The sequence below is a fragment of the Daphnia magna genome, linkage group LG6 (genome assembly GCF_020631705.1).
Source record: "Daphnia magna isolate NIES linkage group LG6, ASM2063170v1.1, whole genome shotgun sequence".
NCBI lineage: Eukaryota > Metazoa > Arthropoda > Branchiopoda > Diplostraca > Daphniidae > Daphnia > Daphnia magna.
The window spans coordinates 4,889,830-4,958,979 of record NC_059187.1 but is presented as its reverse complement, the minus strand read 5'-3'; the positions used below and the strand labels follow the sequence as shown (position 1 = coordinate 4,958,979).

The 69,150-nt window shown below is 41.9% G+C and overlaps 5 protein-coding genes and 1 pseudogene across 10 annotated transcripts; 2 read left to right on the top strand and 4 right to left on the bottom strand.

The window, feature by feature from the left end:
- Positions 1 to 22,831: 22,831 nt before the first annotated feature.
- On the bottom strand, positions 22,832 to 24,319 carry LOC123473769. Its single transcript, XM_045175086.1, has one exon. The coding sequence runs from the start codon at positions 24,317 to 24,319 to the stop codon at positions 22,832 to 22,834; it is 1,488 nt and encodes a 495-aa protein (XP_045031021.1).
- A 4,384-nt stretch (positions 24,320 to 28,703) lies between these two features.
- Positions 28,704 to 31,714, top strand: LOC116925526 (partitioning defective 6 homolog gamma). 2 transcript variants are annotated; one of them, XM_032932226.2, is made up of 7 exons: positions 28,704 to 29,387; positions 29,509 to 29,827; positions 30,001 to 30,108; positions 30,170 to 30,293; positions 30,359 to 30,585; positions 30,782 to 30,945; positions 31,011 to 31,714. In XM_032932226.2, exons 3-7 carry the CDS (start codon positions 30,037 to 30,039, stop codon positions 31,390 to 31,392), a joined length of 969 nt encoding a protein of 322 aa, XP_032788117.1. In that variant the 5' UTR covers positions 28,704 to 29,387; positions 29,509 to 29,827; positions 30,001 to 30,036; the 3' UTR covers positions 31,393 to 31,714. The 2 variants fall into 2 exon arrangements, with proteins under 2 accessions (XP_032788117.1, XP_045031667.1); XM_045175732.1 differs by lacking the exon at positions 28,704 to 29,387 and having other exon boundaries at positions 29,492 to 29,827.
- A 10-nt stretch (positions 31,715 to 31,724) lies between these two features.
- Positions 31,725 to 33,904, bottom strand: LOC116925525 (protein DEK). 2 transcript variants are annotated; one of them, XM_032932224.2, is made up of 7 exons: positions 33,736 to 33,904; positions 33,450 to 33,603; positions 33,202 to 33,392; positions 32,983 to 33,137; positions 32,146 to 32,920; positions 31,934 to 32,089; positions 31,725 to 31,853 (listed from the first exon to the last, which is right to left on the bottom strand). In XM_032932224.2, the coding sequence occupies exons 1-7, from the start codon at positions 33,763 to 33,765 to the stop codon at positions 31,833 to 31,835; spliced, it is 1,482 nt and encodes a 493-aa protein (XP_032788115.1). In that variant the 5' UTR covers positions 33,766 to 33,904; the 3' UTR covers positions 31,725 to 31,832. The 2 variants fall into 2 exon arrangements, with proteins under 2 accessions (XP_032788115.1, XP_032788116.1); XM_032932225.2 differs by having other exon boundaries at positions 33,202 to 33,383.
- A 99-nt stretch (positions 33,905 to 34,003) lies between these two features.
- On the bottom strand, positions 34,004 to 41,910 carry LOC116925524. Of its 2 annotated transcripts, XM_045175730.1 has the most exons (20): positions 41,764 to 41,910; positions 40,844 to 41,610; positions 40,286 to 40,473; positions 39,693 to 40,010; positions 39,376 to 39,576; positions 38,725 to 38,936; positions 38,558 to 38,650; positions 38,312 to 38,479; positions 37,998 to 38,245; positions 37,669 to 37,924; positions 37,358 to 37,600; positions 37,161 to 37,298; positions 36,603 to 37,093; positions 36,014 to 36,498; positions 35,817 to 35,945; positions 35,696 to 35,748; positions 35,336 to 35,623; positions 35,105 to 35,279; positions 34,913 to 35,047; positions 34,004 to 34,846 (listed from the first exon to the last, which is right to left on the bottom strand). In XM_045175730.1, the coding sequence occupies exons 2-20, from the start codon at positions 40,903 to 40,905 to the stop codon at positions 34,707 to 34,709; spliced, it is 4,023 nt and encodes a 1,340-aa protein (XP_045031665.1). In that variant the 5' UTR covers positions 40,906 to 41,610; positions 41,764 to 41,910; the 3' UTR covers positions 34,004 to 34,706. The 2 variants fall into 2 exon arrangements, with proteins under 2 accessions (XP_045031665.1, XP_045031666.1); XM_045175731.1 differs by lacking the exons at positions 40,844 to 41,610; positions 41,764 to 41,910 and adding an exon at positions 40,548 to 40,795.
- Positions 41,911 to 44,587: 2,677 nt separating this feature from the next.
- LOC116925908 lies at positions 44,588 to 46,939 on the top strand. Of its 3 annotated transcripts, XM_045175777.1 has the most exons (4): positions 44,588 to 44,660; positions 44,736 to 44,816; positions 44,879 to 45,925; positions 45,996 to 46,939. In XM_045175777.1, exons 3-4 carry the CDS (start codon positions 44,885 to 44,887, stop codon positions 46,860 to 46,862), a joined length of 1,908 nt encoding a protein of 635 aa, XP_045031712.1. In that variant the 5' UTR covers positions 44,588 to 44,660; positions 44,736 to 44,816; positions 44,879 to 44,884; the 3' UTR covers positions 46,863 to 46,939. The 3 variants fall into 3 exon arrangements, with proteins under 3 accessions (XP_045031712.1, XP_032788556.2, XP_045031713.1); XM_032932665.2 differs by having other exon boundaries at positions 44,589 to 44,816; XM_045175778.1 differs by lacking the exons at positions 44,588 to 44,660; positions 44,736 to 44,816 and having other exon boundaries at positions 44,903 to 45,044; positions 45,140 to 45,925.
- Positions 46,940 to 59,603: 12,664 nt separating this feature from the next.
- On the bottom strand, positions 59,604 to 61,634 carry LOC116924579 (annotated as a pseudogene).
- Positions 61,635 to 69,150: the final 7,516 nt, after the last annotated feature.

The following is a 69,150-nucleotide window of genomic DNA, read 5'->3' as shown; positions in this document are numbered from 1 at the left end:
AAGGAATCATAGGTTTATTCATTCTTCCCTTTACGGAAAAGTTAATTAAAAGTGGTTTAAAGTAAATAACAGAGAAGGCTGATCCACAATACAAATGTATTGGCTTCTAAGTCTAAGTGTACAAATATAAATTAAACAAGATGTGACATACCAATTGATAACGGTCGAACAAAGTGAAAAGGAGTATCCAATTAACCGAATTAAGTTAAACTGAGCTAAACTGGTTATTTAAACAGAATAGTTAGGTCACAGAGCTCGTAAAAGAACCAAAATGGAACCGGAAAGAAAACTAAAAAGGAACTGTATTGTGAGAGCAAAGTCACGAACTTTTATATGGAAAAGATGCGGCTATGACTCGAATAAGGGAAACAGTAGGGAAAGATGGCTCGCTGCAAAAGCCACCCCGACTCGAGTTGACTGTTCTGTCAACTCATTTAAGTCGAATATTATGGAGGTTAAGAGGTACCAATCCGCTAGGATGAGTCACGGAAGGATGAGAAGAATTATCGTTTTACGGGAGAAAGCGTTAGTTTGAGGTATAAATTAGTAGGGAAGACCGGGGCTGATTTTTTTTTTATCGTCATATCTCGGCTTTCACTAATGTAATCTGAAATATTCCCGAAGTGAAATGAAATATCCCTGAGGTTATCCGATTTTACTGTACTTTCTAAGGCTATTCTGAAATTTCTACTTAATAAGGAGTAATTCCCGATGACATCACAGACAGTTTTAACATTCGTAACTACAGCGTCGACTGTAGCGTCTTCTAGGGAGAGATAAGCACAACTGCTGTTGTCCCCCCGTGACAGGTCCCCCCTCCATTAAGACAGGCGATCCGACTGTACTACAAATAGTATTGAAAGCGGAATAATGTGATAAAAAATCGGAATAGCAAAAGAACTCGACCAATTTTCTAGAGTTATTAAAGGATAGCTGAAGACAGTTAACAACGCGAGATGAAACAAGGTTACGATGAAAGTCGTAACCAAACATTGATAAAACATTATCGGAAAGAAAGGAATGAATAACACTATAAAATAAAAGGACTTTTCCAGATGTTTTTTTTGTTTTGTTTTTTTTTTTACTGGAAAAGCATTTTTTCTTCAGTATAACATAACGGTTACACTTATTGCATCTCCAGCTCTTCCCTCCCGCTGTCTCCGGGTGGAGGGCTGTCATACAGCTCATGTGCGGCTAATCGTACAATGAGCGTATACGATTTGTATGCCAGGGAAATTATCCCTAAGGCAAGAAGTAAGATCGCGGTTACCAATTCGTAAGGGTAACGTATAGAAGACGTTTCCTTCTGTTTATCAGTTTTAATGGTGAGATTGTGGGTTTGCTCTCCTGTCATTTCCGTTGAAAGGCTGGGCTGAGCATTTCGATGTAAGAGTTGATTAATGATGTCTACTGACGGTGATCGACAGTGAGTCGAGGAAGTTCCACGAAGGTATGTTTTTTGCTAACAGTGGTGTTGACATCTTGAGAGAAAATTTTTACTGAAGGTAGGAAAACTGCTTGTAATTTTTGTGCCATTATATTGCCTTCCATACTAGCTGGGAAAACCCATTCTTTAGTACCAGCAGTGCATCGCAAAGGAATTTCAAACATTCCTACTGGCGGTAGCGTTGTTGTTCTTAGTGGTGGCTGCTCACCACCAGATGGACAGGAAAATACAATTTCATGCTGCTTTGTTGCTGAATAAACCCATTGGTTGGCTCCCATGTAAACGACTTCAGGACCGTGCCATTCCGTATATTTCTTTCTGCATTGTGTGTTGGTTCTTGGTTTATCGTTCATGAACAAGGCTATTGCACAGGTTTTTCGAGCGGTTCATTTGCTGATTCCGGTGCGGAACTTGCAGAGAGGGCGCCCTATCTTGCTACAGTCTTGAACCACATCTTTGGAAAGTTACAAGAAAGTTTCGAGATCTACTGACACAGTAAGGTAATCTGGCAAATATCCGAACAAGACGCCATGAGTTCCATTATCTGTTGCTCCTGCCAGGTTGATGATCTGAGAGAGCTTGCACTGCTGGGCGTGGTCGAAAATAGGAACGTGTATGAAGAGGCGAAATGAATTTTCCATGGCTGCAACCGAGACAGTAGACTCTCGGTAGGCGACCAATAGTTCGTCGCAAGAAATAGACCTTTTTCTTGGTAATTGACCATTAATTGGTTTGATGACTTTGTTGAATTTAGCTGGAGAGACGATATGAGGGGCCAAATGCCCGTCGGCTAGAAGACTAAACCCAACGTCGAGACTATCAGCCAGTTGTTGTAGCCCCAGCAGGATTTGATTCATTGCTTCAAATGTTTCATCCAGTTGGGAAAAATATTCGAAGTGATTCAGTTCTAGGTCTTCCATGTCTGCTATTTTGGGGCCGTTCACATACTACGTAGTGGGATTTTGGCGGATTTTTACCACCCTCCCTCCCCCTTGTAGTAGATTGAAGTGTTCGGGCTGACTCCCCCCCTTGAAATTACGTAGTAGTTCGCTCGACCCCCCTAAAAAATATAGGCCTAACATGAGGAGCTTTCGCCACAAAAAAAAAACGACAGCGTTGCCAGCTTAGGAAAAACAAAATTTTTTTTTTAAATTGGAAAATTTTTGAAAATTTGTTTCTACTACGTATCAAATCCCCGGGCTCCCCCCCCCCCCGTAGTATTTCGAAGTAATTTGTCTGACACCCTCCCCCCCCTAAGCCCACTACGTAGTATGTGAACGGCCCCTTTTCCCATTATGTTTGCGGTGACATTTTTCAGCAGGGAGTATTGGCCTTGTAGTTCTCTAATTAATTTTTCTTTAGTTCTTGTCTCCCACTGTGATTCATTTCAGACTGTTGCTTGCTTTTCGACAATGTGGATTACTTCTCGTTAATTTCTGGAGAGAAGTTATATTTGACTGTTCAGTTCTTCCAAATCTTTCTTTGTCGACACCCCAAAAAGCCATTTAAGGATTGTTACTCCCCCATCGACGAGACTTCGGCGACTTCTTTGGTTTGCATTCAGGGTTTTTTAAAATGTTTGTTAATCGATCTGCCTCGTTCTCCATTCCTTTTAGGAAAGACTGCATTCTGCTGGAGATTCTTTTTGCTGCTATTTTTTTAGGTCTGGAACCTTGATTTTTGCATCTTTCTGCTACTTTTTGCTGTTGCAGGATTTTTTCTTTTAGGTACGCCGTGGCCGTATCAGCTAGTCCAAAGTCAAGGTCAGTCACGATTGTCCACGATGATTCACTAAAAGCGACATCGGCTTGTTGTTTAAAAATGGCGTTTTCTCTCAGAATCAGTGAACTGCTTGTTGAGGGGGCCAGCAGGAAAATGAAGAACGGCACTAGAAAAGTGAAATACCTAGCTAGAAGTCTTGTGTTTCGTATGGGCTTTCGTGATGCATTTGAAAAGATCTGGTCCGGAGCGGAGGTGATCACTTCATTATCGCTGGTGTCGGGTGACACGGTAATATTCTCGGGAACTGTTACATCCTTCTCAGCCTAAAGTTGTGGATCAATCGAGGCAGAAAAGTCTTGTGATTCTTCTTGTTGTTCATTTTTGTTCTGGTGGGCTTTTTCTGCGGTTGTCTCAGCGTTATCTGAGATCGATGTTTGCGGTGATTGCCATACTTGAGAAAAATGTAGCGCCTTCTAGCCGACTCAATGCATGGGCAATACGTGGTAGGTGATGTGAAAACTTTACTGTTACTGCGTTAAGCTTGCGGTTGTCCACGTAGAAACGCCAAGTGCCATCTTTTTTCTTGACTAAAACCACTGGGGAAGACCAAGAGCTATCAGAAGGTTCGATGACTCCTTGACGCAGCATTCCTTCTACTTGATTTTGAATAACAGCTCATTCTTTCCAGGCACTCTTGTAAGAAAGTTGATGGATTGGGGGAGTATTAGCGGTATTTATGTTATGTTTGATTACTGAACAGTATCCCAAATCATACTCGTTCAACGCAAAGCAATGAATGAATTGCCTGAAGATGCTTACTGTCTCTTCTTTTTCTTCTTTAGCTAGTTTTTCCCCAATTCTTCATTCGAGATGTTTCAACAATTCTTTTTTCTCTGCGTCTGAATCTTGGTCGTTCACCGAAGCATCTATTGTTAGAATTTCTTGAGTTTCTTCCATCTCTTAAGCTTCGGCGTGTTTTCCAAGGATTCCCAGTGTCACTCTTTTTTATAACCATACTGTTTTCTGAGATAGATTGGCTTCTAGAATACTTTTCAAATCCGTTTGTACGAGCGCGTGACCAGTAAACAGGCTTCTTGTCGCTAACATTGAACCTGATGGTGTCAAGATACACGAACCCACCATTTTGTTGGAAATAATTACTGGAATTTGCATGACCGTGAATCCTGGTATTTCTCGACGATCTCTTGAAACCAACCGGCTTTCTTGTGATTGTTCTGCGTGGAGAGAAGTGATTTCTGCAAGCGGCGATTTCCCCGTCGTAAATGATGACTCTTTTGATTCGTAGTCAATGTGAATAGCTCGAAATTGTTGTAGGAAATCAATACCTATCAGTAGTTCAAAACCTGACATTGGCATAACTATTGCTTTCCCTTTTATAGTTTGCCTCTGTGGGTTACTACAATATCTGCCGTACTCTGTGGGGACAGGGTTTGGCCGTTTACGAGACGAATCTTCGGTCCACTAAGAGGTTTTTTGACAAATTCCGTTTTCTCTAGTAATTCGGGCAAAATTACTGTGACTGCAGCTCCTGCATCAATCAGGGCTGTTGCAGTTACTTGTCCACACTTTACTGCTTCCTTGATTAATCGTGTAGGATTCAGGTTAAACACGTACGTTTCTGGGTGGTCCGATTTTTCTTCCAACCTATCTGGAACTGCTAAATTGATGGGAAGATTTCCCTTTGAAATTGTAACGAAAACTGGCCTAAATATCTAGGCCAAACACCACGTGGTCATAATACAACAACACGTGTACGGGATATAAAATCCACGTGCGCAGAATACCAAGCGCAAGGGACGACATGTGTGCGAGGTGACACGTGCGTGGAATACCATGTGCGTGGGGGTAATGACACGTGCCGCAACATGACACCTCCCTAAGAGCACGAACCCTTCATAAATAAACCTTTGTCTCACCGTCTGACAGTCAAATGTTTTAGTTACTTGTTTAACCTTGCATAATATTATTATTTATGCTAATTATCTCGTTTAGGGGTGGCTTTTCTACAGGGCCATTAACAAACCTCAAACTCACTTACTTCCCCATCAATTTCCTATGCAGCTTTAATTCACCCTCCCCCGAATTTCTATTTTACTCTCGTTAACTCTAGTTTAAATCCTTTTTAAACGACCTGTCAAGAACCGTTAACTTGACTCGGGGTGGGTTAACACGGCCCACATCTTCCTCTTGATTATGTAAAAGTAGGTCACGGGCCGGCTCATTCGGTATATAAAGGCCATGATTTTCACCCCGAGCAGTCAGTCTCCTTTCGAGATCCCGACCACTCTTGGAGCCTCCTACCGCCAGCCGTGCCGCCGTACTCATCCTATCGGTATGTTATTTTTATTCTAATAATTATTAGTCTTATTATTCGTCTTGATTGTAGCCCTAAATACACGGCATTCTGGTAAAACATCTCGTTCATTTAACCCTATATTTCGTAGAGTAAGATGACGCAATTGAGCATTACTCTACATCTGGTGGCAGCGGTTATTGAACTCAATCAGAATGTTTACGTACACGGGTGCTAGGAGCAAGACCTATAGTAAATTGTCTGAAAATACTGCTCATAGTGAAAGTGAAGCCCCTCTTTTACAACAACCTATTGTTAACACTGACCACGCCGCTCCTCTTGTGACCCCTGCTATGTCGCAGTGCAAGCGACCCACGCGTTCAACCGTTAGTTACAAATCACTTACAATTACTGACATCGCGGAAGAACATTTAGCGTCGTTAAACAAGAGAAAACCATCCCGTTGGCAGCATATTAAAGCTACAGTGTCTAACAGCCCATCCATTCTCGCCAAAACTATCGACTGGATTCGAAGATCACCGCCACCATCTGATTATTCCGACACGGAAAGTGAGCCAGCACTGACATCAAGGGGAAATAAAACTTCTCCTACCAAACCCTTACCTTTATGCATAACTTCCGCACCTGGCGCTGCCGCCGCCTCCTACCATAGTGACGTAAAAGTCTCTCCCAATATTATTTTAGACTCTTCCAAAAGTAATCACGCTTCTCCTTCATCAAATGACCAGACCATCAGAGATCAACACGATCATAGAAGAACTTTTTCACTCGAACATTCACCGATTGGAACCGCCATTAACGCATCAAGAGCGAACCAGGACACCATCTGTCGAGATCTTACACCTAGCTCTTCAAGAATTACGATCCCGCCTACAGAAGCTACAGGAAAAACTCTCATCTCGACCCCTAGAAAAGGATTCTATCAACTGTCAAGTGGAGCTGATCATCATCTCCCCGTTATTGACCGAAATTTGACCCCGCCCTCAAGCTGTTCTCCGATACAACCTGCTGAAAAAATTGAACTTTCTGCTACAATCGCCGAAATATCATCCACGCAATTTGACACCACGTTCCCGCCAGTTGATCGAAGACCTTATAGGTCTTTTATTCGTTCATGCCGAGATAATTATAAAGGATCTGATTTTAACACTTTCTTTCTTGGCAGAAGAAAGGCAGTGAATGACATTAATCATGAATCACGCCCCCGGCAGCAACCCCCCCAATACTCGTCACAAACCATCGCAGGAAAATACACTTCACGGCGCCCTCTTAAATCTGTACGCAGAACTAGCAAAAAGTGTCCATCTGATTCACGGGAAAGTTTTTTAGCCCACTTTCATCAGCTGACGACATTTCTATATCAGTTAGAGACAGTGATTGGACTTCGGGAAGAAACTACACAACTAGCCGTACATCTTTCAGTGATATTGGACACGACGAACTATATGCCGAGGGATATTCGAGTGAAAGCCCAACCGACGAACCTTCGTCTGAAAGCTCTAGTGGAGAAGAATTACCAGCACACTTCGATATCGACGTCGATATCAACACCCCGGGCCCGACCAGCGATTGTGAATCAAGTGTCGGAACGCGCAGAAAACGATACCGACAACAATCTTACCGAGCTACCTGCAAGAAGCTGCCCAACGCCATCCATCAACATCCGACCAATAGCGCCAACATCATTAGCCACACCAATCACGGAATTAATTGCTCTCGCCACCGCTCTACAGCACCTTCAAGCGGCACTTTAGCAAGTAATCAAAACAAGCATCAACCAGTAAAAACATCCCAAAAAATGAACAATAATCAGCAATCTCATCAAAGCAATAACCTACCGCTGGGCGACCTTCAAGATTACCAAAAAGGCCAACGAGCACTCACAATGCTGCTCCAAATACCGAATTTTTCAGGTGGACTAACCGCAAGATTCGACAGATGGATAAAATTATTCGACAACGTCGTCGCCATATCAAATTGGACCGACGAAGATAAAATAAATATGCCGATAACAAAAATGACTGGAGCAGCAAATGAAATTTTGCAAAATTTATTGGACAGTTATTCACGTGATTACACGGAAATCAAAGCACTCCTGCTTGAACGCTTCCATGGAAACGAAACAACGGACTTTTTTCAGACTTAATTCGAAAGAAACGAAAGACAACCAGGGGAATCTATCTTAGATTATGCTTTCCGTCTAAAAACCCTTTTCGAAAAAGTATATCCCAAAAGTGAACACGAAAACTCGAGTGACGCCGTGAGACTACAGATACTTCGCCAAAAGTTTCTACAGGGACTAGACCCGGCGCTTCGAAATAAAATCAGGTACAGGCCATTTACGACCTACGAAACCATGGTAGCAGATACAAACAAATATGCCCTCAGGATGGAGAACGAAAAGGAAGAAATACATAAAAGAGAATTTGTTAAGGCAGTCAACGGCCATAGTGGACCATCGGAAATTCAAAAATTACAGGTCATGATACAAGAACAAAATGAAAAAATATGTGCCCTCACCATGAAAAAAACGATAATCCTGGTTTTGACCTTCACACCGAAGTACGACAGCTCTCTCATAATGTAACACGATTGATGGAACAATTCAACAATCCAACAAATAACAGTAATTTTAGGACTAGAAGTCAAGAATACTACGAACAGCCACCCAACAATTTATTCAGGCATGGGCAAGAAAGACAGAGCTACGGCAGACCCTTCCAGAAATATAATCGCCCCCCAACCACAGCCACGTGCCATTTTTGCGGCATCAAAGGTCACCTCATGAAGGATTGTCGTAAATTTCAGCAGCTCCCAGCGGGAAACGAAACAACCACGATCACGTGCCAATTTTGCGGGAACTATAGACACAGCTAAGAAGAATGCAGAAAACGCCAACGAAAAATATATGAGGAAGAAAAACCACCAATCTGCTACACCTGTCGAGCAATAGGACACTGATCAACAAACTGCCCAACCAAAATCCAGCCAAGTCCAAATCTACCCGGCCAGGGTCAGGAAAACGCCAAAGTACCAACTGTAACGTTGGGTCAGTTGGTAGGAAGCCTAACGAAAATATTAAAAACCCGGCAAATCACACAAATCACATTATTACAAAAAAGTTTCGCTCCTCGAGTATCACTCTCCATAGAAAAAAAGAGTCAAAGAAATTGATTTTTATCAAGTTCTGAACGGTGTCTTATACAGAAGAGAACACCCTATCAAAAGCAATAAACGACAGGATGTCAACTACCAAGTAGTCCTGCCCCTTGACCTACGACCTACGGTACTCAAGCACCTGCACGATGACCCTACAGCTGGACACCTAGCCTACCAAAGGACTTATCTTAAGGTAAAAAACCACTATTATTGGCCCTCCAAGAGGGAAGACATCAAAGAATATTGCAGGGTCTGCAAGGCTTGCCTTGCCAACACCAAAACAACATACAGGACCTTTTTGCACCCCCACGAGCTCGCAAAGGCCCCCTTCGACGTCGTGGGAATGGATTTTATGGGCCCTTTTAACCCCCCGTCTACAAGAAACAATAAATACATCATGGTAATAACGGATTATTTTACAAAGTTGCCAGAGGTCGTCGCACTTCCTGACCAAACGGCATTAACCACGGCAGACGCTTTTCTGGATCTCATCGTTCAAAGACATGGGCTGCCAAAAGCGATAGTCTCAGACCGAGGATCAAATTTCACCTCCAGCGTTTTCCGTAACTTATGCAAGTCCCTCAATATTGACCAGCGACTCACCACAGCATACAACCCAGCCAGCAACGGCCACACGGAGAGATTTAACCGAACATTAACCAACATGCTAAGAAAAGAGCTGGAAGATGGATGCCATGACAACTGGGAAAATATATTGGGAGAAGTATGCTTCGCATATCGGACCTCCATTCATTCGTCGACACTTGAGAGCCCATTTTTTATGCAATACGGAAGGGACGCAAATCTACCCATTAATAATTTTCTGGAAGCAATGACAGCACCTATAGCTTCACCATCCGACTATGTAAGCTCCATTTTGGAACGCCTACAAATGAGCTTCCAACGAGCTCGAGAAGAAAATAAAAAAGCAAGAAAACGCCAACGAGAGCAGTACAACAAGAGAGCCGTCATCCAAGACTACAAAGTGGGTGATAAAATGCTGCTAGACATCAAAGTGCTCCCCCACGGCGAAAGCAAAAAATTCATTTCAAAATTTCAAGGACCATATCGGATAACAAAAGTCTACAAAAAAAAACCGTGGACATCGCTGACAACTCCCTCGTCCCAAAACGAGTCCATTTCAACAGACTTCTTCCACTTTTCGAAGCAATGATATGGAAAGCTGAAACCTGTCCAACCTTTCAGCTGGCTACCAGATCTTCCAGTCCAGAAAGTAACCACCAGCTCGAAAACAAAGAAGAAGAACCTTATGACATCAACGGAAGCCACAGCGGAGACTGTAACACAAACCACGCAGTCCAATTAACTGAAAAAAAATACCACGACCCACCAGCAAACAGAAATATCTCCCAGCAATCGAGCCAATAAATCAACGAAGAAAACAAATCACCCCCAGCATGAACCAAGTAAACCACTGGACAACCAGCTAATTGACCAACCACCAGTAGCCACAAAAAGAGCAATAAAACAAAGAAAGAGACTAATAGAAGAAATTTAAGACAAGATTTTCGCCTTTTCCTCACTTTTTTTTGTATAGTAGTAGACCTACGCAGTATTTAAACATGATGAAAATGACTAAAATTGGCAGTCATCACCAAACCACCAAGAAAAATGGCAGAAGGGCTCGACGAAAACCTATTCAGCCAAAATATTTTTTCAAAAGAAGAGCTGCTGAGGTTCGAACAAGTGTGGCGGAAAGGATTTTGTGATTTCTTGGAGGAAGAAATCTCGGAAGAATTCTCAAAATTATCCACCCCGCCGCCTAAAGACAATCTCGACCGGGAATGGGACGAGCTCTATACATCCAAGGGCGCCCCAGCCGCATACGAACCAAAACCGAAGACGCCAACGGACGAAGAGATCAATGCCGAAGCGACCCCGGGGATTCCCTACGTTGAAGAAGAGTATTACCGGAAACATCGAAGCCCCTCAATCCGTACTTTCCGCAAGCATAAAGCAAAATTTGAAGAACATTTAGAAAGAAAAAAAATACCACGTGCGCAGAATACCACGTGCGGGGGGTGACACGTGCGCGGGGTGCCACGCGCAAGGAATGACACGTGCGGGAGGTGACACGTGCGCGGAATACCATGTTTGCGGGGGTAATGACACGTGCCGCAACATGACACCTCCCTAAGAGCGCGAACCCTTCATAAATAAACCTTTGTCTCACTGTCTGACAGTTAAATGTTTTAGTTACTTGTTTAACCTTGCCTAACATTATTATTTATGCTTATTATCTCGTTTAGGGGTGGCTTTTCTACAGGGCCATTAACAAACCTCAAACTCACTTACTTCCCCATAAATTTCCTATGCAGCTATAATTCACCCTCCCCCGAATTTCTATTTTACTCTCGTTAACTCTAGTTTAAATCCCTTTTAAACGACTTGTCAAGAACCGTCAACTTGACTCGGGGTGGGTTAACACGGCCCACATCTTCCTCTTGATTATGTGAAAGTAGGTCACGGGCCGGCTCGTTCGGTATATAAAGGCCATGATTTTCACCCCGAGCAGTCAGTCTCCTTTCGAGATCCCGACCACTCTTGGAGCCTCCTACCACCAGCCGTGCCGCCGTACTCATCCTATCGGTATGTTATTTTTATTCTAATAATTATTAGTCTTATTATTCGTCTTGATTGTAGCCCTAAATACACGGCATTCTGATAAAACGCCTCGTTCATTTAACCCTATATTTCGTAGAGTAAGATGACGCAATTGAGCATTGCTCTACAAAATCGCTCCTGCGACCGCATCTTTGGCCGAACCCTTGTACTGTTCTGACCCGGATTCTTGAAGCAGTTAAGAGCAATGTGTTCTGACTTCTTGCAATAGAAACATTGCGGTTTTCCGTTTACAGTGTGACCTTTTGGTTTAAAAGGTCCCTTTGATTTCACTTGCTCGCTTTTTTCTTTTTAAATTAGTTTCTCGCAAGTCTCTTGAATTAATTCACGCGTTGTCTTCATAAAATCGGCTTGCTGGTCCGGATAGACCACAGAAAGGTTTGACAACTGCTTGTGAGGCTTCTGCGACTCCGCTGTCGTATTCTTCCATCCTCGTATGTCTGACATGAGTGATGCCTCTGTATAGGATTTTGCTAGCGCCAAGAATTCTTCGCATGTTTTGGGCTTCAGCGGATAAATTTTTCTGAAAAGCGTTGGTCGAAGTCCTCAAAAAAGATGTTCCAATCGGTGCGTTTCTGACATGTTCGGGTCGACCAGTCTGCAAAGGTTAAGAGTTTCGTAGTAGTAGGGGAGAGCGGGGTCATACAGGACACCTACCAAACAGGACAGTAGCAGTTACTGGTAATGATGAACTGGGGGGGGGGGGAATATTGGGATGTTGTCAATGTCAATGAGTTATAGAGGAAACAAAAAAAGAGCGCTGTCTTTTCATTTTTATTTACAGCACATTTTTTGGTATTGCCCACGCTATGACTCGTCAAAAATTAATATAATAGTTAAAGAAGCTAGTTAATTCATTTACTTATACAGAGCCGGTATAAAAAAATTTTACGGATTACGGTTTAAGAGTTGTTTATGAATTAAAAATAGACCCTCATTGGGGGTGATACTGGACACGGTTTTGGGGGTACAATCGGACGAAATCAATTTTTTATTGGCGGAGCCTCAGTTGGTCCAGTCATGGTCCAAAAATCAACAAGGTCTCTGAAACGGCGTCATAACGTGCAGACGATAAATACGCCAATGCTAAAGGATAGGGCCTTCCAAAGAATCGATTCTTTCCGGTCTTTTAACGATTCAATACTTCACCATCTAGCCAACACATACTTCACATTTAATCCGTAAACAGTTTACGTGTTACTACGTATTATTACTATAAAATATGTAATAGGTATTATTCCTATATATTACGTCCTATGTATTATATATATCCCTATATATATTTACATCCTATATATCCTATATACAAAGTGTAATATGTATTGTCACGGGTAGAATGGTTTTGAGGCAATAAACACTTGTTGATGCTAACAGCCCAAAGCTAAAGTTACTTAAATGTTGTCCCTTTCATCACTGAGCACAAACATAAAGGTTCCTTTCACCATTGGACTACTCTAAATAACACTAACACTACTTCCAATGGTGCCCTAATGGACTAAAACACAGATACTTTAACCGAAATGTTAATAAACACAAACCGAAGAGCATGAGTTGTTTACCAGACAACGTACAGACGCGAACTGACTAGCTCTAGATTAATAAGAACACGCTAGAAAAAGCCATCTAGCGGTCACATAAAGAAAGCCATAGAAAAAATGTACACATTAAAATGACATTCGTTACAGTATTAATAACTAAACGTTATCCGTAAAAATATAAATATGGAATAAACAAATTTTACAGAAATGGATAGCCCTCATCAAGACGTATCCATTTCTGTTATCGATCTTCAATTATCGATTCTTTGGAAGGCCCTATCCTTTAGCATTGGGGTATTTATCGTCTGCACGTTAAGACGCCGTCTCAGAGACCTTGTTGCCAAAAGTGTTGTATGCTTAAAAAATTTTGTTTCACTAACAATCGATCAAGAATCGATCACGCAATATCTAAGATGCCTCTTGACCGTCCCACTCCTCCATCTGGTATCGAAATTGTCCAGTCTTCCCCCCCCAACTTCATTCGTAAATTTTCTTCATGTTATTTAATTTTTTTGAAATTTTATCTACGCTAAATTAGATGTTCTATTGATGAAGTTTTTAGGGGGATTTTTTAAAACAATAATAACTAGAAACTTTTAGTGCAATTAACCGTGTCCAGTATGGGACACCCTCTGTCCAGTTTTACCCCCAAATTTTTCCTCAACAACAATTTTACCCCTATTTTTCGAAATTCAATAACTCGTAAACTATATAACGCATGGCAATGAAAAAATCCCAAATGTTATATAAACAATGCTCTTTACACTAATCTAATTTATTTCAGCATAACATTGTTACACACTGAATTACAGACAAAACAAAGTTTTTGTCCAGTATGACCTCGCTCTCCCCTACCTAATGGTTGGCTCGTCCACTCCTTGAATTCTACTTCTCAGTCTGGTCTCTTGAAAAAGACCGTAGTTATCTGGCTGAAATTCTTTCAAAAACACCGAACGTAGACCGGGTACTGCAGGCGTAGCCGGGTTTCCTCCAGCAGCCGGTTGTGTTGCCGTGTATTCCAAGTCATTTGGTAGTCTTGCGCACAGGGACCCATTTCTTGCAGTATCATCCAAGTATACACTTAAATTATTTTTTTTGTCAGCGTTGCCCCAACCGTTGCGAGTAGAGATCGTTTCGTAGTGCTCTAACCATTGACGAGCGTCTTCCGTTGGGCTACCCAAAAAAATTGGTGGGCTTATGAACTTTCTGACAGCTGCCATAGCTGGGCCTTGAAGTTGCTGCTCATGTCTGGGAGGTTGGAAAAGGTGTTGTCCTATCACAGGAACAACAGAATGCGGGGGCTGACTTGAATTGGCTTCGGAGTCAGATCCTGAATCTGATTGATTTTCCGGGCTGCAGAAACCACTTTGTTTGACTATTACTTCCCCTGACGTAGTTTTTCAGTAGACGTTGAGATTTTTGGATCTTGTGTCTGGCCTGTTGCTGTACTCTCACCACCTGACAATTCAGATGATAATTCTGGATGCAATCGTCTACTTGGATCGCGAGGGAAACTAGGTAAGCGTGAATTAGGCTTTTTCTGCATCGACTATAACTTAGTGCAGCACAACGTGCGTTAGCCACGGGTAACGAGCTGCTTCTTCACCATTTATCACACTGGACTTTAAACACTGAATTTACTTGACACATAGAAAGAATATCCGGAATACAAGAAATGAAAGAGTTACACTTTACCCAACGTCTACAAATCTAGCGGAAGAAGAGCGCCAATAAAGGAAAATAATCATGGATTTTATACTAGCTTGGAATTTACACCCTTTCCCTGAGGTCATCCGATTTTACTGTACTTTCTAAGGCTATTCTGAAACTTATTCCTTATTACCTAATAAGGAGTAATGCCCGATGACATCACAGACATTTTTAACATTCGTAACTACAGCGTCGACTGTAGCGTCTTCTAGGAAGAGATTAGCACAACTGCTGTTGTCCCCCCGCGGCAATATACAATTTATAAAAATCATTATTTGTTAGAATGATAAATTCTAAATAAAAATATCACTTTATGTATAAAATGTTACATAAATCTACTGTCTTGTTAAATTATCGTAATGGGGCTCATTGGTTGATGGAGGATGGTTTTATTAATTATCGATCACTATAAAAAATAGATTGAAGTCTAAAAATCTAACATTTTTAAACAAACCCAGGAGCAAACTGCATTCTGAACATGGCCTTCGTGAAAAACGGCATTCCAATTGTTGAAATTTTTTTTCACCCTTCGCTTATCAATTAATACATTTTATTTTAAACCAAACGTCTATTCAGCTCCTCCCACAATTCCTCCCCTTTAGTTCAGCGAACACTGTCAAACAACCCCGTAGGTGTCAGGGCCAACTTACCCCAAATTTCTTTGCAAATAAACTTAAAGTTTCTAGAGAAATAGGATACTCAGTAGAATTAAGATTAGTGTAGAAAAATGTAGAATACAATTTTCTAGAATTGTTTCTATTTTTTATTTTTTATCTTACTTACAATAAAAAACTATCTTAAAAATAAAAACTAAAAATTTAACAATTTCACATACCTGTTTTTAAATTTTGTTCTTACTGAACAACAAAGCCGTTTTAACTAACGAAAATTCATCCCCCAAGTGTTTTGGCATTTGCAATAAGCAAGTGCAAAAAATAATTTTTAAATAACTGGTTTTTTAATAACATAAAAAAACCATTCAACCCCAAAGCCAAGCAGCCCCGGTCTCCCCTACTTAATAGTCCTGTCTTAAAGCCCCGAACTGTGGTGACAGTTCGGACAGGTCACTTAACAAGGGTTTAAGGGAACAATTAATAAAAAAATTTCGATATCAATGGGTTATTTATGCTTTGCGATCTTAATCTATGAAGAGTTTGAATATTCTGGGGTGCGCAGTGCAGGTGTAAGAATATTCTAGCAGTAGGAACAGGTAGGGAGATGTTTTGAAAGGTTCCGGCTAGACAAGGGTGCTCCCGTGTTACTCGGCTGACGGCTGGTGTAAGAATATGTCTTCGGGCGGTGCAAGTGTCTTTTGAGAAGTCGATGGGAAATAGGTATATTCTATTGCTCCTTACAGTTTTATGATGGGTTCTAGTGGAATCTGTGTGACGAGGGATGTGGGGGAGAGAAAGTGAAGAAGCCATACTTGCAGAATGGGAATTCTGATACAGATGTTTCTGTCTCCCAAAACCCCACGATATCCACATGCGCCTTCTTCAACCCCAACCCCACCATGTCCCGATCCTTGCGTCTAACATAGGGTGCAAACATTTGTCCGGCCGAGCTCCACGGTATAAGCAAAGCACTGGCTGCCTTTTACTCCTTTGATCCACCAGCCCTCAACATTCACATCTTCTCAGATTTCAGCGCCGTAATCAATGTAATTAATTTACTCAAACCCCGAGGAATTGATGCGTGGCAGAAATTAGAAATCTCCTCGCCTGCCTCCGGTCAAGTGGAACCAAAACTACCATATACTGGCTCCCCAGCCATTCAGGTATAGTCGAGGAAAAAAGGCGGATAATCTTGCCTCGGAAGAAGCCACCACCCCATCAGGCAATGTTATCGCTGACCAACTCTCCCCAATGAAATAAGATCAATCATGAGATAACCATAGGAAAACAAAACTCACTTTAATGCACTTAAGTGCAAATAAACAAGCATTCAGATGAAGTCGAAATTGGGAATCATCGCCTGGCACTACACCAAACACCGTGCCACTTCAACTTGCCTCTACGACTTTGATCTGGTCACACGAACCTTAACTCATTTCTCCATAGAATCGACTCCATGCCGATCCTAGCTGCAGGTTTGGCTGCCCTGTCATCGAGAACGCCCAGCATGTCCTGATAGATTGCACAATGTAGGACACTCACCGTCAAAAAATGATCTGCTTTTTCCATTTAACCAACCTCCCCTTTAACATCCGCACCGTAATAGGCCTCTCAACTACAAACAGTCCCACCATACAATTCAAGTTTAGCAATCTCTTAGCCTCCTTCCTCACTAAAACCGACTTCCATTTCATAGCCTAAAACCCTCAACTGGCTATCACTACCTAACCATATACTTAAACTAGGGGTAGGAATATCAATTATACTTACGAGGCTCCTCGCATAATACTAGGAGACTAGGTACTTTATCCAGTTATGTGGCTTCAACAAGACCAGACGGGGTGGAATTCATACCACTCACTTCCTGCTCAAAAAAACTTTAAAAAGCACCTTGCAACTTGATACCACCAATGAGTTCAATCAGGGAGACTCACACGTCTACCACTCCAAACCTCATCAAGACAATCCATTCATCACATTCCAGCCAGCCAATTCGAATTACAGAACGAAATAAAAAAAATAGATAGTCCAAATCCCTACATGAAAAGAATAACTTTAAAAAAAAACCTTCTGGAATAACCTCCGCCATTAAAACCAACCCTGTGCAGCTAGCTACCCAATCATACCCTCTCGAAATTCACTCAACATTAAATTTCAGAATTTCCTGGACAAACAGTGTTCTGACGAATAAAACTTTGGAATAATACTGTTACACTTGGGGGTGATGTGTAACACGAGTGTATTAGGACGTCCACACTTTAAGACGTCAAGTAAGAACATTCCATTCAAGAGACACTACACCGCCTATTTATGGTAGGTGAACAGCAAGGTTGAATCATCGAGTGCTTTCGCTCTTGCTGTTTCTACGAACAATTGAGATAACCCGTATGACTTATTACTGAGCAAGGTCGGTTGTACGAGTACATCCGCCCTTGCTTGTTTCTACAAAAGAAGAAGATACCCTTAACCATTTACTACAAAGCAAGGCCGAACGTTCGAGTACATTCGCCCTTGCTTGTTTCCCCGAAGCGTTAGAGAAGGTGCAAGCGTCCTGTGATGCTACCGCAACATTCAGGTTTCCAAGAAGGAGGTGAGTGTGGGGTGTGTCTCACACGTATGTCACGTGATCTCCACGTGACAGATCCTCCCTCGTGAAGGCGGTCGCCCCCGACTGCTTGATAAAAATAAAACCCCCAGAACGGTAACCCCCAAAAAGTCCTAAAACCCTGAATCAGAAAACCCAACACACCAAAATAAAGAACAAACAAAAAATCCCGAAAACAAAAAATTCCAAACGAACACCCCAAAAGAAACATTCAAAAAAAAGAAATGTCGTGTCAAACCTCCGCCACCTGTTCGAGGTGCGGTAGGAAGTGATCGTCTTGAACATCTAATTGTTCGTGGGCCCTCATACGGCCTCTCAGCCAAACAGTTTGGTAACTGAGATAAGTTGTTGCCACCACTAGTAATAGTAACATGATCAGAAGTTCAAACGGATATCTTGGCTCCGACAGCTGAAATTCTTCGGTCGTCTTCTTCATTAACTCTTGAATCTGGAATCCTGTCATTTCAGACGACGCACGAGCGCCATCGTTTCGGCGCAGTAGGTCGCTGATGAAATTAATTGATGTGGCATTCGCCTTCGGGAGCTCAATGATGGCGACCGATTTGAACGTTGTTACATTAAACCTCACTGCGGCCAGCGTGGGTGCCACCAGAGGATCTAACGAGGCCTCCAATCGTCCGTCTAAACTGGCGGGGAAGACCCAGTCTTCCGTTCGAGCCGTACATCCAGGAGGGACATCAAAAATCCCAAACGGAGGCAGCAACAGTGATCGCGGGGGCCCTTGGCTGCTACCGATCGGACATGAGAACACCACCTCATGAGCTGTAACGGCTGAGAACACCCAGCGATTCTCTCCAAGATAAGCTACTTCGGATCCTTTCCATTCTTTAAATTGTTGTCTGCATTGCGTTAGCTTATGGTTGGCGTCATTGGTGAATAACGAAATTGCACAGGATTTCCGTGCTCCCCGTTTTCCTAAACCTGTATGAAAATTACAAATTAATCGTTCCAATTGTTTGCAACCCCGAACGTCGGCAGTCGAAAGTTCAATAAAAGTCTCCAAATCTGTGGAAACGGCCAGAAAATTCGGTAGGTCCCCGATCGCCACTCCATGGGTGCCATTGTCTGTTGCTCGTGGAAAACTGAAAATTTCAAACAGGGTATACTGCTGTGCGTGATCGTAGATCGGAATTTTGATAAAGAGACGAAAACGTCCCTCCACCGCTGCCACCGTCACCATAGCTTCACGATAGGTCACCCATAATTCTTCACTCGATACTGCCCAACCCAAGGGTAGTTGTCGATTAACTGCTTTCAACACCGAAGCCATTTGAGCAGGTGGAAATATCTGAGGCGCTAATCGGCCGTTTGCCAAGAGGGCCAACCCTTCCGTAAATCGGAATTTTGATAAAGAGACGAAAACGTCCCTCCACCGCTGCCACCGTCACCATAGCTTCACGATAGGTCACCCATAATTCTTCACTCGATACTGCCCAACCCAGGGGTAGTTGTCTATTAACTGCTTTCAACACCGAAGCCATTTGAGCAGGTGGAAATATCTGAGGCGCTAATCGGCCGTTTGCCAAGAGGGCCAACCCTTCGTCAAGAGCGTCTGCCAAGTCTCGAAGCCACTGCAGGCTCGCTTCCATCGATTCGAATGCTGTGTCTAGATTGATGAAAAAATCGAAATACTCGATCATGTAAGCTTGACGCTCTGCCATTCGTCCAAGCAAATTTTTGTAATTCTTTGTTAGTTCCGCCGTTTGTCCTTCCAACTCATGGATCAACTTGGTATTTGTCCGGACATCCCAAAGTGATTCGTTCACTACAGTTGCCTGCTGGTCCATCAAATGGACTATTTCATTTTCCCGGTGTGTAAGGCCGGTGATCTTCTTATTCAATCCAGCGAGATCAGCCTGGCTGGCTACTCCAAACAGCCACTTTAACGCTGATCCACCGCCATCGATCACCGCTCGACGTTGTTTGGAAGGAGAACCAATGGCGTCCCGAAAAGTTGCTAGTCGATGTTCAGATTGATTTAATTCACGTTCAAACCAATGACACTTGACATCAAGTTTTTTGGCCGCCGATGCACCTTGTTGATTTCCTGTTTCACGGCATTTAACGGCCATGTCCGCGTACTCCTTCAGCCTCACTTTCAATGTCTGAACCACTGCCTCTGCCGGTCGTATATCGAGGTCTGTTATGACTGTCCAGAACGATTCTCCGAACGCGTCACCCGGTTTTTCATTGAAAATCACGGTGTCTCGGACAAGCAACGCATCTACCTTGACTGACCCGAGAAAGGCCAATACACAAATTGTGTAAGGCAGCAACAAAGCGAGGTAACGATTCGGTCGACCAGCTCGACGAGCCGGCTGTATCCTTGTGGGGAGGCGGGCCGGCCTGCTTGCTGTCTCTGGCTGACGAACTCCCCCAGGTGACGGTACTGGACGGACGCTGTTGTCGGATAAAACTGCAGCCCTCTCACCATGGTTTCCATTATCCGTACCCGTCTCCCGATGAATCCTCACAGGTGGTTGAGGGGCGTTTGGTAGAGGTGTGTCACGTGTCGCCTCTGTAGATTCCGTGTTCAAATTTGGACCTCGACTGACCAAGTCGTGAAAAAGTTTCATCTTTATGACGTGCACAATCTCCGATTTTCTTGATCCGGAACTTAACTTCACTTCGTAGTTCACGGGAGTTGTCTGTCGGATCGCTTTGAACGGTCCTTGCCAGCGATGAAGCAATTTTTCTGCTCGTTTTACTTTTCGAAAGGGTTTGTACACCAGGACTTGGTCTCCTACTTGAAATTGAAGCTCTCTGTGGCGACTGTCATACTCTCGTCGCTGGTTGTCCTGGGCGACTCCCAATCGCGTGTGCACCAATGCTCGAGCCTTCGCCAATTCGGTCACAACCTGGGTTGCATAATCCGGAGCCGTTCCCGACGTAACCGGCCGAGGATTGGCATCCGCACCTAATTCCAAATCAATAGGTAACATTGGTTCACGCCCGTAAAGCAAAAAAAATGGTTAATATCCCGTAGATTCCTGCCGCGCCGTGTTGTAAGCAAAACACACGTAAGGTAATGCCTCGTCCCAGTCTCTATGGTCCGCGCTGACATACATTGAGAGCATAGCCGCCAAGGTGTGATTCATCCGCTCAACCAATCCGTTTGCCTGTGGATGGTAACTTGACGTTGTCTTGTGGTTGGTTCCAAGATTCTTCATGACTTCTTGGGTAAGCGCAGCTATAAAACATTTCCCTTGATCCGAAATGATGGATTCCGGTGCTCCATGACGCAGCACAATTTGTTCAACGAAAAATGTTGCCACCATATCCGCCTTTCCGTTGGGCATGGCCCGTAGTTCCAACCACTTCGTTAAGTAGTCCACAGCAACGATGATCATCTTATTTCCGGTGTTGGACATGGGAAACGGACCTAAGAGGTCGATTCCCACCTTTTGAAATGGACGTACCACCTGAATACACTGCAGGAAACCGGCAGGCCGTTTGTTCACTCCTTTTCGACCCTGGCAATTAGGACATGATTGCACATAATTCGTAACATCAATCGCCAAACGCTCCCAAAAGAATCGATTAGAAATTTTCGTTAGGGTGCGTCGAACTCCCATATGCCCTGATATCAAGTCTTCATGGTATGCCTTTACGACGCGTTCCCGAAAGGAACGTGGGACGCACAGGCGACGATACTGTTTACTGTTTTTAATGGTCTGTAAGCATAGTCACCCATTGAATAGACAAAAGTTTTTTAACGTTGCACTACCTGCTTCCAACTGGTCCATCAGACGACGCCACCGCGGGACCCGACGCTGCTCCGCAACGAATTCTTCCTCCGGTCCAAAATCCACCGATCTGCCACTCCCCACAAGTCCAATGGCCACACAGCGATCTTCTTCTTGGTCTTCGGTCACGGGTAAAGGGCATCGCGAGAGGCAATCTGCGTTGTCATGGAGTTTTCCGCTTCTATACCGGATTTCGATGTCATACTCCTGTATCGACAAGCTCCAACGGGCTAGCCGTCCAGCGAGATCTCGTTTGGTTAACAACCAACACAGCGCCTGGTGGTCTGTAACTACCACGATCTTGCATCCCCATACATAACCTTTAAATTTTTTTAAGGCCCAAACCAAGGCCAGGCATTCTTTCTCGGTGATGCTGTAATTTATTTCGGAGCTGCTTAACAGGCGGCTGGCATAGGCCAACGGATGTTCTTGCCCTTCCACTCGTTGGGCCAATACTGCACCAATGCCGTAGCCACAGGCATCGGGAATGATTTCCATTGGTAGGTCATAATTCGGATGAGTCAGGACTGGGGCTGCAAGCAGCGCTTGCTTCAGTGTGTTGAAACTGGACTCCTGGTCAGGACCCCAATCAAACACTGCATCCTTTTTGGTTAACAAAATTAACGGGCGTGCAATTATAGAAAAATCTTTGATGTGTGGACGATAATATGAGCACAGGCCAAGATAGCTCTGTACTTTCTTCACTTTAAGAGCCACCGTCTTTCCTTCGTTGCACGGTGGGAACTCCTTTACCGCTGCTAATTTGTCCGGGTCTGGACGAATACCATCCGCATCCACTACATGACCTAATACTTTCAAACTGGTTTCCGCAAAATGATATTTGGACACCTTCAACTTAAGGCCCGCTTTCTTTAAACTCTCCAATACCAACCTTAGTCGTTCGACATGGAGGTCGATTGTTGACGAGTACACTATGACATCATCCAAGTAGACGAGGCACGCTGTCCATCGAAGTCCGGCCAGTATAATATCCATGGACCGCTGGAATGAACTGGGACCGTTCGATAGGCCAAATGGGAGTACCTTGAACTGGTACAACCCATCAGCCGTAATGAAGGCATTCTTGTGACGGTCCTCGTCTCTCACCGGAATCTGATGATATCCGGCTTGTAAGTCGAGGATGGAAAAAAATTCTGCTCCTTCCAATCGACTCAGCACATCTGCAATTCTTGGTAGAGGATAAACATCCCGTACCGTGACTGAATTCAGCTTTCTGTAATCGACACAGAATCTCCATGTTCCATCCTTCTTTCTGATTAGTACCACCGGGTTATTTCAGCTTGCTGAAATCTAGTCTAAGGATAGGTTGCTCCTTTATCTCCTCCTGTGTTGATGAATCTGCAGTCGTCTCGGCTAGCTGGGACACGATGTTGATTGGCGCGGGAGGACCCAACGGCCCTCTCTGTGGGCCAGGAGGACCTGAGTAGGATCGTTGTCGGAAATGAGCAGATTGCGGATTTTCCCAACAATTCCGGGCCATGTGCCCCGTTCCGTTACAACAGTAACATTTGAGTACTCCGTTATTGTTTCTGTAGATTCTCTCCGACTCTCCCCACGTAACTGTCTTCTCGTTTCCTGGTCTCTTCGGAGGTGGAGTTGCTTGAATCTTCAAACTTTCTACCGCACCTTGCAGTTCTTTAACTTTCCATAATTCCGTATCAGCCACAGTTGGAGCTGGTTTTGGAAGGGTCCGAATGAAATCAATTGGAACATCCGCCACTCTGGTTGCTGCCACCCCGAGCACCGCGTCCGGCCAGTTTCGTCTATTGGCCAAGAGCTTGGCAACAGTAAACCGTTTCACCGCCTCTAAAAATTCTTCGCCTGTTTTGGGTTGTAACGGGTACAATTTTTCGACCAACGAGGGCCGTAATCCCCCAAAAAGGTAGTCGACTTTGGTGGCTTCCGTCATTGTTGGATCCACCACCCTACAAAGATCAATAACATCGTAATAGTAGTTAGTTGTCGCTTTTTCGATACCTTGAACCCGGTTCCGCAAGCGTGTTTCCTGAAACAGCTTGTAGTTTTGTTGCTGAAATTCTTTAAAAAACAGTGTTCTGACTCCAGTTACTGCCGGAAGATCAGCTGCGTTGAGGCCAACCCCCGGTCGTATGGGTAAATCACGCCACTCCGTCGGAAGTGTGGAGCACAGGTACCATTTTCTTGCCGCTCCATCCAGATACATGCTGAAATTCGCCCTTAGCTCCGTATCGCCCCATTGATTGTACGCTCCCGTTGACTCGTAACGCTCAAGCCAGTTGAAGGCGTCATCTTCCGGCGTTGCCTTAAAGACCTTGGGACTCAAAAACTTTATCTGAGGAAGCATAATGCCAGTACCTGAATCACTATCGGTATCTGCAAATAACTGCTCCTCGTCAGTGCTATCCCCGTTTTCCTCTTCTTCGCTTTCTTCGCTACTTTCGTGTGCGTCGTCAATACTCTTGTCTACGTTAGATTCTTCAAGATCTTTCGCAGTACTCTCCAACTCGTCGTCTTCACTTTTTTCGCTACCTTCTTTAACTGCCTCAATACTCTTGTCTACGTAAGATTCTTCAAGATCTTTCTCAGTACTCTCCAACCTTTTTTCAGCCTGGATTACCCGCTGCCCACTTCCCACTACGTCCTCTGTGCTGTCCGGCTCAACAGTTTTTCTTTCCAGATGCTGTTCCGGTACCGGGCGCGTAGATGGAGGCAAAGGGTGTAAACGTCTGCTCGGATCCCTTGGACAACTAGGCCAACGTCGATTCGATGACTTTCTCATTAACCTCCGGCAAAAAAAATTGATTAATGTCTTTCTGCATTACAATACCTCAAAATCTTGTCACAGCAATTAACGATTTCCTTGAGAGAAAGCTAATAGAAACCAAATAGTCTTACCCACTGTCAGCCGAAAACGTGGCTCCGTATCCAACAATTTAAGATTTGGCACAACCCGTTGGTTAAACCGCTTGTGGTAGAGCCCCTAAACGATTTTCGCCTCTGACAATGAATAATACTATAAGATAAACTTCCTTGCCTTGTCTCCTTAGTAATGCTGCATCTCCACCATTTGTTACACTTGGGGGTGATGTGTAACACGAGTGTATTAGGACGTCCACACTTTAAGACGTCAAGTAAGAACATTCCATTCAAGAGACACTACACCGCCTATTTATGGTAGGTGAACAGCAAGGTTGAATCATCGAGTGCTTTCGCTCTTGCTGTTTCTACGAACAATCGAGATAACCCGTATGACTTATTACTGAGCAAGGTCGGTTGTACGAGTACATCCGCCCTTGCTTGTTTCTACAAAAGAAGAAGATACCCTTAACCATTTACTACAAAGCAAGGCCGAACGTTCGAGTACATTCGCCCTTGCTTGTTTCCCCGAAGCGTTAGAGAAGGTGCAAGCGTCCTGTGATGCTACCGCAACATTCAGACAAAGCAAGGTCGAATGTACTCGTACATTCGCCCTTGCTTGTTTCCAAGAAGGAGGTGAGTGTGGGGTGTGTCTCACGCGTATGTCACGTGATCTCCACGTGACAATACAATTAATAATTTTTATTTAGCTATTGTTTTTAAAATGGTTTGTTGCTCATCCTCTTATAGCAGACAAATTTCTGGCAGCAAACGAAATTCTTTAGCTAAAAGAGACGAGCCACATACAAACAATAATAAAATAAAAATAAACTAGATAGAACTGGGGCTAGAAAAAAAAATTGGAAAATGAAAAAATGAATATCAGTGACCCACTGCTAGGAAGAAAAGGGGGGAATCTAAATTACACTTATGAAAACTTAATTTTTAACGTGAAGGAGTTGGTTCTCCATAAGAGGGTGCAGCCACAGGAGACCAACTTTGACACAAATGAGACTTTTTGCATTTGTGGAGAACTCGCAACCCTGTATGTTTTACTGCTCTTTGAGTAATTCAATTTTTGTTCAGTAAAAATTCTCATTTTCATTGCTGTTTAGTAAAAATATTTTCTATTTTTAATGGCCTGAATTCCATTCTTATTTGATATTTCAGAGTCATAGACCCCTGGTTGATCCACTATGGCTATTTTCCCTCTCATAAAGGGGTACCCTTTTGCGGGGAACACTAGACGTTTTCCACCAGACGAGAGCACCTCTTGCGGGTGTGTTGGTGTTCACTCCACGCACAGACTCATTTAAAGCCAGACGGCGCTCGCATCAGGCGAAAAATTACTCTTAGGCTCCGCCCTAAAATCCTCGTTTTTTCGTATAGTGTTCCCGCAAGAGACCTGTGTCGGATGCTGAGTTGCCAAAATTCAAAATGGCTCACTGATGTCGGTCCTCTCGTGCCTATAGGAGGAAAAATAGTTTTTTAAATATTAAATATACTTTTAGTAGGTAAAAGAACAAAATTTTCTACAAAAATGTGCCCCATAGTAATACAAATTTATTTCAAAAATTTTCTTTTGCAAATAACCTCTACTTTATGTACTATTTTTAATGAAGTGCTAGAGTTTACTCATTGTTTGTTTACATTACATCAGCGACAGCTATTGTAATAGTTTCTGCACGTGACTGCCGAGACTATCAACAAGAAATAAACCGAATTTAAATTGTTTGTTTACCGCATTGTTGTTGCAGGAACGTCGTGAGAAAGGAAGAAATACACTTTCAAATGATAACGTACAAGACAAGGGTTCTAGTCTTGGTTTCCCTAAGAACAGAACAACACACTAGTTGAGGGAAGATTTGTCTGTCTCAGAATCTCTTGTTTCTTCTTTTTTAGTCCTATTTGTTACATTTCAGGGTAGGCTTTTTCTGGCTAAGCGTCACTTTCCTAGAGGTCAAGTGAAGCGTTTTTCCTAGCGGTTTTCTCAAAAGAAAGCGGTATATGGTCTACTCTTTGCCTTTCCCTAGTGACAAGTAAGGGGAAATATTCTAAACTAGCTAGATGGGCTTCTGATTAGAGGTCACGAGTAGAAAGTATTTCTCAGGTTAAACTCCCTGCATTGCTTTGTTACAATAACAAGGGTTACCTGAGAAAGTTGAACTCTCAAGGTTCTCTGCAATCTTAGACATCGAATTTTTACATCAACCCCACCCCCACCTCCTCTTTTGTTGCGTCCCCAGTTTACCAGGGACATGGCACTGGACTACGAGAATAGACTCACAAGAGAAATTCGTCAATTGCAATGTGAAAACAGGGAAATGAATCATCACAGTGTAATCGTAAGCGCTCAGTACAATGGCCGGTTAGAAGCCACTCACATACAACTCCCAAGATGTTCAAAATTAGTAGCCAACGGTGCCCAAGCTTCAGTATAATGTGTAAATTTAGGGGGGAAAATGTAACTTTTCCCACAGAATTTACAAAATGTAGCAGTCGAAGGTTGGGTACTCGTGCCCTTCACCGATTGCTACTGGTAGGGCCTATTCAAATTTCGTAAATTTTAACGGGCAAAATCACGCTCACGAAAATGGGGAATGGATTCCGGTGTTTGCCAACATCCAAGTTCAAGGTAGAAAACTAATTGAAATAGAGCAATTCGAAGCCGACAATACTTTAGCAACCCTCCTACAAATGCACCCAGCAATCCAAAATAGCCCTTTGAGTCATGCGTCGGTAATGGCTGACATCCTCGCCACCATCCACGAACATTACTCAGAGGACAAAACAAAAGAACTTCTCACTTCCAATGTCCTAATTCACCATAGCGATGTCCCTCACGTAGATTTCGTAGCAAAAATGGGAGGATTTTTGGGTACTAACTTTTTCAGCGAAGCTTTAAAATTTATTCTAATTTCACACACTAAGAAAATACAGTCATAGCAGACAGAATCAGCCGTCGAATGCTGTGTTGCGCGATAAAATCAAATGCGAAAAAAGATGTCGAACAGCCCTATAGGTAGGGCTCAGCCCCGTGTCCAATGGGTAGGTATTTGGGCGAATGGGTAGGTCTTCTCGGCAAAAAAATTGGATCCGGTGGGTAACGGTTCCTAAGACTTTGTACCCACTACCTACCCGGGTACCATGTGGGTAACACAATTTCGAAAACCGTTTCCATTACCCGGGTTCAAAACCCGGTTATCCCCGATTTCCTACCCGATTACCCGAGTTTTTCCCTGAAATCAAGTAACGCCCTTTGAATTTCCCGCCACAAAAAATTTTTTTTGCTACTCTCCCTTTTAATTTAACTTGGGGCTTTGCAAGCCGCCATTTTCCAAGATGGCGGTGGGTATACCCGGTTTGCCCATCAAATCCGCCCAGCCTACCCACTTTGGCAAATAGACTACCCGGATCGCTCATGCGCGACTTTTTTTGGCGACGAACCGCGGGTAAACCGGGTTTTCGAGAACCGGGGCCGAGCCCTACCTATAGGGCTTTTCCACATCTTTTTGTTACCCTTTCCAGATCGTGCAACGCAGCAATCGATGGAACATTTCGTCTGCTGCGACCCTTTTTTTATTAGCACTTTACAACGCCACAGAGGAGGCACCTAAAACAAAACAATCACCATCATCACTTGTGTTTAGTTTTTTTGTTTGTTTAGTGGTCTAGTCAATGTTTTAAGCTGTACAATTTAGGCCTATAGAGCAGTAAAACATCCTGCGTTGCGCATTTTCCACAAATGCGAAAATCTCATTTGTGTCCAAGTTGGTCTGCTGCGGCTGCAGCGTCTTATGGAGAAACCATCTTCTTCACGTTAAAAATTAAGTTTTCATAACTATAATTTAGATTTCCCCCTTTTCTTCCTAGCAGTGGGTACCCTATTCATCTTTTCATTTCCCAATATTTTTTTGTAGCTCCAGTTCTATCTACTTTATTTTTATTTTATTTTTGTTTGTAAGTTGCTCGTCTCTTTTAGCCGAAGAATTTCGTTTGCTGCCAGAAATTCGTCTGCTACAAGGGGATGAACAACAAACCATTCACAAACAATAGCTAAATAAAAATAAACCAGATAGAACTAGGACTAGAAAAAAAATTGGAAATGAAAAAATGAATAGGGTACCCTCTGCTAGGAAGAAAAGGGGGAAAATCTTAATTATATTTATTTATTTTATTTATTTTTAGGATTGTTTCGTCTTTTCTCGGCCATTTTTCCTCACCCCTTCTATCACTTGCCCCCTTTCCCCCTTTCCCTCGCCAAGGGCATAAAAGGGGGAAAGTGATAGAAGGGGTGAGGAAAAATGGCCGAGAAAAGACGAAACAATCCTAAAAATGGCTAATCTTTGAATGGACACAGCATGATCAATTTTAAAAAAACCTCGACGATTCTTTCAAGTAATATAGTTGACGATATCAACTTTCATACCGCATAATCGGATCTCTTAAATTCCAGGGAGGTTTCTAGCAATCTGAATGACACTTAAGGGCCCATTTTACACTTAAATCTTTAAAAAAAACTTAATTGTAATTAAATTTTTAGTTTTAAAAAGTGAACTTTGTTTCTTACACTACAATTTCACTTTCAACTAATTTTTAAGAATATATAACGATAATTGAGGAAATTAAACTGAAAAACAGAAAACGCGCAAAACGCGGAAAAATAAAAACATTAAAAATTAAATATCCCATAATTTTTGTTGTATTTCATGAAAAAAAAATCCTTTACACATATTAAACTTCACGTATAGACCTATAACTGGTAAAAGTTTGAACAAAATCGGCGACTTGGTCGCCACACGCTTTGGTCGATTTCGCATGGATTAACCCAAGTGCTAAATACATGACTATTGGTAGTTAATTTCACAAGTAGTTTTTAAACTGCAATCTTTAAAAATGGCGGCAGATCTACAAGATCGACCAAAGAACCGCACCGCACCGATCTGTTTCAAACGGACCAAACTAGGTTGCACCGGATCGGCCATTTTCGGGTAGGTTAGATCGGTTTACCCAATTGTCCCTTTTTTATTTAAAATCATGAACATTTTCATACATATTGAGTATTGACATAACTTTTTCTTATTAACTTAATACAACAACAAAATTCGGCAGAGAATCGTTGAATTCAAAATGAAAATTTTGAAATCTATTGCCGCGATCCGAGAAGGCGTAGCCGAGCAGCCCACCCCCACGGCCCCACCTGGTAGGCTGCCGACTGCTGATAGCTTGCCTACCAGCGTAAAAATTCTCAAATGTCGACCACCAGAGGGCCATAGTAGTCCGTAACCGTTCTCAATTATCCATCTGTCATGTCAGTCAATTTTCGTTGTATGGTGTCAAGTAAAGAAACGTGAAAATTGCTCATCCCCTTTGTAAAGTTCAAATGAGTTAATTTATCCTTTCATCCTACACTTCATCAGTGACGAACCAGGTAATAGGGATTTGAAGACTTAGCTTTTTCTCCCTGTGATGGAATACGGTTTGTGAGTGAACGGTCGATATTGCAGAATCGTTGCTGGAGTTGTAACCGGATGCATGCTGGGGCGTGGATATCCGTTAGGAACTTAGGACTAATTGCGATTCTTATGTTTATTTTTTACCCAGGATACCTATTTGCTACCACATTTAGCCCAAACACAGATGTCAAAACTAGTGAAACTTCAAATGTCTCCACCGAGAACAAATTCTAATTTTGTCGAAGTGAAGAGCAAAGTAAAACTGATGTTTTATCTAAAATAATAACTCCTAATCTTTAATATCCTTTCATTTTCAGTTTGTGGCTGAATTTAGAAGATTTAGTCTGAACAAGAAAGTGTTGCCAAAGTATGAAGATTTTAGAAAATTGCTTGAACAACTACATGGCTTACAAATTGAACCTTTCTACATAAGTTATACAGGTTAACCCTCCCACAAAAATTATACTCAGTTAATTTAGCAAATAACTTTTATTGTTGCACTTAAGATCCAAATGATGGGGATCTACTGCCAATCAACAATGATGACAACTTTGCAAGAGCTTTGCAGGCAGCCCGTCCTTTGTTAAGAATTCATATTCAAAGAAGAGGAGAATCACAGGATGATGAGATGTACCAAAATTTTGCCTCTAAAAAGAATATTATATCATCAATACTAGGAACACCAAAAACTAGGCCACATATTAGCATATCTTACCCAAAGGAATTCCGACAAGTATATTTTGATTATTCATTTAGCTTCTTTTGAATAAGTCAGCTGCTTTTATTATTACCTCTAATTAAGTTGTTCACCAATTTCCAATATTGATTGTTTACATGTTGCTTCAATTGGTTGTCTTATTTCACTTTCCTTGTTGCATTATGCCTCATGCTTGTTTGGGTATTAAACTGAACTATTCACTGTTGAACAGGTTTCAGCTATTATTGATGTAGATGTAGTTCCCGATTCCTGCCGTCGAGTTAGGTTGCTCAAACACGGATCTGAACGACCGCTTGGATTTTACATTCGGGATGGCACGTCCGTACGCGTCACGCCTGATGGATTAGAAAAAGTCCCTGGAATATTTATTTCAAGGTATATATATGCTTAAATGAAAAATGCTGTAGCCTTCAAGTGTGATTGGGACGTGTTACATATAGATTGGTTCCTGGAGGATTGGCCGAATCCACTGGTCTTCTTGCGGTCAACGACGAAGTATTGGAAGTTAATGGAATTGAAGTTGCCGGCAAATCACTTGACCAAGTGACTGACATGATGGTGGCCAACAGTGCCAATTTAATCATAACAGTGAAACCGGCCAATCAGAGAGGTGTGCTGACCTTGTCACGAACTTCTCATAATGATACGATGACGTCGTATTCTACCATTGCGTCCATGGTTCACTCACACTCCGATGAAGACCAGGAGGAAGACGAAACAGATGAATTAGATGAGATTAAAGATCTAACAATGCAGACCAGTGCTAGCAGCGGGAGCGAAAGGACCAGTAACGTGAAAGATGATGGCATCCTTCACTTATAAAATATTATGATTTAAGGTCGAAAAACCCCACTTGCTGAAATGAGAAAAAATAACATTCCGTTCAAGTCCCTGTTTTTTAAGCAAATGAAAGTGTATAAAATGAAGCGTCATCTTTTTTCCTAAGTGTGCGCAAAGCTCTTGGTCCATGCGTGCAATTAGCTCCCGTCCATTCCTTCTATGTCCCTCTTTCCCTAGATTTCTAGTTAAGAGAAACGTGTGTGCCTTTCAACATTTACCGGCCTTTTATTGGTTACTTGCAAATGACTAAACGATGAATCAAGCTCTACTCGATTCATCGGCACAAATACAACCGTAAAGAACACATTATCGTATACCATCTTTCTAACCTTTGTATTATCAAAGATTTTGATGTATCAGAGTAGTACGATGGGAAACAAAATTAAAATTTAAGAATAAACCTGCTTGGTCCCTAGGTGTAATCACGATTCTCCACCAAGAATCTGTAAAATTCAAGATCGGTAGAATTAGTACACTTTCTATAACAAATAGAGAGCTAATTTCTGAGAAAACAATAACCCACCTCGCGGGCGGTTGATCGAATAAAATCTTTCTTTGTTTTCTCCAACTCGCATTCAGGGAACTTATCGTACACCTGACGACACAAGTTTTTCATGGTCATATCTTCAAGGTTTGCACCTTTCAAAATTTGTTTGATAGTATTGGCCAGCTCGTCATTCTAGACACGAAAAGATACTTAATTCAAAGACGGCGGATAGAAAATTGTTAGTTTACCGTCGGCTCGGTTGACTTTGCTATCGCAGAACTTTTTACGGTGCTAGGCGATTCATTGACGAACTTTTCGTCTTTACCAGCTTTTGATTTCGTAGGCAAAATCGATAGCTCTTTTATAGACTTTTCGTCTTCCTTAGCCTTGTCTACTGGTATATCAATTGACTTTTCTTCTTCAATACTCTTGTCGACTTGTGGGTCAATCAACTTTTCATCTTCTTCTGAATCGGAACTTTCGATGGGTGCTGATTTCTTTTTCCCCTTATTCATGAGCGGTAGTTTAATTTTAATCTCTGATTTTTTCGGTGATTTCTTGGGTGTTTTTTTTTTCGAGTTAGTAGCCGGAGCTTCTTTGTTTTCCTTGCTAGCTGTGGCTTTTTTGGTTGCTTTCGGTGTTGTAACCTCTTTAGTTGGTCTTGTTGTTGAGACATTTTTGTTGGCTTTCTTTACCGGTGTTGGCTTGGGCAATTCTTCATTTTCAGATGAATTATTTTCCTCCTCTTCCTCTTCATCGGAGGTGCTTGAATCGTCTTCAACAGTTTCAGTCGATGTAACATTTTTCTTTGGACTGCTCTTTGCCGATTTGTCGCCATCCTGCTTAGCATTGGTCTTCTTCTTACTCTCTTTCGTTGTCTTTTTATTTTTTTTTGCGACAGGTTTACTGCTGGGATTTGGACACAAACAAAATTCAAGTATCCGCTCAATTATACCCTCTTTAGTTCCACTTTTTTCAAGGCACAGGATTTGGCAAATAAACTTTAAGTCAGTCAAGGTATTCCTAACAGGTAATATGTCAAAATAAACACTTGTGCTTCACTATAATAGAAAAAGTAGCTTTACTTTTCCAGCATATGTTTCCTGCTCTCAAAATCTTTATCTTCTTTGTTAAAAGGATATCCAGAGAATTCTCTAATATTTTTCTTAATCTCGTGAGCTGTTCCTGGTCTTTTGAACAAAAGTCGATGAAGAAGGGTCATGTCGGAGTGCTTAACACTCTAAAAAAAACAAAGCAAGATATTACAAAAAATGCTAAATACTCAAGCCTAATGGGACAACTACCTGAAGCTGAGCCAAGATTTTGGGTGATGTTCCAAGCTTTTTTCCTTTACCTGGCAGATGTTCATTTTTACGGCGATCAGGACTCTCTGTCGCTGCAGGACTATTAATGTTAAGCCTCTCAACCTGTTTTCGAACACGAGTTCCTGTAACTTCTGGTGAACGATCCAAGAGACCAACAGGAGCTTTCTCATCTAAGCCAAATAAGAATCTTTTAAATCTACTTGATACACCATCTTATGTAACATTACCATCTTCTGATTCACTTTCATCTTCTTTGCCTGAAAGAGGTGTTTCTTCTGTCTTTGATTTTTTTTTTGAAGGTGCTGCCTTTGCAGAAGGCCTTTTTCTTTTCTGTCCTTTATTTTTGCTTTCGATTACATCATTCTCTTCATTCGAAACATTCTATTAAATAAAAAACACAACACGAAATAAAACCATGCTTGTAAAATGGATTGGCGGGAAACGAGTTGCACTTGGCATAGTAAGGACGCAAAGACAGATAATACGACTATTGTAGGCTAATTTCAAGCTTACCTTTTCCTCGACATGTTCGTTTTCAGACATTTTTTAGTAATATGAATCTGTTCTGTTCTAACTAGAAGTTGATAAAACCAAATAACCAAAATTTCGTTTTCACTTTGTTAACAAGTCTAGCATCAACATTCAATAACTTGAAACAAAAGACTAACGCCTACATCTTGCGCTTTAGTGGTTCTGGCGTCATCTCACCAGGTGGTCTGTTTTGCAAAAAATGGCGGGAAGGTCCAATGGCAAATGCATGGACTTGAGGAAGTAGCCGGAGTTCGTTTAAAACGTTATCGGTTTATTACAGATAAATACGATAAATTTAAGAATATTTACACATTCTGCCATATAACGGCATCACCACATAAAACATCAGAATCGTTAGTGACCGTCAGCTAAGTATATGTCAAACAGAAACTTCGACGAGAACTGGTTCAAGGATTCTAGGGAAAATAAAAAATATATAAAACATTCGCTGATTTTGTGCGTCATGTTTAAGAGGTGGGAAATAAGAAAGGGGTTGACTCGTTGAGTTGGAACGACATGTCATAAGGAAATTGAAGAGGATTTGGAAGGGAATACATTTTCAGCACACACAACGACATGACCAGAGACAAGGTATTAACAGAAGAGAAGAGACGGAAATTTGAAACAGTTTTCACTCAGTTGTAGCACTCCCCCAGTTCAGTGGATGATATATTGCATAGCAGCGCTGAAAAACGTTCTACGAGCTCGCAAAATGAACAAGCAAAGTGGAAAGGAACCATGGATATTACAACGCTAGGGGAGGAGTGCTACCCGACACGAAAGAGGGGAAGGACTCGATACATCCCATCAATGAGAACAACTCGCGAAACCGGAATTTTCCACATAGAATTGACACATTGACAGACGACAGCTTTTTTTGTTTTTTTGTTTTTTTGTTTTTTGTTTTGTTTTATTATATTTTTTTTTGGGGGGGACAAGGGGGAGGGCTTTTTCTAAGACAGGGAAGTTTGAGACAATTTCAGCTGAACAAGGTCAGAACGGCCGGCTAGAGCGACTAACACAATATGTCCGTCTGCAGAGACATGGGCGGCCGTTGTACGCTGGTCAGGTGTAAATGTAGCCACATCTTGCCCTAATCAACAAATTATAATCCTGATTCATGATTTATTTCACGGTTTGTTATTGACATCTGAACTACCATTGGCGAGATTCCAGAGCCTTAGCGACCGGTCATTGTCATCTGAGTCCCAACTGAGTAAATACCAACCTTCGGCATCGAGATTGAGTGTATCTACAGAAGCCGAATGACCCAATAGACTCCACCGACAATTACCTAAAACAAAAAATGAATAAACCAAATGGAATGCAAAATGGAATAAAGGAAACAAACCTGTCACGAGATCCCAGACAAGAATTCGAGCATCCTGTAAACTCGTCACGACACAACTGTTTTGGCAGGCAATACTCACGGCTACCGTGTTCGCTCCAGCCTTCCACTTTTTAAACAGCGTGCCACTTTGCAGGTCATAAACAACAATGAAATTGGGGTCACTAGTCTCCAACTCCTACGCATGTAACATATAGAATAAGAAAAGTTATTTTTGTTACAGTAAGTCAATACTTTGCAAACGCAAGCGACGTATGTCCCATCCCCGGTGATGGCGCTCAAGCGGGTGATGAACTCATGGTGATTCATTTTCAAATCGTAAATCAGCTTCTTAGCTTGTAAATCCCAGACAAGGAGCGAACAGGGACGTTTCGATTCGTCACCGCATACCAATAAACGGCCGTTGTCTGATACAAGCAACGAGTTGAGGAAGCGATCCTCACCCACTTTAAACGTGGTGACGCAATCACCATTCTCCAGACTGATGAGGTTGACATACATTCGATTACGAGAGAGTGACACCTGATTTGAAAATAATAATAATAATTACAATTCAGTTAGTGGGTCTTGTTAAAGAAAGCGCTTAAGACATACCACGTGCGAATCGCCATGAAGGCCAAACAAAGGCAGTTTTTGGTTCATCATTCCTGAAAAAGTTTCAAACCATAAAAACATAATATGCGCTCTAAATAAAATTTATTCGGAAAAGAACAACCTTTGAGTTTGAGCACTTCTTCGCCAGTATTCATGTCGTAAACACAGAGTTCTCGGCCGCATAACACGATACAACGGTCGTTGGCTAGTGTGGCAACTTTCAATGGCTGATGCTGCAGGTTTCCAAGGACTGTCGACAAATAAAAGGCTTTAATAACACGAACAACAATTTTTATCTATTAAATAGATAAATCAAACCTTTATCGCACTGGCCAGTTTTGAAATTCCAAAGAGTTAACTCGTCCCGAACAGCTGATAAGGCGGCTGCATGATGTCTTTCACCGCTATTCAATCGATAAATGGCGCTTATGCAAACGTCTTTTTCAGACTCTGATGACGCCAGATGATGGCTCGGAAGAAGACAAGTCACAAGCGGCTTCCGACACAACTCTTCGAAAATTCCCGATTGTGGAGCCCCGCAGCCAATCAGCTGGCTTGTCAGTTGTCGATAATCGTAGTCGATGGCAGGTGCTATGAGATTCATCCAGTCTTTGAAATAATCAGGTTGGCACAATTCTGGTGTGAGTGCAAAATCTTCCATCACTTGCGTCACGCCAGATGTGGCTAGTTTGGTCAACAACCAGCCCGGATCCGACCAAATTTCATTCCACATGTGTTGCGATTCTGAAATATCTAGTCGCGATAAATGATGCGGAATTTCGTCCAGCGCTCGCCTCGTTAACCTGAGCCAAAAATAAATAAATAAAATAAATAAAAATAAAATAAAAGAAGGAGTCGAAATTGAAAATCAAATTTGCGCTAAGATTGGACAATGGATAACCAATACCGCAGGCTAGTGATAGCAGAAGAGGGCGAGGCCAAATCAGTCCAATTTCTGCTGAGCAATAAAGCTCTCGATTCTTGCCAAATGGTCCAAAAGTAGTCTAGCATTTTCCGATGAATGATCGCCGTTTCGTCACAGTCAACAAGAAATGTGTTTGTCATTTGCTCTCGAAGGGTTACATCTCGCCACGACAATAACCCGAGGCCACCCACTACAACACGCTGAAGGAAAGGAACCAGTAAGTGGGCCAACGTAGGCCAGCTGCTCTTATCTCTTTCGCACAGATGAAGTTGGCACAGCTGCTCCATTTCGTAGTCACAAATGCCGTAACGGGATGAAGTGAGCAGGGCAATCATCATTCCCACCTGATCCCGGCCAGTCAATTCGTGGACTGCGGCCGTTAGGTTGGGTATGACGTTGGTCGAACACGGCAATATTTCACCACTTACATTCCCGCGAAACTCTTCCGCCAACCCTGCCTGCCACGACAAGATCTGGAGGGCCGTTATTATATTATAAGTTTACTGATGGCCTGGTAAGTAATTGAAAAACAAATAATACTTTGACAGTTAAAGGTCGATGAGACTGATTAATTTGGGCGGCCATAGCTGTCAAATGATCACTGTGGGAGCGATGTGTGTGCTGCAGGAGGCAGGCATCGAATAAGTTGTGCGCTTCGCTAGACGTAAGCTCCTCAAGCTGAAGAACATTCTGGATGAGCATTAAAGAGGAACACGTGTAATCTGAAATTGCATTACCTGATAGAAAGCCTTCTCGGGTAGTTGGCCACGCAATCTTTCAAGCTGATGGCCATTTCGCAGAGTCAACAACACTTTGATGGTGGGAGGCAACTGGAGCGACAACCAAGAACCGAGCAAACCGACAACCGATTCGAAATCCGCCAAATGATCAATTCCGTCTATGATGAATGTCATGCGCTTCTTGCAAGACCTCTCATCGATCATCAGTCTATGGAGTGTCGATTGGTAATCCGAAAGCGTCTGTAAATCGTACACAGACCATTGTGATCAATTAAGTTGGTCGTGCAAAATGTAGAACAAAATCTCACATGAGGATTTCGAGGAAGGCGACCGGTGATGAGAAGCGACACTTGCTGGGTGAGACTATGAAGTACGCTGAGAGCCGTACTAGATTCAGGTGTTAAACGGATAAAGCGTAAAAGAACACCCATCTCTAAAGCACAGGCCGGATCGAGTTGTTGCCAGCTGTGAGATTGTTGGGCAGCCCTTGCCGACAGGCATGTTTTACCACTGCCTTCAGCACCATAAATGACTAGAGGATGTTGATCGTTTCCAGTCAAATACCTGCGTGTTAACCAAGGAGGAAACAATGGTTGAAACCAGTCACCGAAGCGTCAATCAATTGCTTTTCGATTACCTTTTGACTACCATTAGGGCTGATTCTCTATTAACACTACACGAAGCGGCTCTCTGACAAAAGGCAAGATGTTGGTTGATCTCTTCGAGAAGGAGCCTGGGTAATGACGACCGTGACAGGACATCTCTAGCTTCGGCTTCGACAAGTACCTCTTCGACGATAGAGTGCAGCGTTGCAGAGAGCTGACTAGTGACAGCTGAAAATGGTTCCGCTTGAGTTTTGATAACATGTTTCTCTTGGAGTAACGTCTAAAATCAAATAGGGAGCGATTCACTTAATGGTAAACAACACGCTACTGATGTTGTATTCAGAACCTTGAGAATTTTTTGGACGGCGTTCACCCGTCGTCGATTCTCTCGCTCCGTTATAGACGACTCGGAGTGAACAGATCCGGACGTGTTTGGGCTACTAATGGTCATTTCTTGGATCCAGATGCAACGTCGAGCCAATTCTTGGCTCATGCATACAGAATTGTGTACCTCCTTTTTTTGGCAAAAAGGAAAACAGGCAAATATTTAAGACCACGCGCATAATTGATCCAACTGAATTATTTGTCACACCTGTTCAAACAAAGTATTCAGATAGGCGTCGCTCAGTTCCTGACTGAAGACGGTGATGAAAAATTCCAGCAACCGCTGCTGTACGTCCTCCGACTGGCAGAATGACAACCATTCCAATTAGTTGAATGCGAGTGAAGTTATCAAAGGCGTTGCTTATAAATATTCACCATCGTGGGAGAAGATTGCAATCGGTAACAAGGTGGTTGTGCCAGTTGATCCGCGTGATACCATTGTTCAACAAGCATCCGATCTTCGGCATCTGGCGCTTGATCGAGTGCCGTCTGAAAGTCTTGTGCTTCGATGCTCAGCGGAAGGCAGGTACGACCCAACGTGTCGCCAAACACCAGGACGGGAATGACGTTTGACGTCTCCATCAGACCTAGCATCGTCGTAGATCAATATATGCCGAATAATTGAACGAAAAAGGGGAAAGGAAAAAAAAAAATGGAAGAAAGTCAAAGCAAGACAGTACTCTCTATGCACTAAGGAATATACAGTTGGTGGAAAAAAAAAAATGAAAGTGGAGAGAGGCAGGGGCACACACAGAGGATAGTGGCGAATATGAAGGGTGGAGGAGAGTGCCGTGCGTCAATGGTAACCATAGTAACCGACCAGCAGTGAGAGGGATGGGAGGAGCTACATTATATGGATCAATTAAGTGGCATCCCCATTTTGTCTGTTTGTTTGTTGTTTTTGTTTTTTCCTTTTTTTGTGTGTTTTTTTTTGCAGGCATTGTTTTCTACTTTGATATAATCTACCAACGAAGAATTAAGAGACGAATAAAGCAGAAGGATCATAAGGTAAAAGTTTCCGCGTACGGTTAAGATTGGACAAAGAGATCCGACCGATCCGATCATCACTAGATGACATCAATGTTGTCGCTGGTCTTGTTGATGAAGATGGACCCCAAGGATCGCACACGATTTGCAACGACGCTCCACGTGAAGTGACCAATGCTTTGATTTCGGCATGAACATCGCTGCTGTTGACGGCATCCAACAACGTGGCCGTGCTAGATGCTGCGAGCAAACACGTAATTCAAGCCGTAAATGATTTAATGTAGGATTATCTAATCTAAAGAAAGAAGGCGCCTGGAGTGGGTGGGGGAGGATATGAGAGCAAAGTTTGTACGTACCGGCGGGATCGGCTGACGTGACGTAAACAGTCAGGTGAGCTCCACGTTCAACTGTGCCGTAGCCGCCGGTTCCAACACAACCGTGCAGCACATGGCGAATAACTTCCGGCAACTGGCGCACTACGTCCGGATCGCAGTTAGCACCGTTAGTCGAAGTGGGTGAACCCGCTAATGCTGCTAATGCTTGTTGATTCGGATGGCATCCGGCAGGCTTCGACGACGAAGCTTGTTTTTGTTGTTGGACGGCTGAACTGCTGCTGGAAACGGCCAGCTGGAGGTCTACTTGTGCGCTGACTGGTGCCATTACTTCAGAATCCACTTGAAAATTAGGCGTAATAAGAAGAACATCAGCCAAAAAATGTTTGTTAGTCAACCACATCCATTCATTTGTTTTTGTTTCTTTGTGTTTTTTATGGAGCGTTTAGAGCGACTGTTCGCCTTACAGGACGGAATAAAAGTGTTTTAAGTCAACAAGTGGATCTGATGGATAACGTGAAGACACAAATTTGTCATCATTAAGAGAAGTCGTCTTAATATTAGGAAATGGCAACAGTTTTGTGGAAAGCGATCGCGTTTCTTATGGAAACAATTACCTGATGCCATGGATGATTCTTCTCGCGAGTCGAGTTGTGGACGTTGTCGTTGTTGAAGGACGTTACTAGATTCTGGTTTGTTACTACCGTTACCAATGATTGGCTCCTGTTTAATCTCGTCGTCTCCGCCGCCATGAGCTTTCGACGACTTTCGGCTTTTGCGCGGTCGGCTGCGACAGCATGGCGAACTGAATATCGTTTGAAAATAAAAACATTGAAAGATCCCCAATTTGTATAATAACAAAGCAGATTTTTCTTTCACTGTCTTTCTCCCTTTTTCTTTTTTGCTTAAGCAAAAAATTGTGTATCTTGTATTTCGTTTGCATTCGTTGCATTAGGAGCCCGGCCTGACGTCACGCGCCCGTTTATTATTAGACATTTGAATTCCGATAAACATTCAGTTCGGAAAAGGAGCATAAGGGCTGGCTCTCGTATTCAAGTTTGGCCAGCTGTTTTGCTTGCCGTTTTCTCACGTTCTGAACATCACAGTCTTCACGCCAAAATAAAAAACAAAACAAAACAAAAAACCAACACTTTTTTTTTCCGATTACATTATACCTCTCTGAATTGGAGTTGTTGCCGTCATGATCTCCACCGTTGCTCGAGCAAAGATTACCCATATTGGTATGCGTTTTTTTTTATTTTTTATTCTTGCACTTCTTGCTCTCGGTACCGATAGGAGCTATTCAACGAACTTCACTGCAATTAACTGGGACACTGGTAGCCACATTCACATACACGGACTAGCGACGACAAGTCAGGTATGGATTTTCTGTCTCAATATTTTGAAGCTCACATTTCTTTGTCTTGTTTTGTTTCATGTTTTTTTGTTTTTGTTTTTCGTTCGTTACGTACGACGAAAACATACACGCATTGATGCAAGTGCCTTGCGACGATGATGTACACGGGGGGATGGGAGGGGGATTGTAATGGAGTCTGGCTGTTCCACGGCTCCCTTGTTGTCGTCGTCGTCGTCGTGGTCCCTCTCAACTGTGACCCACTACAGCCATGGTGGTGGCTGGTTATAGTCTATTCGTTTTCTATGAAAACCCACAAGTTAACATTTCATGACATGGCACTGACTTTCACCGTCATGTCCTCCCACCACGGCGGACTGAATCGTTCGTGTACTGGCAGGCGCCATCGAGCGCGGTGATGACGGTCAATCTACTACTCGCCATTGATGTTGAGCAGCTCTACGCGCACGACACTCGCAACGACTGCAAAACCCTTTGCTGGTCTCGTCTTCTTCTTCCATTCTAAGTTTCGGGGAAGGGGGATGAAATCTCGTGCTGCCACCTAACGCGTTGGATGTAATTTAACGTCTGCTTCGAACCGGCGACGGCGCAGAAGGATCCACCATTAAAAAAGAAAGAAAGAAAAAAAAATCGTTTCTTAGAAATAAAAATAGATGTTTAAACCAATGCCCAGCATAACAACAATTGGATGATATAACAGCACGAACAAAGAATACATACCACAAGCAGTTCCGAGTATTACTGACAAATGAGTCAAGTTCAGAATTGGATTGCCTTTCGATTTCTTTTCTGGAGTATCGTTAGAAGTCCTGACAGCATCTAGAAACCTGATGGCTGTTGGTTGCGTTGATTTGTTTGACGAACCGTTTCCAGTGAGGACTGGGTGTGTACGGTAGCATATAGTGTACACACACACACGATATACCCGTGAGAAACAAAAAAATCGATTGAAACACATTCATGAACTGGCATTAGAAGCCTCGTTTCAAATGATTTGGAAACAAAAAAAAACATGATGGCTGTTTTCGTAGTAGACTTATTTTCCATCTGCAAAATGCGTTTGTATTCGATTCCATCTGATATTCGCTTGTTGGCTCCCTCGATTTGATTTTACGCTTGCTGTCACTTGATCCGACATTTTGCAGGAATTCGACATTCGATGCATTCAGATGGCTCTTTTTGTTTTCAGTATGTGACAGCTGATCCGTTTGATGGTGCTGATAGAATCAACATCGCGGCACCACATCCCGCCTCATTTTTTACGGAACCGAAACCCTCTCGATGTGTCTGTCGACTGGCAACATTCATCACATCACGCCCGATCGATACAAACATACATGCATGCCCACTACAGGCGAATTGGTGGTGGTGTGGGAAACAGAGGATCATTGCGTACACGATACCTGACAAGCAGCAAAAATCGAATCTATTTGTAAGCGTAGCGTGGCAGATCCTTGTGTGAATTGTCAGCAAAAATCTCCCTTTAAAAATTTTGGCAGTTTCACGAACGATTAGATCGTTATAATCATTATAAATCATTATGATTTGTACCGCTGTCACAGTTTACCTGATTCATACGTTTTTATAATGTTTAAATTTGTATTTATTATTATTCATTTTTAACAGCGATGTTTGGCAAAAAATTTTGACGATGCCAATGAAATCAAGGCAAAAACTCGTTCGTTTTATTTAGAGAGGCTTTTGTCCTTGGCATTGCTAGGTCTTCGTCCTCGTTCCGCTCAGTTAGGACAAAGCGGAAATTGAATCTTTTTTAGCAACAGTAACAAATCGATAGGAAACTTTTCTTTTATTCGGGTAGTACTCAGTAACACAGTACACGTAAGACGGGCAAGCAAGTTTCCAATTGGAAGCAGGCTCATAGGATAGTTAGTCAACAGGCATCAACAGGTGAGCCAGTGGAGAATAACGAAATCGCTTTTGTGTCATGTGACTTTTCGGTTTTGGGCGTTCAAACTACGGAACGCTATTTGATTCACTTTAACTACAGATTATTATGTTAGTTTTCTATTGCCACTTGTTTCGGTTTTAAAATTAAATGCTATAGAGATCTTACGCTGCCATCTAGTGACAACTGAGCATCGATTCCTTAAGACGCCACTCGTTCTGAGCGAAACCAAGAGCTGTAGACTGCGGTGCAAATCCAAATTTAGGGTACAGTATCTGTTCACATTGAGCTTTGTGGAGAATTGAAATTGAAACTGAAAAAGGTAAAATCACAATGCACACCAAATCGATTACTGATTTAGGTCATTTTGTTTTTCGGCACGTTTATTTTTACACAACGGACAATTTAATCACAATAACTGTTTGCCTCGCTGCCCACGCTTGTAACGCCGACCTTGTTGATGAAGCACCGTCAGGACAGCTGCCAAAATACACCCTATCTTTTGCCTCAAATACGATTCAACAGCCTTGGAAAGAACATTTCTCAGTTAGAAATATTGGCTAACGCGATGATGGCATACACGAAGAATCCTTCTCCTGTGTCCAACGCAAAATGAAATCCAATGAAATCATATTGGTGAATATTTTCTGCTGAACTGAGTGTGTTACATGTGTTACATGTGCTCGGTTGCATAGGGAATTTTTAATCCAATGGAACCGATTGACTATTTTTCGGGTAGGTTGGTGCGATTTAATGTGTCTCGGGTGATTCTCCTCTTCCAGTAGTACAATTTACTATTAAGTTAAACACGTTAACGGACCTACAGTACCCTCCAAAAATAATATACGCTTGGCCGTTTTCAGCCTTTTTAACATGGCCTCTTACGGCGAAACGTCTTCCCGGTTTAGATTTTTTTACGGACTTTCCGTAAGAGTTATGTAAAGAAAATCGGCATACTCATCAATGAGTTTGCTTTCGTGTGATGTGTGGCGCATCCATGTAAGTGTTATACCCTGAACGGTATTTGTGCGTTCAGCTGTATACGATTTCCCCCTTTTCCCCGTTTTGCGCCGCCATTACTTTAGATGTGGTTAACAAAAAAAGACCCTTTTTATTCCGTGCATATTTTTTTTATTAAGAATCGCACGAAGTTCTAGTTTTCCCATCGTATTAACATGATATAATAGGAAAGGAACACGATCGTCCTATCTCCAGAGCGGTGGGTGTTTTGTAAGGGATTCAAAGATTCCCCACCAGATTCGCTAGTGAGTTAGGCTCTAGTTAGTAGGGATTTGAATGTTTTGCATTTCCAACTCATACTCTGCACAATTTTTTCACAAGTTTTACACTATTCAAAGGCAGAATATGAGTTGGATATGCAAAACATTTAAATCCCTCAAAAACACGTCCGAAAAGGGGCTTGAGCGCTTGACATTAAGATCTACAATCCTGCGCGCTACCAGATGATTTATTCAATTCATACTCAATATAAGAATAGTGTAAAACTTATGATGAAATTGTGAAAGGGAACGAAATCGTTTTGAAAATTCGCCACCAGTCGCAGCACTCACTAGGTACGATGGTACAAAACTACAAATGTCCCGAGGCGCCTGTGGGTGGGTGGGAGGACGCAAGTTCGCAAATACACAGAGAGATACCCCGTTTCCTGGCTGTTACTGTAGATGGCTATGGTGTAAATGCGATCACCCAGGTAGTGAGTTTACAGAACAAACGTGTTTTCTGTCTTTTCTCTTTTTTTTTCTTTTCATATTGTGTTTAAAACCAGACACTTGGTTTAATTCCTGGTTGAAGTGCAGAATAACGTACTGTTAATGGTTAATTATGGATAGAGATTCTGGTTGAACGGGTAACTTCTGTTTTCGTACAATCAAAATTTTATGAATTTATGTTTCGTTTCGGTGCATTTAGAATATCATGGAAGCCACAGCTAATACTCCTTTCAAACTACCCCTGTGGTCTGAGTGGGCTATCCAAGTTAAAGAAAAACAAAAAAAATGCAGCAAATGCACAACAACTATCCCAGATTTGAAAGAGTTGGCAATTCGGTCCCTTATCACATACCTTAAGCAAAAGAGTAAATGCCATGAAATTCAAAAAATTTTGCAAGATAATCATATGCCTTCTGCATTATATGTTGATGTGGCATGCATACTGTTTGCATCTAAACAGTGGGGTGCCCTTCGTTCATTGGTTTCCTACTGGCCATTTGAAGCATTTCATCTTTCTCGAATAATCAATATTACCTGTCCTCAATGCTGGCTGGCCTTTCTTGACTCAGACGATACAGAAGACCCAGAGAAAGAAGGTGGTGATACGGAAAGGCAGTTGTTTCGTAAAGTCTTCAAGCACGTGCTGGATGGCTTCTTTTTTGTAATGAAGAAAACATTGGAGAATGAAGGGCAAGCAAGTTCTCTTCGGGTGCTAGACCTAACACTTGAGACTTCCCAAGAAATTCGGAGTTTCATGTGGGAGGACGAATTTCGTCGCCTTGGAAGAAGAGTAACCAAAATCCTCGATGTCTGTATTTTAGCCGGTTTACATAAGAAAATTCAGAGCAGTAAGAAACTAGCTATGAAACACAAAAATTCTTGGACAGCAAAGCGACCGTTGGTTACGTTGGAAGTAAAGGATGTGTTCGATTATTGGGAGCCGGATGCAATTTCTTCTTTGCATAGCTGCGAGCCCACTTTTGAAAATTCTAACTTTGATATCTCGACATGGGATATGAATGCAGAGGTGTCAGCATGGTCGGCTGCCCAATCATCTTTGGCTTCAGTTGACAAAAACTGTGATGAAGCTTATTTTCAACAGGGGAAGAGCCCAGAAATCGGTGTATGGAATGGAAATGCACTTGATTTTAATCATCTGACAGATATGCCATTTTTTAACATTACTATCGACGCATCTATTTCAGAAAAATCCAATGACATTTTGAGTTGGATTCAGCAGCGCTACGTAATGTCTTCATTCATTTCCTTCATCATAAAATAGAATTCATGTTGCATAAGTGTTTCTTCGTATCTAGGATGAATTTGCACCGTCGCCTAGTCCAGTTTCCGTGACGTTTCGCTTCTTAGAAATCAATTTGCACGAAGAACGCAAACTGGAAGCATTGATGGATCAAGTGCCAGAACATGTCATCGGGCTGAAATTTGTTGAAATATGCGAGCGACGAAGTGTTCTTACGTTGTCGTCGCATATAGACCATTTTTCTTCAGTTAGTTATTTGGATCTCGGTAGCTGCGCCTTCAATCTGGCTGACCATTCACAAGCTGTCGAATCCATGTCAGTTGCCTTTAGCCATTTGCGTTGCTTAGAGCGATTGAGTCTAGCACATAATCAAATAGCGGGATGCTTGGCTGATCTTCTAATTCCACTTCAACACGGTCTCGAGTTACTGGACTTAACTTCTTGCCGCCTAAACGATGATGACCTGAGCTACCTTGGAGAATCCGCTCATTGTCGGACGCTCCGATCCCTCAGTTTAGCAGCTAATGAGCTTGGTTTACAATGGGGTAAAGTTATACCTTTGCTCGACCAGATAGGCAAAAGAAGCAGCCTTCAAATTCTAGATTTGAGTTCAAATGATTTTGTCGAATCACAGTTATTAGTTTTAAGTCGGACAACTCTCGGTCCGCTGTCTTCGCTTGCGTTGTTTGATCTTTCCTGGCATGAGTTGTCTCTAGCCTCGCTGATCTCAATTGTTGAGTTACTGGCATCCAAGACAAATCTTCGCACATTTTGTCTCTCAACACCTATTGATATGCTTGAAAATGGATATGATCATTCCGATAGCTGGCAACGTTTCGTCAACTTAACGGAAGCTCTGACTGCCAAGCATCGTGAAGGAAATCTGAGACCATCTCTAACTCTTCATTGGTGTTTGATGTAAAATCGACTGTTCGCCATCTTTTTATTTCGTACACCATGCAACAGAAAATGAAATAAAGGGAGGAACTTGTATAATTATTTCTCATCCTTAATTTATTTATTAATTTGTTTAAATTCATTTAAATTGCTATCGAAACCGAAACCGATAATAAAAACCCTGTTAAATTGATAAATGAATTCTATTCCACCGTACAGCAACAAATCAACAAACATTAAACATTAAAGTTAAAAGCGAAAAAATCTATACAAGTAGAAGTACATGTAAATACTTTGCTTCTTATGTCTAGCTGTTGCTGGATTCATCCACAACTATGCACACAACAAACAGCTTTGCAGTGAAAAGGAAAAAGGAGTTCCAAATCACATCGCTGTGCTGTCCCGTCTAAAAAATAATAATAATAATAAAAATAAATACACCCACGATAAAGTTTAAAGTATTTTATGCAGCAATCAAATGAATAGCGGGGCGTGATTATTCAATATGCAATTTGAGATTCCACACAATTATTGTTTTGACTTTTACGAATCATAAAACTTTTAAATACAAGAAATAATATGTTAATTACAGCACACGGCAATGATTTGCAACAATCCCTGGAACAATGCAAAGTTCCCCTATGTTCGTTATTCCATTATATTTGCAACAAACGAGAAATTCATTTTTTAATTATATTTATTGGATAAAATTTGAATTTCTTAAAAATTATTATTTTTAAAATGTTGTAACCAGTATGTTTTCTCCAGAATAACGGTAAAGTTTGAGGCGAACGTAGTATGTAGAAAAGAGAAAGTACTACAAGAAACGCAAAGCCACCATCGCCGGCTAAGAAACGTTCGACCGTGGCGTGCCACCATTGGCTGTGCCACTTTCAACCATAGCGTGTGCAAACGGCATCAAGCCCACGGCTATCATCCCCAGCAAGCAGAGTTGATACAAAATACCTGTGTGTTTTGTGTTAAGAGCTTAGAGTTGTCTCTGCCCTCATTCTGTGCGGGTGTGTGTGTGCTAAAGGAAAATAAATACTGCGCAATAGATCTTACAATAGGTGGAATCAGCGAGACAATGCACTACGAAATTGTGAGATCTACTGCTTTGTGTCGTTATTCTTCTTTTAGCACTACGTATCTTGCAGCATTTCACTTTCGTCCAGCAACAGTATTGGAAAGACGTTCCGATAAGCCGAAAGAGTCACTTTAGATCTTATACTCCTTCCCTTCTTCCCGTTTTTCTGGCTGTCTGCTACAACTTTTGCCTATGGCACAAGAAAAAACACTTGAAAAGAAATTTTATAACCAGTTTTATATCCAGCGTTACCATTTTTTGACAGATGTTTAAAATCTTGTTAGTGTCTTGCTTTGTATAGGGATTCACCCCGATTTGCCCTAAACGGGGTCCCCGCCCCGCCCGCCACGAAAAATATCATTTGAGGGACAATCGGAGGAACCCTTTGTCAACCAGAGCAGGGCAAAAATCTGGGTAGCCTTCCAAGCACCAATGCTATTTTCAAAGATGGCAACTCAGTGATTTCGGGGTAGAAATGAGGGCCAGCGGGTAGAATGCAGCATAATCAGGGTTGAAACTGGGGCAATCGGGGTATATAACTAGTTCGATTATGTCTTTGCATTAATCGATTGGTTGCAACTTAAATTCGATCCCCGATTACGACCCCGACTGCAGCGTGATAGACCTTCAGCGGATGCTGAGTTGCACCATCTCGCAATTCAGCCCAACCCCATCTGGAGTTTTAGTCCCATATAGCGCTCGGCCCCGCACCAATCGGGGAGCTTTTTAGTCGATCCGGTGTGGGGATAATCTTAATCGGGGAAGTGATTTCGGTGCACGATGCGGTGATATCAGTGATCGGTGCCTTCCCCGATTATCAATGAATAGTGATCTAAATTGGCAGCTGCCCTACGGCCAACAAGAAAAAAATGTGACCCTAGTCACGTGATTCTCGTTGGCCTATCGGGTCACTGGTAAGACTAACACCCTATGGCTGAGGCGGTGCTATCGGTGCAGCACCGATTATAGCACCGTTTCGCACCGAAAAAAGAAATCCCCGCACTGAACTTCCTCGATTCATTTAAATCGGGGAAGCTTAGCGGTGTCCCCGATTAGAATGTGATCGGGGCTGAGCCCTAGTCCCATATGACCCTATAGAGCAAGTGACTGACGCGTACCCCCTACTGTTTTACGAACGGACCTTACTATTTTAAGAGAGAAATTGCGGCTGGCAGCCATGTTTATCGCGAAACAAACATGGTTTCCAGCCGCAAAAGCTAATCTTAAAACACCAAGGTGCGTTCGTAAAACAATGGGGGTACGCGTCAGTCACTTGCTCTATTGAGAAAAATTTTGTTTTAATCGTAGCAATATTATTAGGGCAAATTTTTGCTTAAATTTAATTTTAATGCGTAGCGCGAATTGATCGAATTTAATAAAAGACCTTCAAACAACCTTCTCTATCTAATTTTTCTTAAATAAATGATTATAGGATGATGTTTACATTCAAAATCATCAACTGAGGGATACTTGATACGGGAAAACGACATTTATAGTTTTAAATCGAAAGCTGATACCAGCCACACTTCTTGTAATTAAAGAAAAATATAGATGTCGTTAACTTAATGGTAGGCAAGAACTGAAATATATGTTAAGTGTGACAAGGTATCAACTATAAAAGAAAAAATAAAGATGGCGTTTTACCGTGTCAAGAAGCTACCAGCAGATGATTTTGAATGAAAACATCATCCTATAATCATTTATTTAAGAAAAATTTGATAGAGATGGTTTGTTAAGTTTATTTTATAAAATCGTAATAAATTCGAACTACTTATTAAAATTACATTTAAGCCAAAATTTGCACTAATAATAATGCTAAGATTAAAAAACACTTTTTCTCAAAATGGCCTTATGGGACTAAAACACCAGATGGAGTTGGGCTGAATTGCGAGATCAAGCAACTCAGCATCCGCTGAAGTTCTATTGGTTATGGGACGAAACATTTTACAGCCTAACCTCCGAAAGACCTGCCTGAAGCCGCGAAATGCCTACCCGATAGGAAAAAAAGCCCCGTTTGGCTCGGGGACGATCACGAAAAATGATTTGTCTTTAGTGTAGCGATCGGCCCTGTTTAGTTCTATAGAGCAAGTGAATGACGCGTACCCCCATTGTTTTGCGAACGCACCTTAGTGTTTTAAGATTAGCTTTTGCGGCTGGAAGCCATGTTTGTTTCGAGATAAACATGGCCACCAGCCGCAATTTCTCTCTTAAAATAGTAAGGTGCGTTCGTAAAACAGTAGGGGGTACGCGTCAATTACTTGCTCTATTGCATTGCATTGCATCTTGTGTCAATTACATTGCAATATTTATTACACCTTTGCAATATGCTGGCTACAAATAAAATTAATTAAGAGAAGGTAACAGATGAATGTCCAGATCTGCGACATCGCATCGGGTAGATTGCCGCTCACCAAGTAAAAGTACTCGTAGCCACACCGCTTTAATTTCAAACTCTCGCTTTGTGTCTTAGTATAAATACCGCTTGTTTGAAATAGTGTAATCAGAGTTGTCTCAGGTTTCTGAGAGCTAGATCAACTCCCATAAACTGAAAAACACGGGTTAACGAAACCTTACCGTAAAGGTTTCCCAACTGTGTATTTGCCAATAGACAACACTGATTATGATGTTTCAATTGTTTCTTTTTATACTAAACATTGAAGGTTAAGATGGGTGGGGTTTATAGTCCCTTTCCCTTAAAAGTTAGCCTAAAGGAAGGTTGCGTACGTGACCTTCCTACTAGGTGGGGTGCTGTTGCTAGGTGGGGTTGCAGCTTCCTGTTACATTCCTCCCCCCCCATTCTTCAGCGAGAAGAAATTGGTCCTCTAACTTTTTTCTATGTCGTTCGTTTTCTTCTTCTTCTCCGGTATGTAGCATAACAGCAGTTAGATGAAAACCTGTTTTTATTTTAGCTCACAGTTGAAGCATTTCTTTCCTTCGCCGTTTTCTTTCTACGTGGTCGTATGTATATAGTTGGAGACATAAATACAAAATACATTCCCTTTCCCGTTATTCATTGCCATTTGCTATACAGAGTGTTAGCCAAGAAATCATTGTACGTTCCTTTTTAGTCGGAATGCTACGATAGGTTTAAATTTGTGTGTGTGTGTGACTCTTGATTGTGTAATAGACCGCAGCAACTCAACCCCACCCAGCAAGAAGGACAATAAATTATCTTAGAAATGATAGACGCTCCAAGGGAAGAAATAAGAAGATGTATCATCAAGAAATTGGGTCCCGCTGCATGGGATTACCATCCGAAGGTAGAATTTCTAAACCAGAAATTTAACAACAAAACACTACTTCATACAAGCGTGAAAGCGGGAAAACTGGACATAACGGATTTACTGTTAGACTACGGAGCTGACCCTGACATAGAAGAGGATGGCCAGACCATTGCACATAGAGTGGCAGCAGAAAATAACAAGCTCTTAATCAAGATATTACGATATCACAAATACAAGTTTTCATCGTATAATTACCTTGGAGAAACACCACTAATGGTCGCCATCACCTACGGGCATGAAGAAGTGGCTAGTTATTTGTGGATAAGTTCCAACGTTGCCCAAATGGCAAAGGACAACAGCACCGTCCTACATTATGCCGCAAAACAGGTAAACAATAGTCTCGCTAGGGCAGCATGCGAAAGAAAAATCCACATTAACATCAATCAAACGACTAGACCAGGGAACTATACTGCCCTACACCTAGCCACAATGTATAGTCAGGATAATATAATAAATATTTTATTGGAACACGGAACAAATACAAACATAACTGATGTTAACGGAAATACCCCGCGGGATTACGCATTTGACGGACAAAGGAGAAATGTGTTCGAAGATTGGGACTATATAAGAAGCCGCAAGAAAAAAGCTTCTGACAGCGAATAAAACTAAAATTAATTAAATTGAAAAACAAAATTAAAGAGCCGAAAAAAGTTTATTACGCAACACGACAAAACACTACAATGAAGACACTACAAAAACAAATTGCATTCACATCATTATCCTAGACAAAATCTTCAAATTCCTCCAGAAGACATTCAGGTAGAAACACAGCAGACCGAGAAGTTGGATAGAAAATATCCTCGCCTGACTCTAGCCTTCATAAGAGCCTAGCGAGATGTTGAGGATAAAGATCTCGATACATCGCAAAAAAAAAAAAAATCAAGAAAAGAAGAAAAAGAAAGGAAAACCAACTCACACGTAGTAATAGTCGCTGATCCAAACTCGTTGAAAGCCGAAATCATAAGCAGAGAGAGGAGCACATTGATTGTTGAGTAGCGAAAACAATAACAACTGCACTATCAACTCCTTATCCTCGGTTCGAAATCGAGGGTAAAAGCGGAACGGTGAAGAAAACAACAGTGCTCCCATAAGCTTCAAAACGTCATCAAAATTGCCCCGTTGACGTTTCAAAAATTGAAATGAATCAACTTCCATTTCTTCAAACCGAATAAAAACAAAACGGATAAAGACAGGAAAACAAAGGACCGACGTAAAAGAGCGCCAAGAAAAAACTAAAGGAAGAAAAGAGAAGAAAAGCAGACAAGAAAAAAAGGAATATGATTGAAATCTGTCGTAGGATTCCAGTAAAAAGGAACGTAGACCATCATTTATTAACTAACACTCTTATTAGCCTAAAGGCAACGAATAACGGTAAAGGAAACATCTCTTGTATTTTGTGTCTCCAACTATATACAAATAGCCCAGCAAACAAGGAAAACGGCGAAGGAAAGAAAATAGGTTAAGCTGGTGACAGGTAAAAACAAGTTTTCATCTAACCATTGTCACGCCACATGCAAAAAAAAGTAAGGAGAAGAAGAAAATCGGATGACAGAGAGGAAAAATTGGAGGACCAATTTCACCCAGCAAGAAGGTCGTCACGTATGCAACCTTTCCTTAGGCTAGCTGTTTATCACAAAAGTAAAAGTTATTATAAACCCCTCCCTTCTTAACCTTCAATCTTCGGTATATAAGTGCATGATTGTATAAAGGGATCATGGATTTACTCATTCTTTCCTTTACGGAATAATTAAATTAAAAGCGGTTTAAATAAATAAAAAGGAGACGGCTGATCCACAATGCAAATGTATTGGTTACTAAGTCTAATCTACAGACTTAACTAAATAGAGGTGTGACATACCAGCTGTAACAGTTGAGCAATGCGTGAGGGAAGGGTCCAATTAACAGAATTAACTTAGCTGAACTGACTGGTACCTTAAACTGAGTCTCAGAGCTCGGCAGGAGCTGCAAGATGCTCAAGAGGAACTAAAGGAATCAACGAGCTAGACAGAACTAATGGAACTGCCTGAACTAACAGAACTGTTCTACGAGAGAGGAAAGTCACGGCCATTTATATGGAAAAGATGCGGCCGTGACCTGAATAAAGAAAACAATAGGGAAAGAAGGCTCCGTGCAAAAGTAACCCCCGACTCAAAAGACGTCCAAGGAATGCTAACTTGAAAATCTGCTATGTTCCAAGTACATCTCAGACGTCTCAAGATGACGTGTTTGGGACGTCTCTGTGACGGCACTGTGTTATCTGGGCTATAACGAACCACCGATACAACTTACGAAAACGATATCAAGGACCAAATAACTAAACCATTACATTTTTCTTCACAGATACAGACATTACTCTTCCTTCTTTGCTTCCTTCATTCGCTTAACCCTACTTACCCTATCTACGTATCCGTCTGAGATTGTAACAATATGAAAATTCGAGGAATCCTGGACTTCGAATCCCCTTACTACTGCGACAACGAAAAATCTGAAACACAACACTTGCCAAAGATATCAACTGCTTGTACATTGGTGACTAAAAAAACCCCAGCTGCTTCTTGGAAAGGATGGAAATGTAGATAGTGGACTAAAAAAAAGAAAATAACTGGATCGTTCTGGATCGGATCCTTCAATACAGTACACTTACAAGAAACAATATTAAAAACCCCTTTGGAATGCTGGCGGATGGTCAACGACAAAAAATGTGGTGACAACAACATGCATGTCGGACCGACGGTACTCAGTTTCACGGCCAACCCTACAGGAGAAGATAAAGGGTACGCCATGAAAGAATACCAAACCCTCAATTGTATAGCGGAACAGATCACGCTACGACAGGATAAACCAGATCGCTCAATTGAAAGCCCTTTCGGACCGCTAAATACCACACAAAAGGAAGGAGAATTCATCACAAATTAAAATACGATCGTGTGGAGAGAAAGAACAACTAACAATTCATACACCCAAACATTACTAAAAGGAAAAGGATACCTGGAAATCCACCGAATACCGGAGGCAGATAACACCATCCGTCTCTACGACATCAGCCGACAGATCGAAATATCGTTTCTTAACAATCAGATAAGGACATCAGACCAAAAGGACACAAAGTGGTTGGAATCCTTCTGACCTACTTGACGTTTTCTGCAGAAATAACAAAAATTTCATATTTGATGTTCAAAACCACGCTAACTACATGCCTTCAAAATATCAACCTGGATACATCAGTATGCAACGATTACAGAGAATTGTATCAGTCTAGGACAAGACATTGGATTCTTCAAGATGTACAATTTATATTCAACAGCCCATTAGAAGATGAGCAACTTGGGACTCGACTATACAGCATCTCCTACGCCTGGGGAACTATAAGATTAGCACACCGAAAAATGGCAATTATCGAAGAAGAAGGGAAATTAGTACAAAAGAATTTAGCCATCTATATTTCGTATGAACCAGGAAGCAGCAACTCAATAATAGCCCACAACCAGCTTTCAAAAGATGATCCTCTACCATCAAGGTCGGAATTCGAATAAATCTTCAACCAGACGATACGTATACAAAATAGCAACATCTGCATCACGGAGACGGAAGGAGATCGCATATTCACTGCGACCTGTTCAGAAGAATCAACTTGATGGATATTGGAAAAAGAAAATAGTTATTTTATCTCTCAAGAATCACAAATGTGTCTTATCTTAGGAATCAACCAGTCGTTAAAATTGGAACAATGTGCTGCAGAGGAAAACATGAAGAAAAATCAGCAATGGATTTTTCAAACAATTAATCCTAACCCGGATATAGTAGAAAATTTCCCTGGCGCAACACTGGAAGACATACAAGAAGTTTGATTGGAACAACGAAAAGCGGTTACAACCACAATCAACTCACCCATATTTGGAGGTATCCTGAAAACAAATCATGACAGTGAAAATACCATCTGGGACATGATCGCGTGGGGGTTGTTGAAAAATTGACAATATTCAAATGAAAAATGTGTCACACATCACGGACTTAACGAACCGTGGAGAATTGTGACGCAGATTGGACAACCATAAGACTGTTCAACACTAATGCTTGCATAAAAGAAAACACAACGATGCTTATTCTTCAGGAATGCGCCAACATTAGTTCAATTTGGGGCTTGGATCCCCAGTTTTCTTCCATAATAGGGTACATACTGCGTTGTTTTGGTGCGCTTGGTTGAGCTGGGCGTGATTGTGAGGGCCTTTCCATGATAAGAGGTGTAGGAGTCGCCATCCTAGTGAATGGTTGTTCTATTATTTCTTCTGGTGGTTGAATGATTGAATTTGCGATCATTGAAGTTTATTGGTGTGTTTCTTCCATATTGATTCCGTATCTTCATAATCTTCTAGTTTGGCGAATTTTTGCTATGATTCTTGTGAAGGGGTCGCAAATGATGAATATGCGTAGGCATACGATGAATACAATGAATCCGATAATAGATAGGATGAGAATTTTCAATGTGTCGAACCATGAAAACATGGTACCTATCCGATTATCCTGTTTTTCTGACATCACTATGTCAGAAACAGATTTTGAATCCGATTCTTGCATTAGGCCTACTTAATCGTTTAGGATATTCAATTGCTCCATTTCCATAGTTTCGTGCGCTGGATGGCTCTTCAAATTGTAATCGAAGTCATTCAAGTGTAAGTCTTCGAACTCCGTGATAAGGTCTAAGTTCGGCATGTGGATGTTTGCTTTTTGTTTTACCCATTCTCCGTCTATTGAATTATGTTCCCAGGTGTGATGGAATCCATTTAAATTTACCAAACGATTTTTCCAAAAACAATCAGAATATGGATGTATAGACCATCCATCTACTCCAATTGTGCAGTTTTTATCTTCGTAGGTAAAGAATGGTTGAAATCCACTTTTGGATTCTTTTGCGTAGATAAAAATCCGTTTTGTTTCACATTTTTGAAGTGTCATCGAAGCATTGCAGTCTCGTACAAATGGGTAACCCAAGCGCTGAAGCAGCTAGAATACCGTTACTTTGAGCCAGAATTACGACTTGAGTTCTCTTTATCGTCGAAAGGTGACAATATACATCGTGGATTTCTTTTGCAAGTTTGTTTTAGTGTTCCGTTTGTATACTTATTTTATATTGCTCATGCATTTTTGAAATTTCGAATTTGATCTTGTCATTGAATTCATCTATAATTTCGGGTAGACCGCTTTCTGTTTCTCCTTTTATTGGTATCTCCGGAATCTGTTCTAGTGTTAAAGATGCTGCCTCGGGTATTTCTTGCTGAGCTGTTTGTTCAGTGTCATCAATAATTTCCATTATTGTGTAAAGGTTTCTAGGCTGTGTATTTGCCAATCGACAACTCTCAATAAGATGTTACAGCCATTCACTTATATACCGAAGATTGAAGTTTAAGAAGGGAGGGGGTTACAATAATTTTTACTTTGATCATAAACAGTTAGCCTAAGGGAAGGTTGCATACGTGACGACCTTCTAGCTTTGTGGGGTTGCTGTTGCTGGGAGGGGTTGCAGCTGTCTATTATATTCCTTCCCCCCTTCGACAAGAAGAAATTTGTCCTCCAATTTTTCCTCTCTGTCATCCGATTTTCTTCTTCTCCTTACTTCTTTCCGGCATGTGGCGTGACAATAGTTATATAAAAACTTGTTTTTATTTTATTTTACCTGTCACCAGCTTGACCTATTTTCTTTCCTTCACCGTTTTCTTTCGGCTTCTTCGTTTTCTCGACAGGATAAATTGGTTCTTTAATTTCACCTTTGTGCGCAGACTACAGTTCTTAGGAAGGCAACGTGAATGGCACCATAATATATATATGAAGCGTCTAAAATATTGTAGCATTGGGAACATTTTGTGTCCATAAAAAATAATGGGGAATAGTGATTGGGTGTTATTTTCTTTTAGATGATGTCTGGCTGTTGGTACACTTATTTTTTCTTTTTAGCACTCGGAATTTTCGGAATAGATTTCGAATGCTAACTTCGTCATCTATATAGTCCTGTGCATATCTTCCTTCCGTATTGATGTTATCATCTCGAGTTCCTCGACTTAACAATATTTCGATAATATCTATATGCCTTTACCTTACAGCTATTTGCAACGCAGTTTCCTTCGATGTGCGTGATCTTCTATTGATGAATTCCGCTCGACATACTTTCGCGACGAACTTGTTGTTATATTTAGCAGCATAATGTAACACTGTTTCTTCATCCAGCGTTTGGTGCACAATTATTCGATCCATCCACAAATATTTAACAAATTCCATATTATTGAGAGCTATAGCCACTAGTAATGGTGGCTCTCCCATGCTGTTTTGGATGTTGAATATGTTACCGTGATGGGATAGGATACGGAGCAAATGGACGTTATTATCCGCGGCTGCTAGGTGTGCTATTATCATCCCTTCTTCGTAAATATTACTATCAGCTCCGTATTGGAGGAACATATCCGTCACATCGAATCTTTCTTTTATCACATTCCCGTGTAGTAATGATGTTCCATTGGAGAAAACAGTGTCCAGAATTTGTTTTATGTTTTTTCCATTTTTTCTTGCTTCCAGTAGGTGTTTTCTGATCGTTTCTCTTGGTACTTCCAGCATATTGTAATTGAACTCTCCTTTCATCAACATCGTTATGGCGATGATTCTTCTTCGTGTCATCTCCGTGTCCATAGCTGGGAATGCTTTCATCATACAGTTTTTACAGTAGGCCGTTTGTGTTATTAATGGAACTGGTAATGACCAAGATTCCTGTTCTTCTTTGTTGCTGATAACACTTACTGCTTTACAATTGACGGCCATTTCACTGTCTGAAGACGATGGATCTAAGTCTCTTTCTAGTTTACTATAGTAGTGACCCACTTTACTCGTTGAGTTTTCTTCTTCTTCCGTTTCTGTTGATGGTAAAAAACTTTTCTTTTGCATAAATTCACAATCACTGTCACTATTGCTGGGTCTTCTTATGTCTTCTTCCATTTTTTTATTCCGTGACACCTGCATATTTGTTGTTGTTGGTAAGACAACGTTATTCTCACTTATCACTTTACTTGTGAGATTTTCGATTTTAGCGGTAGCTACGAAATTTTCACTTGCGTTCGCACTAATTTGTATCTTACCTCTAGCTTCATTACTCATCAGATTAGCTAAGAGTTCGTCTTCCCAGTTGTTTCCTGTTGGTAGTGATTCACTTATTTTCTATTGCGGGGTATCTTCTTCGATCCAAGTCATCAAGATTTCATCACTCCAGTCAACATTTGTTACTTCTTCGTTTTTCTTGGTTTGGTTCATTTTTTGTTTTAATGTATTTTTCCGAGGAAGGTTGGTAATACAACTAAAACTTTTCTTGCTGGTTTGTCTGTTATATAGTTGGAATCCCCACCCCTAGCATGTTCAACTTTGCTTACGATTATCTACTAAAGAAATCTACTTTGAATGTCAATGTTTTATTAGTTGTCCCCCTATGTATTACAGTACATGTGAATGTTTTCTTGATTGACCCCTCCTTTTTTTAAGAAAAACTTCTTACCTTATATGTAAATGCTTGATTTAAACGACTCCTCCTTATATAGCGTTTCAGTCTCGTACACGATTTTTTTTTAAACTGCTGGAAGAGTGAGAGTGAAAAGCATTACGATAAGAATTAATAAGGCACACTGTTACCAAATTATACGTAGAATAAGTGGAGGGAAATGAAACAGCGATGGGAAAAAAAAGGAAACGACACTATGGCGACAACTAAAGGAAATGATAGTATAAGTGGACGACGTTAAGAACTGCGAAAAAGGGGACACTGTGGCAAAATTATAAGGTAAAAGGAAATGTGCTAGCGATGAAAAACGACACTACGGCAATTTTATTCGACTCTTCGTGGCTGTGATCGTGGTTTTCGTGGTAAGAAGGCTTCGCCTTCCTGCGTCGTGTGTGGCGGTCGTGGTTGGTGCGGTCGCGTACGGCGTGGCGGAACTGCTGCCGATGCGGATGCGGTGGATTGGGATGGGTTGGTTGGGTCGCTGCGGTTGGTTGTACGTCGATGGACATGGGTAGATCTGCAGCGGTGATGGCCAATGGAGGCTTTTTGAAACAAGTCATTTGGAGGATTTTGGAAAGGAGGGGGAAAGCCTTGAGTAGTAGTGAACCGATTCCGCAAAATCTCACGGCCAATACTGACAACGCACCAAATCCCGAGACTGCTCCGAAATTCTTTACCCATCCACCGATCTTAGCGACGAAATCAATGTACAGTGCGTCGCCGTGATGAATGAGTACGTTTGATTTGAATAATTGGCGTGAGTTATCTTCTGCGTAATGCTCATAAATAGAAGCCAAGATGTCGGCCATCACCGACGCGTGACTCAACGGCCCGTTTTGCATCGCAGGATTCATTTGCAAAAAATTTTGCAGAGAACTATCAGCTTCATACGTCGCCAATCCGACCAGGTGTCTGCCGTTTGTTGGAACTGTTGTGATTACCAGAACCCACCCACCATCCGCGTAGATGTGATTTTCCCATTAAAGTTGACGTAGTTAGGTTCAGGCCAATAACATGGGTGGTATGAAACAAGTTGCCATCCGTTATGGGCTATTGTGAAGTTCATAAAACGGGGCTGATTTCCACATTTCGTCCGCTCGGCCCCGAAGGATACATTAAAAGGTGCGCAACGTGCTACCTCAACCTGGGCTCCATACACCGTTAATCTTGAACAACTAGGCAGTTGAAGTTGGGTAGCCGCGTACCACCCGTCGTTCTTAGCACTTAAGAGGATACTATTGCGTGTTGCTTTTCGGTTCTCGCATTGGAGGCGTCTAATTTCATTCACCAGTCGATTTACTTGGTCTAGTGCCAGATCCTTGGTATATTGATGGTGAGCCGCCTGCTTGATCTCTGCTGCTAATGACGCAGGAATCTTACGCTCTGTGGTATTCTGGGAATCGATGCTGTCGTATGACCCGTTTGTGTGCACTTCGACTAACAACGGAATGGCTTGTGGTTCTGTAGCGTTCGTAAAACCCGAGGCATATGAGGTATACAGTTTCGGCGTTGGTATGTTAATGACAATCAGGTTTTTTTCCATTCCATTAATGCTGAATAAGGCGGATTTGCCACACCGTTCTAATTCCTTCGTAACATTAACGAGGTAGTCTGTTTGGCTGATCTGGTCCTGTAAGCGCCGCATTTTTGGATCGTGAGTCTTGTATAACAGGCCATCGTTTACCGATTCGCCTGCAAGTTTGAGATCACAGGTTTTTTTTCCTTTGTACGCGTCTTCCAAATAACCGTTTGGAGGTTTCTGGTTACGGAACCGTTGTAAGGGAATTCGATTGTACCGACGGGGGAGTTGATAGTGCAATTGTCGCACTCACTTTCCAGCGCGACCTCCGCGATTTTACAATGGAATGTGACAGCCCAACGTTTTGTCATCCAAACCAGCTGTAACGAGGGCATCACGTCATGGGTGTACTTGTGACTGCCTTTCGCATACATTGTCTCGTTTTTGCATTTCCTTATATCCCGCATTTCTTCACAGTCGGAAGTGGATACTGGAACGGCCATTTACTTTCAGTAGTGTAATGCCAACCAAAGAAGTCGGTAAAGATAGATCGAGTGACCGCCCACATGCGACAAACGTGTTCTGGGAATCGTTTAACTTCTGGTAAATGGGAGTACAGGGTGTACGTAACATTTTTTTTTGGGGGGGGGGGCAGGATCTTCCGATCCAAGAAAGCAGTCTTCATCATCGAAGGCGATGAACCCATCCTTTCGCTCGTTACTACAGTCACATACAGTGGTCATGATGGCCTCTATCGTGTGTAGGCTGGCGAGGAGAACTAACACGAAATAGCTAGAGAAGAAGACAAATTGAGTATGATATACCGAACTAACATGTTGAATGGGCAAACAACAACAAAAAAAATTTACGGAACAAGACGAGTATACAACGGTAGGGGAAGATGGGAGTGGGGCTGATTGTTTATCGCTAATCTAATAGGAAGTCTCGGAACCTGTCCGGAGGACGAGTAGCTCTTTTTGGGCGTGCAATTGTGTTACTTCCTTCCAGGGGTGCTGGAGGTACTCTAAGGGGGGTTAGCGGAGGAGGGAGGTTTGACCAGTCATCTCGACTTGGCTCATGACCCAGATTTGGTTCGATCTGGTGTCCGTTGGTTTTTCTGTAGCCGTCTGGTTCAAGTAGATGAGAGGGTCGAAATCAATAAAGTGGGCGTCTCTGTCGTCATTCGGCGCGACAGCGTCCAAATCGATCAGTTCCCTGTCACCTTCGTGATCCGGGGAATTGACTTCATCTCCTGCTTCTCCGTCGGCAAGATCCTCTTCGTTGTCGAAGTCCTCTTCTCTTAGCCTGGTGGCTCTTAGTTTGGACTCTCGTAAATCGTCGAAATCGACGCATTCCTCATCTCTCCAAATCATGCACTCTGTCAACGCCTTCAGGCAGTTGACGTGCGTAAGCTGGGTACCATTTCCATTGTACGCACGGATTTCTACCGTATGGTTAGGGAAGACTTTTGAAACTCGAAAGGGGCCTTGATATCGAGAGTTTAATTTCTTGCTCGTTCCTAATTGAATGACCCTGTTGAAAATATTTATTATATTATCCTGACTATACATTGTTGCTAGGTGTAGGGCCGTATAGTTCCCTGGTCGAGTCGTTTGACTGGTGTTAATGTGGATTTTCCTTTCGCATGCTGCCCTAGCGAGACTATTGTTTCCATGTTTTGCCGCATAATATAGGATGGTGCTGTTGGCCTTTGCCATTTGGGCAACGTTGGAACTTATCCACAAATAACTAGCCACTTCTTCATGGCCGTAGGCGATGGCGACCATTAGTGGTGTTTCTCCAAGGCTATTATACGATGAAAACTTGTATTTGTGATATGGTAATATCCCGATTAAGAGCTTGTTATTTTCTGCTGCCACTCTATGTGCAATGTTCTGGCCATCCTCTTCTATGTCTGGGTCAGCTCAGTAGTCTAACAGTAAATCCGTTATGTCCAGTTTTCCCGCTTTCACGCTTGTATGAAGTGGTGTTTTGTTGTTAAATTTCTGGTTTAGAAATTCTGCCTTCGGGTGGTAATCCCATGCAGCGGGACCCAATTTCTGGATGATACATCTTCTTATTTTTTCCCTTGGAGCGTCTATTATTTCTAAGAAAATTTCTTGATCACGCAGTCGTGTGATGGCTTGTGTTCGTTTGCGAATGGCATCTGCTCTCGCTGCGGATAAAGTTGGGTGCGTTTTCATCGCACAGTTACTACATTTAGGTAGAGTTGTTTTATGTGTAGCATTTGGATAGAATCTGAACGTTGGTGGATAAAAATCATAATCCCCGAAAAGTCCATCTCGTTGTGTTTCACTTTCTGTTTCAATGTCACTTTCGATCACTATGTAGTTTGTTTCTGGTTGCCTTTCACCATCGCTTGCTTCATTATGTTGCACTGTGTCTTCACTGCCCCATTCCATAACTAGGGTTTCTTCGTTGTTTTTCTTCACTACACTAAAAAATTCCATTTTTACTTAACACTTGATTGTTCGGTGGCTGTTTAAACACTAATGGTATAACGAAGACAATTCACTTGAAGTTTTCTTTTTCCTTTTTTTCTTTTCTTTTTAAAGGGAAAAGTAAGTTGTTTTTAGATTCAAGTATCTGCAAAGTAAATAACCCACAACGTAAGTGCAAGTCGTGTGTTTTCCTGTGCATTTTCGAGCTTGATCTGATTCCCAGTTTTCTTCCATAATAGGGTAAATACTGCGTTGTTTCGGTGCACTTGGTGGTGCTGGGCGTGATTGTGAGGTTCTTTCCATGGTAAGAGGTGTAGGAGCCGTCATCCTAGTGAATTGTTGTTCTATTATTTCTTCTGGTGGTTGAATGTTTGAATTTGCGATCATTGAAGTTAATTCATCTGTTTCTTCCATATTGATTCCGTATCTTCTTAATCTCCTGGTTTGGCGAATTTTTTCCAGGATTCTTATGAAGGGGTCACAAATGATGAATATACGTAGGCATACGATGAATACAATGAATCCGATAATAGATAGGATACGAATTTTCAATGTGTCGAACCATGAAAACATGGTACCTATATGATTATCCTGTTTTTCTGACATCACTTTGTCAGAACCTGATTTTGAATTTGATTCTTGCATTAGGCCTACTAAATCGTTTAGGATATTCAATTGTTCCATTTCCATAGTTTCGTGCACTGGATGGCTCTTCAAACTGTAGTCGAAGTCATTCAAGTGTAACTCTTCGAACTCCGTGATAAGGTCTAAGTTCGGCATGTGGATGTTTGCTTTTTGTTTTACCCATTCTCCGTCTGTTGAATTATTTTCCCAGGTGTGATGGAATCCATTAAAATTTACCAAATGAGTTTTACAAAAGCAATCAGAATATGGATGTATAGACCATCCATCTACTCCAATTGTGCAGTTTTTATCTTCATAGGTAAAGAATGGTTGAAAACCACATTTGGATTCTTTTGCGGAGATGAAAATCCGTTTTGTTTCACATTGTTGAAGTGTCATCGCTTGTCCGAAGCCTTGCAGTCTCGTACAGATGGGTAATCCATGTGCTGAAGCAGCAAGAATGCCGTTACTTTGAGCTAGAATCACGGCTTGAGTTTTCTTTATCGTTGAAAGTTGACAATATACCTCGCGGATTTCTTTTGCAAGTTTGTTTTCGTGTTCCGTTTCTATACTTATTTTATATTGCTCATGCATTTTTGAAATTTCGAATTTAATTTTGTCACTGAATTCTTCTATATTTTGGGGTAGACCGCTTTCTGTTTCACCTTTTATTGGTACCTCCGGTACTTGTTCTAGTGTTAAAGACGCTGCCTCGGGTATTTCTTGCTGAGCTGTTTGTTCAGTGTCATCAATAATTTCCATTATTGCATCTTCCGTAATGGTGTGATTTTTCGTGACTGGAGGATCTTTTATATTTTCAGTTGTTGTGGGATGTGTTGTTGAATGGCTTATTAATTCAGTTGTTGTCGTCGCCATAGTTGTCGTTGATGATAGTGTAGTGGACGTGGTTTCAGTTGTAGTTGAGGGCAATGTAGGTTCAGTACTTGCAGTTGTAGGCCTAGTGGTTTTAGTTGTTGGCTTAGTAGTTGTAGTTGTAGGCGTGGTAGTTGTAGTTGTGGTAGTTGTAGTTGTAGGCAGGGTGGTTGTAGTTGTAGGTGTGGTAGTTGTAGTTGTAGGCAGGGTGGTTGTAGTTGTAGGTGGGGTGGTTGTAGTTGTAGGCTTATTTTTTGTAGTCGTAGGCTTTGTTGTTGTAATTGTGGGCGTAGCAGTTGTAGTAGTATGCTTAGTTGTGGTAGTCATTCCGATATGGGGGACTTTGGTGAGATGAGAATCTGGTTTGCCTGTATCCTGAAAAATTATAATTTCTTCGTCCTGACGAATTGTAATCTCTGCGGTAGGGGCTGTTGTCTCTGTTTCTACTTAGATTTCTTTCTCGACTTGATTCTCGGCTGTTATGACTGTCAGCAAATCGCACTCGCGAATCACGTGATCTTGAGTAGCGTTCACTTGAACGTGGTCTTCCTTTTTCGTTTTGGTCAGTTGCAGCTATGGTAACGTCGTTTTCCTGTGGGGATCCACGTTTCGTATTAGTACATTTTCATTCTGACAGAGCTTCTGATAATTTTTGCTCAAGTAGTTGTATTTTATCCTGTTTTTGTTTTTTGTGATGCGTTATCCCTGCTATGACAGCTGACATCTTCTTGTCGTCTGTAGCTTCTTTTGTATGTAGAATTTTTTCAGAAATGAAAAAATGTTTACATAATGCGTCAAAGTCTTCTGTGTTTTCTGGCATTCGTAGATAAAGTTCTGCTTTATGCTTTGGTAGTAATCCTTGTAGTAGGATTTTGCTTTTTCTGTGATCCCTCATCTTTTACACTTTGTTTAGTAATTGTCCTTCAATAATAGTTTGGTTATGGTCAGCCCTTTCTTCTTTACCAGCGATGGTATCGTAAAGATTATTTAACCTTGACACGAAAGCTCTGCAGTTTTCTTCCGGTTTTTGAGTTAATTTTGAAAGTTTTTTCTCCAGCGTAGCTAAGTCGTAGGTGTCTTGAAATCTTTTTATTAGTGCTTCTTCCCAATCCTGGTAATTAAGATCATCGCCTTTCTCCTCAGCGTAGTTTTCATGCCATTCAAAGGCTTCGCCTTTAAATCGATCAGAGAAGAAACGTATCTTTTGATTGTCGTCCCATTCGTTGTTTCGTGCTACGTGCTCGGCGCCGCGTAGCCACCCTGATACTAGTTTATCTTTGCTTTTTCCTTTAAAGATTGGAATTGCCTTTTTGTCTTCTCTGAAGAATAGCTCTCCTAGGGCCTTCACTAATGGCTGAGTGAAATACCTGTTCACTTTCTTTGCGTCTTCGTCGTCCTGCTCAGTTGCTGGAATATCGTCATCCTTGGGATTTTTCTTGCAGGTATTCGCGAACGTTTTTTCCGAAGTGTCCTCGTTTTGTGTGTTACGCCCATGTCGACCTTTTTTTTTAGCTGTTGATTTTCTTGCTCCAAATAGATGATTGTTTTGTTTAAGTGTTCTATTTGCGTTTTGAGGTTTTCTATTTTTTGTTCAAAATCGTTTGTTTGTTCTATTTCCAGCTCGTAGTGGAGTGACTTGTCTCCACTGTCTGTCGGCAAGGTAAGTTCGTTTATATCTCCCACTAGTTTGGTTATTTCTCCTGGTTCGTCCTCGTCTAACCTTGAGTCGTTGGAGTCTTCAGTCTCGATGAATTTAACTTGAAGTTTTTTGTATTCTTTCTCCCGGTTTTCTAGAAATATTATTTGATTTTCTTGTCCTCGTACCCGATCTTGTAGTTCTTGAAGGTCTTTTTCAAGGTTCTTTGAAGTAAAATCTAGCAAGTTTTTCTTTAAATTGATTTTCTCTGTTGAAGCCTTGTCGAGTTTGTCTGCCAAAACTTTTATCTCTTTCTGTAGCTGCTCTGCTGTTTCCGATACTTGTTTTATCTGGTTTTCTGCAGTGCTGAGTTTCTGGATCAGTCTGGTCTTCTCACCTTCAAGTTTATAAATTATTTCTTGCCCCCCGTCTCGTTGGGACCTCTAAATGTAATAGTTTCTAGACTGTGTATTTGCCAGTAAAACAACTCTACTTAAGATGTTACAACCATGCACTTATATACCAAAGATTGAAGGTTAAGAAGGGAGGGGTTTACAATAACTTTTACTTTTATCATAAAGAGTTATCCTCAGGGAATGTTGTATTCGTGATGACCTTCTTGCTGGGTGGGGTTGCTGTTGCTGGGAGGAGTTGCTGCGGTCTATTGCAATATCTACAGCGCGGAACTCGCTCGCGCTACAAGCTGTTTTTGTCAACGCCAAGGAGGCTTTCGCTCCTGCTGCGGCATCTTCTCTTGACGCCCCTGTCTCCCGTAGACATTTTTACAAAGTCTCATATGGGTTTGGATGCGCCATCGTTGGTCTAGATGGGTTCGTGTCAACCATTTGCTGAGAAGGGGTCGATTTGAAATTTACGCTTTTGTACTGTGTGAACTTTGTTTCTATTTGTTTGGACGAGGACGGCTGGGGTTTTTCGAAGGGCGGAAGGGTAGTTTGAGTTTTTACTTGTCAAGTGAACGGGTGAGGCGGGTGCGTTTCCACCAATCGGGTTGAATGGTAGGTCGTCTGTGTTCCTACTTGATTAGTAGGAGCTAGTTTCTCTGTCGTTTGTTGTGATTGGTCTGTATTAAAATTCTGATACCTGCTAATAGGCGTCGAGGAACATTTTAGGGGTGGAAGTGACTGGTCGTCGGCCGGTGTTTCTACTTTCTCTTTCCATCTTAAATCCACATCGACACGTTCTCTGGTGCGTTCAAGGTCTTGCTCGACTTCTAAATCGTTATGAGACTTCACGCTGCTGAAATCGTCATTCTCATCTGCTGACCCTGTATCGCTTTCGATTTTGAGACAGATGTCGTTAATCAGAGTGGACTCGACAGGTTTAATCGTTTCTGGCACAAGGGGCTGGAAAGCCTTGTTTCGATTACGTTCACTGACTCGGGTCGGTGGCTGGCCCTTTACTCGGATTTTGCGATTTTTCCGCACCGTTAGACCCGGACCAGACAGCTCAGGTGCCTCTTCGGTGCGCAGTTCGACGTCTTCCACGTCAGCGTTAAATTTGGGAGAAAGGCGAGTATGGGTGACAGGTGTCCTAGGTAGGGATTTGCTGACAACGTGGGCCCAATCGTCTTGACGCTGGCTGGACGTTTTCCCAATCAAGTTTCGAATTGGAATGGACGCGCCAGGTAACCCTTTTCCTTTATTTAAAAATGCTGCACGGTCTTCTTTGAACGTGGGATTTCCGGGCAGAGGTTTAGGCTCGAAAAGGTAGTCGTTCTCGTCTTCGTAATAAGCGTTGACTGAGTAACAGTCGTCGTCAACGGTGAGCTGGCGTGGTTCCGCTGATTTCGGAGAGAAAGTGGTCTTCCCGAGTGTGTTGAAAAAGCTAGGCTTGCATAATTTTGCTTTAGGGGCTACTGAAGTTGCGTGGGCCATTCATTGGCGAGTAGTTTTCTGCGGTCGAGACGGTGCACGCATTCGATCCAGATGGTGCAAATTGTATCACCCCAGAAAATATCGTAAAGTGAAAAAATGACCGTGATACTGTAACAAGGCTGTAAAACTGTAGGGGTGTCATAAGAAGGTAATGAAACTGTGCACTAGCAATTGGCGGGGCCAGCTGATTTGGGGAGAAAATTCAATTGGGCTTTCCAAGTGAGTTTCAAAAAAGAAACCGGCTTGTCTGATTTCGGTTTAAAGTTACTGACGCTGCATTGGGCATTTGTTGCCGAGGGGTTTTCTGAGGTCGTAAATCGCATCACCGTAAAAAGAAAACGGCGGTGATGCTTGCAGAGAAGAAGGAAAAAATATGGCTGGAAGAAAAAATCAGTTAACGTAAGAAGGAAATCAAACTCGACACTAACAATTGACAGAGCCAGCTGTTTTGGGAGAACAAATTAAAATAGACCTTCTCAATGAGTGGAAAAAAAAGGATTTCCGGCTTGTCTGATTTCGCCTTAGAATTACTGGCTTTGCATTGGTCATTCGTTGACGAGGGGTTTTCGGTGATCGTAAATCGCATAAAAAAAAGAAAAGAAAATGGCGGCGATGCTTTGCAGAGAAAGAAAAAAATGGATGGAGAAAAAAAAATGGCAGAGTTGGCTGAAGACCAACAAAACTGATATACAAGTTATACAAAAAATGGCAGAGTTGGCTGAAGACCAACAGAACTGCTATACAACGTGTGTGTGTGGCGCATTTTACCCCTTTTTCACGATTGGAGGGCGGTTAAAGTTGCTTTCTTGCCGGCATAGCCATTAAGAAAATGTTTGATTTACTCTCGCGTATGTCACTGAAAGCCAGCAATATACTAAGAATCAATCCCTAACCCGACTGACAAGATCCACGCCGTGTACATACGATCGCTAAATCTTTCGACAGCCGCTTCGGAATGACGTTAAACGTATAATGTAAAACTCACCAGGAAATGACCACACGGGGGTCCTGGAGCCAAAATAATTCATGCAACAATTGAAGGATAAGACACACGAGTACGATAAATCGCTGCCACCAATGTAATGGTTTACCCGCGCGTGGGACGGGTAAACTATCACAAGATTTTTAAGTAAAAGGAATCGTCGTCTGACTTTACCGCATGAGTATTTGTTGTAGGCACAGTAGGGCTGGAACAGGCCGGGACAGACAGGAACAACTAGCAAGAATGCTAACAGAAGACCGAGAGGGCAAGCTAATTCTAGTTCTATTTATTAGTTCTTGAGGAAGCATTTTTTCCTTGGTTGGCGTGGGGATCGCGGTAGCGTCCTTTTCAACGGTCAACTTGACATTCTTCTTTGTCTAGCAAGGCGACTTTCTGTGAAAGTTTTATGACGGTTAT

Bases quoted from the DNA above. Each gene is read 5' to 3' on its own strand.
- LOC123473769 (XM_045175086.1), bottom strand. From the start codon at position 24,319: ATGAGAAAGTCATCGAATCGACGTTGGCCTAGTTGTCCAAGGGATCCG.
- LOC116925526 (XM_032932226.2), top strand. From the start codon at position 30,037: ATGTCAAAACTAGTGAAACTTCAAATGTCTCCACCGAGAACAAATTCT. The intron at 30,294-30,358 runs GTTAACCCTCCC...GTTGCACTTAAG, and splicing joins TTTCTACATAAGTTATACAG to ATCCAAATGATGGGGATCTA. The intron at 30,946-31,010 runs GTATATATATGC...TGTTACATATAG, and splicing joins CCTGGAATATTTATTTCAAG to ATTGGTTCCTGGAGGATTGG.
- LOC116925525 (XM_032932224.2), bottom strand. From the start codon at position 33,765: ATGTCTGAAAACGAACATGTCGAGGAAAAG. The intron at 33,393-33,449 runs GTAATGTTACAT...TATTTGGCTTAG, and splicing joins TGAAAGTGAATCAGAAGATG to ATGAGAAAGCTCCTGTTGGT. The intron at 31,854-31,933 runs GTGGGTTATTGT...TGAATTTTACAG, and splicing joins TTCGATCAACCGCCCGCGAG to ATTCTTGGTGGAGAATCGTG.
- LOC116925524 (XM_045175730.1), bottom strand. From the start codon at position 40,905: ATGGGTAATCTTTGCTCGAGCAACGGTGGAGATCATGACGGCAACAAC. The intron at 40,011-40,285 runs GTAATTGTTTCC...CTAATTTTCAAG, and splicing joins AGAATCATCCATGGCATCAG to TGGATTCTGAAGTAATGGCA. The intron at 37,925-37,997 runs GTAATCGAAAAG...GTTAACACGCAG, and splicing joins GCCCTAATGGTAGTCAAAAG to GTATTTGACTGGAAACGATC.
- LOC116925908 (XM_045175777.1), top strand. From the start codon at position 44,885: ATGGAAGCCACAGCTAATACTCCTTTCAAACTACCCCTGTGGTCTGAG. The intron at 45,926-45,995 runs GTAATGTCTTCA...CTTCGTATCTAG, and splicing joins GTTGGATTCAGCAGCGCTAC to GATGAATTTGCACCGTCGCC.